The sequence below is a fragment of the Tamandua tetradactyla genome, chromosome 2 (assembly GCF_023851605.1).
Source record: "Tamandua tetradactyla isolate mTamTet1 chromosome 2, mTamTet1.pri, whole genome shotgun sequence".
NCBI classification, from domain to species: domain Eukaryota; kingdom Metazoa; phylum Chordata; class Mammalia; order Pilosa; family Myrmecophagidae; genus Tamandua; species Tamandua tetradactyla.
This window is the reverse complement of record NC_135328.1, coordinates 13,592,702-13,664,183: the sequence shown is the minus strand read 5'-3', so window position 1 is coordinate 13,664,183 and position 71,482 is coordinate 13,592,702. Positions and strand designations below refer to the sequence as shown.

Sequence of the window (71,482 nt, the reverse complement as noted above, 5' to 3'; positions counted from 1 at the left end):
TTAAAGGATTCCAGTAAATGAATCAAGAACCACCTGGAATGGGTGGAGACATGTCTCCACCTAATCAAGTTTAATACCCACACTTATTGACTGAGTCACACCTCCATGGAGAAAATCTAATTAACTTTTCCAACATACAGTATTGAATAGGAATTAGAAGAAATGGCTGCCTTCACAAAATGAGATAAGGATTAAAACATGGCTTTTCTAAGGTACATAAATTTTTCAAATCAGCACATTCCACCCTCTGGACCATAAAAAAGACATATTTTTCCAGTGTGCAAAGTATATTAATTCCATCCTGATATCAGAAATCCTTAAACCATTTCATAAGCAATACAAAATTAGAAACAGTACAAATCCTATCAAAGTTTATTACAGGCATGGTCTGTTCTAAGGCAAAATTATCCTCTGGCTCTAAACCTGTAAAATTCAGAACAAGTTATTTGCTGCCAACATACAAAGGAGGAAGAGTCATAGGAAACATATACCATTTCCATAGAGAGGAATTGGAAGGAACAAAGGGGTTGTAGGACCCATGCAGTTTCGAAAGGCTGCAGGGCAAAGTCCATTGGATTTCAAAGGCTGAGAGTCATTTATCTTTGGGGTTTTAGAAAGTGGCAGTCCCACCCTTTCCAAGGGCCTACACAGAGGCCTGCCTCTTTCTGAATGCAACAGTGGGGGACACTGGGGAGATCACCTTTTTCTCAGCTCCACACCCTCCAAACACTGGGGCTGCACCTGGGCTCTCTGCCATCGCCGGGGCATACTCAATCCCACCATGTGGTGGCAGCCAGGCTCTCCTCAACCCCTAGGGAATGTGCTCCACCCTCTCCAAGGCCTGAGGTGGCATGACTCTTCCACTGCAATGAGGTGGAAAGCCCATCCTCTGTCTTCAGAGAAAACTCGTCCTCTGCATGTACTTGGGTAGGTCCACTTTCCTGACCTGAGGTTTCCTGACTTCAGACCCCAGCCTCCAGGACTTTGCCTCTGAAATTATTTTTCCTCCAATGTGTCTCTTCTCTGTCCCTCTCAGTCCCAACTGGTAGTGTTCTCTTTATACAGATCCCACAGCACAGATCCACCCAACACTCATTGGCTTTCTATGCTGTAGCCTCAGACCATGCCCATCAGACATAAGGAGTTTCCACAAATCCTTCCCGGGTAACTCTATGTCCAATCCTTGCTTTCTATGAAATGGCTGACTGCTTCCACATTTGGCCAAATCTTCATGTGGGGCACCATTCTCTGGGGTCTCCTTTCCTGGAAGCCCAGAATTTTCCAGAATATCAATTTCTGGTTTCTTTGTACCCAAATGTTCAGTTCTCAGCTTATCTCTCTCCTGTCACATTTCATTATAACTGTGAGGAGAAACCAGGCTGCATTTTCCACATTTAATTTGGAGATCTCTTCTGCTAAATATCCAAGTTCATGGCTTTTAAAATATGCCTTCCAGCCAAAGCCACTAGTCAATTTTGCCAGATTATCTGCTCTTTTAAAATAAGGATCACCTTCCTTCCAGTTTGCAATAACATGTGCCGTATTTCTGACTAAAGCCTTATCGACAGTATCTTTAGAGTCCACATTTCTACCAACAGTCTCTTCAAAGCATTCTAGGCCTTCTCTATCAAGCTCCTTACAACTTCTCCAAAATCTTCCCTTTATTCACTTAAAAAGCCATTCCAACATGTTTGGTATTTGCAAACTGCAGCAGCACCCCACTCCTGGTACCAAAATTTGTTCTAGTTTGTTAGCTGCTGGAATGCAATATACCAGAAACAGAATGGCCTTTGAAAAGGGGAATTTAATAAATTGCTAGTTTACAGTTCTAAGGTTGAGAAAATGTCCCAATTAAAACAAGTCCAGAGAAATGTTCAATCTAAGGCATCCAGTGAGAGATACCTTGGTTCAAGAAGGCCGATGACATTCAGCATTTCTCTCTCAGGTGGAAGAGCATATGGCTAACATGGTGGCATCTGCTGTGACTTTCTCTCCAGGCCTCTTGTTTCATGAAGCTCCCCAGGAGGCGTTTTACTTCTTCATCTCCAAAAGTTGCTGGCTGGTAGACTCTCTGCTTCTCATGGCTATTTCATTCTGAAGCTTTCTCCAAAATGTTTCCACTTTTAAAGGATTCCAACAAACTAATTAAGACCCACCTAGAATGGGTGGAGGCACGTCTCTACCTAATCCAGTTTAATACCCACACTTGATTGAGTCACATCTTCATGGAGGTAATCTAATTAAAATTTCCAGCATACAGTACTGAATAGGGATTAGAAGAAATGGCTGCCTTTACAAAATGGGATTAGGATTAAAACATGGCTTTTCTAGGGTACATAAATTCTTTCAAATCAACACACTGACATTGCTAACAACTTTATAGGTATATCCCATTTCAAGTGATCTGGATGAATACAAGTCTGAAATAGGTATTATATGAACCCTATTTCAGTTTTCTATTGCTATATTTAAAAAATGTAGTGGTTTAAAACAACAGTCATGTATTATTTCTCGGTAAGCTTGGTTAGACAGTGCTTCTGCTCCATGGGGGCAGCCGAGGCCCTAAGAAACCCAGATGGCAGCGGGCACAGCTGCCACCAAAGCCCGGGGTTCTCATATGTAAACGTGCTGCCACATGGCTGCTTGGGCTTCCTCACAGCGTGGCCACTGGGTTCCCAGAGGAGGCATTCTCCAAGAAAGGAAGAGGAAGCTTCCAGTTCTACTAAGGACTGTGCTAAACAGTTTTTCGACACCACTTTGGTCATGCTTCATGGGTCAGCGTACTCACAGGTCAGCCCAGCTTCAAGGGGTACGAGATAAACTCCATCTCTCAATGGGGAGTTGTCATCAATATGTAAGAAGGAAGAACAAATGATAGCAGTCATTGGAGACCATTTCCCACAGCAGTTTATTATGATAATGAAAATGATATTAAATGTCCCTTACTAAGGTTTAATCTGTGCCAGGCATCATACAAGGTACAATGCTTCCAATTATTCTACAAAGTACACACTCTTACTCCATTTTATGGATCAGTGAACTGAGATTCAGAAAAGTCAGCATCTTGCCTAAAGTCTTATATCTAACAAATAATAGCATCAAGGCTTAGAACCACATCTCTCCAAAATCGTGCTCTCTCTACCATACCAGGATGCTTTATGAAAAAAGGCACCAAGGACCTCCTTTAATTATTTTCTAACACATGTTTTCTATTCCAAAGGTGCTTAGATTGCCTTGGGGGATCCCATATATCTTAATTTTAAGAGTCATTTTAATTCTGAAATATAATGGAAAAAAGAGTATATAAATTATTATAAAGCAAACATCCACATATCCAGCCCCCCAGGACAAGAGGCAAACAGCTGCCCCCACCCAGACATCTCCCTGATGACCCCCACCTCAGCCCACTCCTTCCCTCTAGAGATAACCACCACCCTGGCTTTTAGGGAAATTGTTTCCTTCTCTTTCCTTCTAGCTTTACTATCTAATTATGCAACCCTAACAATATAGTTAAGTTCTGTCTGTTTTTAAATGGTATATAAATGGAATCATACAGTAAGGAGCCATTTATGTTTGGCTGCTTTCTCCCCCTCAAAATTATGTCTTTAGGTTTGTCCATGTTGTTTCATGGAGTTATGTTTATGGCATTTCATGGTATGAACACACCACAAACCTTGCATTCTTCTCTTGATGGACATTTGGGTCTGGCAGAACTGCGATGAGTCTCTCTTGCTAGTCTCCTTGTGCAGCTAAGCACAGGTGTGCTCCCAGGCGCAGAAGCCAGATCCCAGGGCAGGTGTATCTTCAGCTTTACCAGAGGATGCTGAGCCACTTTCTAATTCCCACCCCTGCCAGCAGAATTTAAGTGCTCCTGTGGCTTTGCATCCATGACAATATCTGATATTGCCAGCAATATCTGATATTGCCAGACATCTTCCTTTTCATCCCTCCGGTGAGTGCATGATGATATTGCCATGCAATTTTATGTACTATGGCATCTTAAAATCATTTCCAAGGGCACAATTAATGGATAGACAGTGCTCAGTAATGATTCCCTCGTGTACCTGGGAACCACGTTCAAAGTCTAGTACCCGGGATGAGGTTGCATCAAGAGCTTGGGATCAGCTGGGAGTGCAGCCCTAAGTGGATCTGACTGCAATGCCTGAAGTTTTCATCTCTGCCCACTGCCTTCCACAAACATGGCTGGGCCAAGCCCTCCCTGAGCATCTGGCTGGCAAGCTTCACAGAGTCCCATCCTACATCCCCTGATTCCTCCCCTCTGTGACCAGAGTGTTTTTAATGAGGCGAGAGCCAACTATTGCCATTCAATCATTCACTCCTTCAGTGCATGCTTGTCAAGTGCCAACTGCAAAATAGTAAATAGCTGCGTCAGAATTTATAAATCCCTGCAGAATTTAACCCTTGCGTGACACCACGTGGGAGGTACAGTAATTCTCCCATCTGACAGGCAAAAACATCAAGGTACAGAGGGGGAGAATGACTTACCCAAGGTCACAAAGCTAATAAACAGTAGAGTTGGGATTCAAGCCAAGGCAAGTCTGAGCACAGATATACTGAGCTGGGATTCCCAAGCACTGTGCTAGGCAACCCACACTGGCCCAACGGTGAGCAAACTGGTGCTGGCACCAGCTATGTTCTACCTCCTTATGTGGATTTCGCCAGTTTTTTTTGTCGCAGAATTGCACCCAGGATAGCATGCAGTCATGGCGTCTCCTTAGCCATCTCAGACTCTCCTGGCTTGTACTGAGAACCGTGGCATTTTTGGGGTGCACTGGTCTGGGATTTTGCAAAGCATCCCTCATTTGGGCTCTGTCTGTTGGTTTTCACCTGTTAAGATGGGGTGGTAGGTTCGGGGAGGCAGACCGTGGGGGCAAATCATCCCATCAAGGGTCTTTGCGAGCAACGTGACTCATCATTGATACGCTGGTCACCCCACCCCAGCTGGCATTTGCCAGGTTTCTCCACCGTAGAGTGAAACCCATACTGCACCTGTGCTCATTGGCAGTCACTAAACATGGCCCACTCTGAAAGGTTGCATGTGGGAGGGCAGTATCTAATTAAATTATTTGGAATTCCTCCATTTGGGAGAATTGATCTCTCCCCCCAATTTGTTTATTCATTCGATCATTTATTTTCATCAGTATGGACTCATCATCATCTATTTTACCAGCTAGGATATGATCCAATCCTGTGTTATATATCTTGTTGCTCAAATTCTCCCAGCTTCAGCACTGGCGCTCTGCAGGGGGGCCCCTGTGTCCCTTTGCGTCTCCATCCCTTTGTCTTTTAATCACTTTAATGCCCCAAGCCCCTCCTGTATAGTCCCAGCCCCTACCCGAGAATCAGCCCAACTCCGTGGATTGGAGAACTGTATGGGAAACCAAAATCTGGGTGCTAGGTGCTTGTCACTATCGGGGCATCATGGCTTCTAGGTCTTCTCAGCCGGCAGAGCCAGGAAACCCAGGTTTGAGTTCTAACCCACGTAAGAGCAGGCTTCGGTGACTACTTCTACCTGTCCTCAAAGCCAACCACAGGTTCACACCGACGTCTGCAGCTCCACTCCACTGCCACACGGGTCACACCCTTGCTTCTCTATAACTCCCCTGTCCCATAGCGGGACACTTGCCTCCACTCTCCACCACATTTTCTTATTTGCTCAATAAATTCAATCCCAGTGTCTGCAGACAGCAGTCTCAGAATTGTTAGCTACACTCCCATGAGTTACAACTTTGCCAACTACTCTGGTGTCCGTGTCATTGCTTACAGGCTCCAGTCTAAACACTGTTGGCCAGAGTGACTCAGATGAGTGCCGTTCCCTCCAGCCCCTCTCAGGGAAGTCGTTTCGTACATTTACAGTACAGGGACAGTCTGTTGTCACAGTCTGCATTCCACCCTCGGACCCCTTGGCCTCCTGGGTGATTGGTAGTTTTAAGTCCATATACACTCAGGGTCCCTCCTTGTGCTGTGACATTCTAAAGGCTTTGCCAAATGTGCAAGGACATCCTGTACCCCCATCACAGCACCCTGTGGACGAGTTCACCACTGCAAAGGGTTCCTGTGCTTTCTCTGCTCACACGCTCCCCTTAGCCCAAACCTTGGCACCACTGATCTGTTTTCCATCCCTATAGCTTAACTTTTCCAGAACATCACAGAAATGGAATCATACTACACACAGCCTTCTGGGTTTAGATTCTTTCACTTAGCAAAAGGCATTTGAGAGTCCCCCACATTGCATGAATAGCTGGCTCCTTTTTATCATGGAATGATATTCCATTGTATGGGGGGGTCACAGTCCCCTTGACAGACTTCATTGCTGCCAGGTTCAGGTGCTTTAAACATTCATGCATGGGGATTTTGTGTGGACGGAAGTTTCCAATTCATTTAACTACATAGGAATATGCTTCCGGATTGCTTGGTAAGTCTGTGCTTAACTTTAGAAAAAAACTGCCAAATTGTCTTCCAAAGTGGCTGCACCATTTTGCATTTTCACTAGCAATGACAATCTCCCTTGCTCTGTAACCTCACCAGTACTTGGTGTCGTCTTTTGTATGTTTGTTTGGTTTTTGTTTTATTTTTAGCCGTTCTCATAAGTGCATACTGGTACCTCATTATTGTTTTAATTTGCAACTCCCTAATAGCAAATGGTGTCGAGTATAATTTCATGTGCTTATTTGCCATCTCTGTATCTTTTCTGGTGAAATATCTTTTCAGATCTTTTGCCCATTTTTTACTTGGGTACTTTGTTTTCTTACTGTTGAGTTTTACGAGTTATTAATATATTTTAGATACAAGTCCTTTATCAGGTATGTGATCTGCAATTTTTTCCCCAGTTTGTGACTTGTCTTTCCTCTCTGTACACTTAGAGCTTTGATTTCTTTCACCAGTGTTTTGTAGTTTTCCACATATAAATCCTGGACATATTTTATTAGATTTGTATGTGTGTGTGTGGGCGCGCATGTGTGTGTGTATGCGTGTGTGCACGCGCATGCCATTGGAACTAAATTTTGACCATGTGGTAAAGACAATTCAATGGAGAAAGCATTGTTTTTTTCGACAATTGGTGCTAGAACAATAGGATATCTATATGCAAAAAAAAAAAAAAAAAGAAACAAAAGAAATGTAAAATTAAGTATCTGAAATTAAGAAAAGATATCTAGCATGTCACACCAACCAAATTCCCTGTGGCCTCACCTGCCTGGGATGCATGCCTGTGGAAGGGCAGGTAAGAGCCCAGGGAGGTGACAGCCTGGGCCATACCCCGTCCCTGCCATCTGCTGGCTGCCTGCCGAGGGAAGACCTCAGAGCTACCAGGTAGGTCTACGCGAAGGTTACCTGAGATAACCCATGAAATGCGACTGGAATGGGGCGCGTGGCAGCTCCTGCTGAATAAGCCTCTGCTGCTGCTGTCCAGGTCCCTGCGCCATCCAGAACCCACGACCCACGGGTCGGCCCCCAGCCCCTGTGCACGCTCTGTGACAAGACCACAGCCTGGGGTCTTGGGAGCATCTCCAGGGGGCTTTTCCTGTTTTCGGTGAGCCCCGCCCCCTGAGCCCAGCCAGGCGTCCCCACCCCCTAGGTGTCCCCACCTCCTTGTGCCTGAACCACAGCCCATTGCCACGGTCCTCCCTGGGGCCACACTGGGGCCTGGGAAGTGGTAGGAGGACGCCCGGACACCTTACTGCTCCAGGGGAGCTGCACTTCAATCAGGGAGTGGCTCCTTCCCACCTGCGGGCAGCCCTCTGGGGACACACGTCACCCAGTTGCCTGCTGCCCAGGGTCATGCAGCTACAGGTTGGGGGCCAAGAGGTGCACCCAGGTGGCCTGACACCACCCCCTGTCTCAGCCATGGCCCAGCCCCGCCTCCCATCCTGGCCTAGTTCACCTCCCACCACTCCCAGAAGCCAGGCCAGTGCGGGGGGGGGTGTCTTTAAGGGGTCCCTGCCCAGCAGCTCTGACCTTTTCTCAATGTCCTTGCAAAGCCCACGGAGGCTTTTGAAGTGACCCCCTCACCCCAGACAAAAGAGACCCACTCACAGCAGCAAAATGGATCTCAGGGAAGGTGGGAAACTTTGCACACAGGGGGCCGATTGCATATGGCGGCGGGCTCCTTTCCATGTGAGCTTGGGAGCACCTTGGCTGGAGGATTAGGAAGGGAAGACATCCACCCATGGAAGGACAGGTGGTCCCAACCGTAGGCCCTTGCTTGGTCTTCAGTGCACATCTGCAAGCCAAGCAGTTCTTGCAGAAAGCAGGCTGGCCGGGCCACGGGGACCTCTTAATCATAGAGCGTGAGGAGCCACTCTGGCTCACTTCCTGCCCTACTAGAACATTTTCCCCCTGGGGGATTCCTGAGCTCCAGTGTTCTTGGACAAATCTGTTTCCTTGCAGGCCACATCTCTCAGGCAGACAAATAACGTATAGAAACAGCTGGGCATCCACAGCCTGGGTCAACGCCAGCTGGGTGCTGCCATGGCACCGGCTCCCCAGCCGGGCACATGGACCTTCCCTTGCAACTCACAGTCGTCACCCTGGGCGGGCTTCTCCCCCTACGCCGTGCTTCCCTAGGGGCACCGAGCTGCATCCCCAGCCCCCTCGCCCCACTGGGTGCCTGCCACTCTTGGTCCCGGCTCCTAACGCACCTCCCTCAACTCACAGATGACTCGCTGGCATGTCAGTGGTTGATGCCAGTCCCCTGGCACACACAGGTGTTGGGTAGGAGCTTACTGCCTCTGGGGCCCAGGACCCAGTGCACAGACCTGGACTCAAAGCTGCTGTGCCCCTCAAGGAGGTGGCGCCTGTCCCTTCTGGGCCACGGACTTCCTCGCCTATAAAATGGGGTGGTGAGAGCTGCCCAGCCTGTCGGGAGGACTCAGCGTGGCCAGTGGTCAGTGCCCAGGTGGTGGCGGCAGCTGCTCTGTTGGTCTCCTGGAGCCTCCGCCCAGCCCCGGCCCTGGCCCCCGACAGTGTGAGGCCACCTACTCTTTCACTTGGGTGGCAGGAGCCCCCGAGAGCACGGACCGTGTCAGGCTTGCTCCCGAATCCCCGAGCTCCCAGCTTGCGCCTGGAACGTGGCAGATGCTCCGAAAGGGCTGCTGGCCGGCCACTGTCTGCCAGAGGCGACTTCCAAGTTGACTTACGAAACTGTAAGCTCTTTGAGGGAGGAGCGTGCCCCTGAGGTGGTCAATGAAACAGCGGTTGGATTCGGTGAGGACTGGGCCACTCAGTGCTGTGGACTCAGAGCCACCCAATCGCATCCTGGGACCTCGGGCCAGTCCCTGCCCCTCTCCGGGTCTCACTAGCCCTATCTGAAAACAAGGGGGTCAGGTTTCATCCTCAACCCCAGCTGGCTGTGAGTGCCTTCCTTCTAGAACGTGGTAAGTGATGAATCAAAGGGTTTCAGAATGTCCTGCCCACCCTGACCGGTTCTGTGGTGAAGAGAGGGAAGTCCTGGCATCCTGCAACTGTTTCCTTTAAAAGAAGCCCGCCAAAGCGTTTACCCACCAACATGCCCCTCACCTGTCCCTCCATCTGCACGTGGACAAATGCTGGCCTAGAAAGGAGCCTCCACTGTGGCGATGGCCACCAAGGGACTTGGAAGCTGTACACATGAGAAAGAAAAGGTCCAGAGAGGGCATGTGAGCTGCCCACAGCAGCACAGCATGGTGGTGGCTAGCTGGGATGAGGTGCAAGGCCGCCAGTCTCCCATCTCTGGCCTTCCTCTGGTCTCATCCACCTCTCCAGCAAACCTGCCCAGGCACCTGCCCTGGAGTCTCTGAGTTTACAAAGCATCCAAGACACCAGGCCCAGTGAAGGAACATGGCCTGGCCCCTGGCCCCCTCCACAGTGTCAAGGCCTCTCTGTGGGCCACTGACCCCGGGAGTTCCTCTAGACAACGTGGTCCCCACCCAGGTCCCGGCCCCGGCCCCGGCCCCGGCCCGACTGCCTCCAGGGGCCTCTGGGAGTTCTGCTGGCCCAGTGTGCGAATGAGCTCAGCCTTATCGCCGTCTGCTTTCCAGATGTCCCAGACGAGCGCGCACTCCCTTCTCAGGCAATCTTTTGATCCCTGCCCCTGAGCGTGCATTCCGTAGCCGGTCCTTGGAAGACAAAGGTCGGCTGGCCGCAGCCCAGCTGGGCTCCCTTCTCTGCTCCCCCTGCAGGACCCAGGAGGGTCGGGGGAGCCCATGGCTGGGTAGGGAAATGGATTCCATCCTGAGCATCTCTGGGATCTGCAGACGGGGCTGAAGTCTGAGGGAGCGAGCGCAGGGGATGCCCGCCTTGGCGGTGACCGGAGGTGAGCTCACCTGTGTCCACCGGGACAGGGCCACCCCTGCCTGCCCTGAGGCCTTACCTTCTGATTCTGAATGGGAGAGGGGTGTCCGACCAGATAAGTCCTGGGCTTGCGGACAATGCTCCTACACACAGCTCCAAGGCAGACCCGGTGGTCCATGCCAGGGGGAGCTTCTCCAGCTCAGCCTGGACGGGACACTTCTACAGTGGAGGGGTTTTCATCCAGGTCACTGCCTGGGACCCTCACTCCAGGAGACCATGTCACAGATAAGATTGGAAATCATGAGGACTCCTTCCCAGGGTCTGGCAGCTGGTGGCAGTCAGGCAGGCTTGAACCCAGGCCTCTTGCAGGTGCAGGCGTCTGCAGAGGAAGTGGGAGGGCTGGAGCACCGTCTAACCCTCTAAGCCCCATCCCTGGTCCACCGCCACTTCCTCCCTCCTCCTTCTAGTCCCATGGTGGGGGTGCTGTGCTTGGGCCCCCTTCAGTTCTCAGAACACATCTTGCACCCTAGATGTCTATCTCGCCATCTCTCCTTTGTGCTCCCATCACCTCCACCTGCCTGAGTCCTGCACCCATCTCCATTCCCACGCTAGTTCATCCTCCTGGGTCCTGCAGCTCCCCATGGCCTGCAGGGTTCAGCTCACTCCATATCCCTCTCAGTGTCCAGCTCAGATGCCCCCACCCCAGGTTTCTCCAAACCCCAAGTGGGTTCATTCATGCTTCTCCTTTCCAAGGTGCTCTCTGCATTTGTGGGAAATTGAAACTGCCTGGAACAGCTTTTGGTAAGGGACCGTAAACAGAGAGAGAGGCGCTCAGCACATGCTAGGATAAGGGTCAGGGACCACAAGAAAAATCCCGTCATCGTTGTTGTGAGATATGTTTGCGGCAGACGCATTTCTCTGTGAAGATGGTGGAGTTAGAACCTTCCGGGAGTGGCACGGGAAATCCCCTCAAGGGTCTGACTTGGCGTCTGGCTGAGCTGGGATTCTCAGAGAGCACAGAGGGCTTAAGGGCCCGAGTTCACTGGAAGGAAGGGGGAGGGAGGCACAGCACCAGGCCTGGTCTGTCCACACATCCCTCACATCCGCTGGGCTGCGCATGGCCAGCCTTGCATGGCCTGAGGACCCAGCCTCTGCCCAGCTCCTGAGTCACATGGAAGGGAAGGGAAAGGCAGAGAGGAAACCCACCCAGTATCCCTGCCCCTCACCTGGCCTGGCACTGTCATTGGTCAGACCCTGGCTTGGTCCGGTGTTCAGCAGGCACTTATGAAACGCCTGTCACATGTAGAAATAGTGATTGGTGTCCTTCGGCCAAACCCTGCCTGCAGGCCTCGTGGGCACTTCTTGGGGCAATAGCCCCACCTAACATTTCCCCCCAGTCAGATACTCAATGATGGGCACAAAGAAGTTGCCTGGGAACCAGGAGGAGGTACCCTGGGGCCTCCCCACCATCTTGATACCATCTGGTGTCTTGAGCCCTCTAGGGTCCCAGCTTAGTCACAGGGTGTCCAGTCACTGACCACAGAAGGATCCCTGCTGTCCTCTCTGCCAGTGTTTCCCAGCAGATGTGGTGGCACCTGTCAGTCGCTCTCAACCATTGACCAGCCCCTTCCACTTGCCTGAAAGGAAGACACTAGTAGGCTGGCGGACAAAGAGGGCAGGCATTTTGGGGAAGGACATTTGGCAAAGTTAGACTATGAAGTGCTGAGCTTCTGAAGCACAGATCCATCCTTTCCACTGGTTACCTTGCCAGTCCCTGGTCCTGAGCCAGTGGGAATGGGGGGCACCCAGATGCAAGCAACCCACCCCCACCCTCAGAAAGATCACAGTCCAGGGAAAAGCTCAGCTCCACAGACAGACAGACATGGGTGCAGGTAGGGTCAGGCCCTTGGTTTGCCCATCAGCTCAGGGGCTGGTGGCACCAGAGACCCAAAGATCATGAGGAGGGCTCAGAGCAGTGTCGAGCATGTGGCTGGAGCTCCACTGGGGCAAACCGTGTGTTTATGGGTCATTGCAAGGGGCTGCTGTCACCAAGGAAGATGAGAGCATGGTGGGTAGTCCAGGTTGCACTGTGTGGCAGACTTGCTGGTCACCTTTCCCTCTCTGACCCAGCATTTGGAGGGTGAGGATGACACTCCTATTGACCTTGGATGTCCAGACCTCTTCCTCCATTGGCCTTGAGCACTCAACTCTCTATCTCCATTGGCCTTGAGCACTCAGGTCTCTACCTCCATTGACCTTGAGCACTCAGGTCTCTACCTCCATTGACCTTGAGCACTCAGGTCTCTACCTCCACTGATCTTGGGCACTCAGGTCTCTACCTCCATTGACCTTGGGCACTCAGGTCTCTACCTCCATTGACCTTGGGCACTCAGGTCTCTACCTCCATTGACCTTGAGCACTCAGGTCTCTACCTCCATTGACCTTGGGCACTCAGGTTTTACCTCCATTGACTTTGGGCACCCGGCTTCTTCCTCCATTGAACTTGAGCACTCAGGTCTCTACCTCCATTGACCTTGGGCACCCAGGCTCCCCGCCACTGAATTTGGACAAGCAAGCCTCCTGCTGCTCTTGCCATTTCAATCATCTCAGGGCAATTTCCTTTTGTGTCTGAGCACCAGTTCCTCTCCAGATGGTCTGCTTGCTTGGTCCTCCTCTCCCTGGGATCTCAGGCCAAAGCCCCCTGGCTAAAGACTGAGAAGGAAAGCCGCTGTGGCGGGTGGGCAGGACGCTCTGGGGGCAGCACGTGTCTGGAAAGGGACATCCTCGCATGGAGAGGCACAGCTGAGTTTCAGAGCTTGTCCCGCTCAGCTAGGCTCAGTGGCCACAACTATGCCATGAGCACATTTTTAGACTGTGAGTCAATGTTAATAAAGAGATTTATTTAATCGCCCCAGAAGGAAGGCTGATTTATAGCACTTCTCAGCTGGGACAGGCGGGAGTGGGGGTTGGGGCTGAAGTAGGCTTGGTTTGGAGGTTAGGGGGCAGAGAGCCTCTCAGACCAGCCAGGGGAAGCTGGCGAGAAAGAGGCACCCACATTTTGGTCCATTTTCCAATGGAAAACGTGGGGAGTCTGGATTTCCCGAAATGAAGAACACAGCAGAATTTACTGTCCTACCAATTAGAAGCCTAAATTAGACCCTTTATCAGCTTTGATGCTGATTTGCATTAGCATTGCTTCGACTCCTACTTACAAGGGAAAATAAGTCAACCACAGGAATGGCTGCCCTGCATCTCTACCCTGTGCCAAGATTCGTGGGGACTGAATCAGACGGAACTTCTGTGCAGGAAAAAGGAGCACACATAAAAAAGAAAGTCCCAGATCCACCTAATGGTCGTTGTCTCTCAGCTTGATGAATCTGAGTGGAGAGGAGAGTGATCCCGTCAGACCAGAGATTGTTTACTTTTCAAAGGACCACTAGGGATGCCTACACAGCCTTCCCAGCCTGGCCCCCGCCTCTCCCAGCAGCTGCTGGGTGGGACCTTGGGAGACTGATGCAACAGGGACTCTGTGCCTGTGGCTGGGCTGCTGCAGGGGTTCTGCAGCCTCAGCCCACGGTCTCCTTCCAGGAGCTCTCGCTTGCCCAAGTGAGATGCTTCCTTCCCAGGGGCGGCTGCTACAGATTGGCTCTGGGGCCCTTGGAATCTTTTGCTCCTCCAAGATGATGGAGCCACTGAGCATGGGACTCCCAGTTCCAACTTCATATCCAGTTTGAAAACCGATTCTGCAGACATCGCAGGCTGAGTGGCCTGGGGAAAGTCATGTTACTACTCCAGGTTCTGGATCCCCAGCTCTAAAATAAAGGTCATCGGTGTGTCTTCCTAATCAAGCTGTTAGGGAGAGGAAATTGGAGTGGGAGTGGAAATGTCAACGAATGATAGTGATTAAGCATCACATAGTCCAAAGCCAGCAACTGGTCACATCACATATCTTACCCCTTCCCTTCTCGGTCCCAAGACAGATCTTGCTAATCCATCTTGTTCTCCTTTCTGAGGAATCAGGGCTGTGCCTCAGAATCCTTCTCAACACAACCCTCAGGGCCACCAGTAGCAATTGATCAGGATCTACAATGGGACACATTTTCTCTGCCAACCCCAGTCTGGTCTGAGCACCAATAGGGGCCGGGGCTTTCCCCAGGTCACTCAGAATTGGGAGCAGAGCAGAAACAAACCCAGAGTTGCCCAGAACTTCAAGAGGACAAAGACTTGGAAGGCAGAGTTCCAGGGAAGGTAGAATCAGCAAGATAGGAGGCATCTGAGTGCAGTGGGACCAGACTGGTCATTGCCCTCTCCCAGTTCCTGTCCCTCCCCCAACTCGGGCCTCGCTTGGCAGGGCCTGCAGAGATGTGGTACCTCTTTGGAGGTTCAGAGCTCCTGCCTAGGGTGCAGGATGACCACAGAAAGGCCCAGCCCAGGAACGTCTGTTTGTGGGGATGCCTCAAAACATGGCAATGGAATGGTCCGCGCACCAGCTTAGTGTGAAGCATGAGACCAGTTCTGTGAAGGAAGGGACCAAAGGCATCTATCACGTGGGGATGGAAATCCTGAGAAACGTGCAACCAGCAGGTGACAGGGCAAGAAACCCAGGTGGGTGGGGAGGGTGCACATCCAGTGGACACCTGCACCTGGTGCAGCCTGGAGGGCGGGGTCATGCAGAGGAGGTCCCAGGGATGGAGAGGTGTGAGCCCTTCCATCTAGGATGACATTCTGCCCCCCCAAGCAGGACCCCAAGCAAACCAGAGAGGAGAGCTGGTGACTTACAATGAGTTTCTGTCATTAGGCAGAAATCTTTTTAATGGTGGGAAAAGAATTATAAACTTGGCCCAGGCAGTTTAATGAATATTCCAAATGTCCGATAAGCAGGGATGTGCAAAAGGGAAATCGCCAGCCAGAGATACTGTGGAACACTCCTCTGAAGGCCAGTTCGGGGTGGTCTTCCGTGCGCCCCCCAGGGAGAGGCCAAGGGCTCCCGACAGTCCTGGCAAAGCCCACATGGCCGGGGGAGACATCTGGAGGCCTCAAACACTGCAGAGGGCACAGTGCCCACTGACCCCCGCCACCCAGCGTGTAGCTCAAAACAAAATAAGTATGCACGGAAAGAAGGCGAAGGAAGTTCAACAAAATCTTTATCCACCCCCTCCCAGTGCTTTTTTTTAAAACTTTTTTTATTAATTAAAAAAATTAACAAACAAAACATTTAGATATCATTCCATGCTACATATACAATCAGCAATTCTTAATATCATCACATAGTTGCATATTCATCATTTCTTAGTACATTTGCATCGATTTAGAAAAAGAAATAAAAGACAACAGGAAAAGAAATAAAATGATAATAGAGAAAAAAAGACTCTACATACCATACCCCTTACCCCTCGCTTTCATTTGGCACTATTTCAAACTGAATTTATTTTAACATTTGTTCCCCCTATTATTTATTTTTATTCCATATGTTCTACTCTTCTGTTGATATAGTAGCTAAAGGGAGCATCAGACATAAGGTTTTCACATTCACAGAGTCTCATTGTGAAAGCTACATCATTGTTCAATCATCATCAAGAAACATGGCTACTGGAACACAACACTACATTTTCAGGCAATTCCCTCCAGCCTCTCCACTACATCTTGAACAACAAGGTGATGTCTACTTAATGCGTAAGAATAACCTCCAGGATAACCTCTCGACTCTGTTTGGAATCTCTCAGCCATTGACACTTTGTCTCATTTTACTCTTCCCCCTTCTGGTCGAGAAGTTTCTCTCAATCCCTTGATGTTAATTCTCTGCTCATTCTAGGGTTTTTCTCAGTCCCTTGATGCTGAGTCTCAGCTCATTCCAGGATCTCTGTCCCATGTTGCCAGGAAGGTCCACACCCCTGGGAGTCATGTCCCACGCAGAGAGGGGGAGGGTGGTGAGACTGCTCATGATGTTGGCTGGAGGGAGAGGCCACATCTGAGCAACAAAAGAGGTTCTCTTGGGGGTGACTCTTAGGCTTAAATTTTAAGTAGACTTGACCTATCCTTTGTGGGGTTAAGTTTCATGTGAACAAACCCCAAGACTGGGGGCTCAGCCTATAGCTTTGGTTGTCCACACTACTTGTGAGAATATCAAGAATTCAACTTGGGGAAGTTGAATTTCTCCCCACTCTCACCATTCCCCAAAGGGGGCTTGCAAATACTTTTCCAGTCACTGATCAAGTCATTCTGGGATTCATTGCCCTCCCAGTGCTTTTGATAAAGTATTAAAAAACTGGGCGGGCCACGGTGGCTCAGCAGGCAAGAATGCTTGCCTGCCATGCCAGAGGACCCAGGTTCGATTCCCAGTGCCTGCCCATGTAAAAAAAAAAAAAAAGAAAAGAAAAAAACATTAAAAAATCACTTTTAAAAAATGATTTCTGTGGTCCCTGCACATTCCCCGTTATTTTGGTCCAAGATGGAGCAGCGGGTCTGAGTTTCTCCCACAAGCCACCCCCGGGGACTCTGGAGGGAAACTTACCCCAAAAGATATGGTTCTAGATGAGGAGCCCTCAGCAACACCCACAGGTCCCCTGCCACCCCCACCGTGGCCCCAGGCTGGCATGGAACGTCAACCCCTGGGCAGGTAAAACTTCTAGGCAGGAACGCCTGTAGAGTTACCGGGTAACCCAGTCTTGTGAACACAGGGTGGGGGTGGGGGCAGGTGTCCATGGATTCTGGCTGTCTGAGCAAGTCAGAGCACACAAAGAAGTTCTGATGCTTTTTACTTCCCACTCACTCTCTGAGAGGCCAAACCAAACCATCCAGAAGATGAGGGACAGTGGGGAAATAGCTTCTACTGATATCTGTATAGTCAGGAATGGTTTGAGTGCAAGCAACCAAATTTAATGAAGCTAGAGGGAAAAATCACTGGACACATATATAAGTCATTGACGATTTGAGAAAGTGGGTCCCAGAGGAGGAGCACCTGGGTCCAAATCTGAATCTACCGCATCCTAAATGCATTACTTTGGGAAGTTACCTCACCTCTTTACACCTGAATTTTCTCAGAGTAAAGTGGACATGACACTTACAGCATGGGGTTGTTCTGAGGGTAAATACAGTAATATATATTCTTGTATTTTATCATGTTAATATACACACACATGCATGCATACCTGAATGCCCCCCCACGCACACACACATGCACACATGTGCACACACGCATAATGCACACACGAGTGCATGTACATTCACAATGCATGCCCACACATGCATACATGCAGACACGTGCATACATGTATACACATGTGTGTGTGCATGCAAGCACATGCACAATTGCTTGGCACAGGAAGTACCCTATGGGCACGTGACCATGGAATCCACTCAGTGTGCTGATAAATGCTTAACAACTGGTTTTCTGGTTGGGGTGGGGGAGATGTGGGAAGACAAGCAAATAACATCCCTGCTTTGTACATGGAAATAATACAAATACTCCCACCTTGGCCAATGTCAAGCTACCAATAGGTTGTCAGTCAGGTTGGAGTTAGGACTCTGCTTTATAGCATTTGCCAATTTCCATGGTGTAAATAGTCCCACCTCAGCAGATTTCAAGGCCCTTGGGTGATGTCACTAGTTGTGGAGTTGGGGAGACATGTGCATGATCAGCTCTCATAAGCCAGTATGTGCTGGTTCCATCTATCACTGTCATGTTCAGGTTCGTGTGTCAATTTGGCCAAGTGGTGGTACCTGTTTGTCTGGTTGGGCAAGTGCTGGCCTGTCAGTTGCAATGAGGACATTTCATAGAGTTAAATCATGATCATGTCAGCTGCATCCACAGTTGATTCCATTTGTAATCAGCCAAAGTGGAATGTCTTCTGCAATGAGTGATGCTTAATCTAATCATGAGAAACCTTTTAAGGAGGATTCAGAAGAGACAGGCTCTCTTCCTGCTTCGGCTGGCGAGCCTCTCTTGTGGAGTTCGTGCAGACCCTCCATCAGAGTTGTCAGCTTCACAGGCTGCCCTGCGGATTTTGGACTCTGCATTCCCACGGTCATGTGAGACACTTTTATAAATTTTATATTTGTTAGTGTTCCCTGTTGATTCTGTTTCTCTTGAGAACCCTAACTAGTACAACCACCCAGATGTGTGGCCTGATGGAGCAATGGATGGACCTTCTGAAGATGAAACACGTGAAGGACATGCTCTGTCACCAGGACATGGCACACACCCTAAATCAATGACCACCAAAAGGGGCTATGTTCGCAATACATTGACCATGTGGGTCCAGGAACCATGGGCAGGAAAGAACCTTACACTACTCCCAGCAGTCCTAATGACTGACGAGAGGGGGTTTTCCTCCCCTCTCCATCACCCTAGGCTCTGTGGGCCTAAAAGTCAAGGTTTTCAGATAGGAGAGTTTTCCCCAGGGTCCCAGTAAGAGTCCCTTTCAACTTTCCACTATAACCACCTCCTGCCATCTCCTCTTGCCAGAGGTTAAACATGATCATTCTAGCAGGGGGGATGGGCCCATTGACCCTGACTCCTAGCACAAGGAGGGCTGCTTTCACACAGTAGGGCAGGGAGGAGAAAGCCGCAGACGTTGATGGTAGGTGAGCAGGAAGAGCTCATTGCCAAGGGGTGCTGACCCCTTAAGATTGAGGGTCAGGGTCAACCACCAAACTTGAGCCTAGACCAAAAGGGGTTATACCCAATGCTGGAAGGACCCTATAATGGGTAGTAAAGGGGAGAAACAATGAATTTCAGTTTCCGCTTCAAAACCAGCTGTCATAGGGCAGCAGTGGACTACCCATAAGCCATTCTTTGAAGAATCTCTAGGATAAGAACTCAACCCAAATCCAAATCCTGGAGGACCTGTTTTCCCAGATGGAATGAGTATGCCTTAGGAAGTAAGTGCGTATGAGTGACCAAGGGGTAGACTGTAGTGGAACTTGTCATGTGCCACTCAGACCAACCTTTTAAGACTCTGGCTGCCTTGTGTGGGAACTGCTGTGGCTCACAGCCAAGTGTCTCTTTGGCACTTGTCCTGGACCAAAGGGAGCTGCACTATACCAGGCCACACTCCTCGCATGGCAAGCTTACACCAGTAACTGCTCATGAAGGAATACAGAAACTCAACCCCTTTACCTGAATGTAGCACAACACCAAAGGGCCATCCCAACTCCAGATATCCCCCTGGGACGGACTGAGGGCCCTGTCATGGCCTTATCTCTGCTGAACTTCTCCTTCTGCTCAGTCCTGTGTCCTTCACCCCCCTTTTAAGGTGCCCCCAAAGCACTCCCCAGTAAGCCATCTGTACATAAGTGTCCACCTCCACACCTGCTTCCAGAGAAACCACTTCTGGTGCTGTGAGCGGAGAGAGGAAAAGCAGTGCACATCTCAGGCTCTGCGCGTGTTCTGCAGGGGAGGAGAAGCTGTGGATTGTAGAGGCGCTGACTGTCCCCTCTTACAACTCTGGAGTGTTTGAGAAGTCCCCTTTCTGTACGTCCTCGGGGACAGTGGAACACAGAGAGCACTTGGGACAAGCCCCAGGTGTAGGGCTTCTGTCCTTCTTAACATAATTCCCAGTGCAAGGAGGGCATGGTGTAGTTTGAGCTACAGAGAGTGTGTTTTTAATTAGTTTTGCAGAAAAATCACACAGGATTGACTGTTCATTGACTGTTCGAAGGGGCTGTTGGAAGAATTACCTCCACGTAAACTTGTCACGGAAAAAGGCAACCTGCTTCTCGGAGGGAGTGTGGAATTCTTGTCTGGGATTTTCCATATGGCTCAAAGCCAGACTTCTGATCCTTTAGGAGAACATCTGAAATTCTACTGAAAACTAATGAAGAAATAATCCCGCGTACACATTTTGGGCACCTTGCATGCTTGAGTGAATCTCGTACATAAAGTCAGGCATGTCTCGATTTAGAGTCTGGTGGTGAATTTTCTAACATGTAGTTTAGAGGAAGTGAGAGACAGATCCTCAGTGTAGAAATGTAACAACTTGGTAGTTTTCAAACTGTGCTCTTTGGAGCCCTAAGAGGTCTGCTGGAGAATCCACCGTCTGGGGAAGGGGTGGGAGAGTGGGGGGGGGGGGGCATGCAGTTGGGCTCCCAGTCCCTCCCGTACCCCCAGGCATTAACTCAAGCACCCCTTTTTCTAATTCATGTGCAAGACTTCCACTGATGATTTCATGTGACAGCAGAATCGTATCACCAAGGACAGGCAAAAGCATGCTGTCCCGTAAAAGACAGCCACGCTCCTACATGACCTGGGTCGGAACTGGAGAAGCGAGACGGTGGCTCAGCAGCCACATGCCAATCCGGTCCCGTCCCCGCCCAGTTCCACGTAGGCAGCACGCCGGGACCACATGGATGGGGGAAGGGTAACCACGGCAACCCCTCCCAGCCTCCGCTAAGTAATTCTTTCACAACGTACAATTGCTCTGTTTGTAGGAAGAATGCTGACCATATATTCTGGTTTTCCAGGCACAATACTTCACTGGGAAAGAATGTAGAACCCACCAGAAGGAGCACACGCTGCAGTTTTCCCCCTCGACCAGATCCCTTCCTAGCGGCTGGAGTTGTGACGGACGGCCCCCACTGCTCTCCCTGCAACCCGAGATGGCACAGGCGGCCCAGCAGGGGGTTCTGCTTGGGGGAGGGAGGCCCGGGGCTCCCACCGTGGGGCCCGTCCACCTGGAAGCCTCTCCAGGACAGGAGGGACACTGGACCGAGCTGGCCATGGTCTGAACTCTGTCCCCAGGCCAAACCACCATGGCGCTTAATTGCCTGAAAGACATGTCAGCCCAGACTGAACTCAGGAGTGTTTCTTCTCTCTGGGCGAGGCGACATGCATTTCTTTGTGACTTCAGCCGATCTCTAGCTCCCTGCAGGAAAAGCACACACGCTCGTTTCCCTGCAACACGGAGTTCACACTTTGGAGGGGAAAGATGCGTTTCAGATGCTAAAAATAATCTTTTGGGACTTTTCAAGACAAAGAAATCATCCTGTTCTTGGGCCAAGCATTGGCAAAAGTTTTCGCTCTGGCTTTCCATCTTTGATGGATGTGACAGTCGGGTCGTTGCTATTTCAAATGTGGCCTGTAATTTCCTGAGACCTGGAAATCCAGATGTTCCCCGGTTTAGAATTTATGACCCAGAAAAATGAATTTTAGTAAAATGCATGTGGAAACTTTTTCTGAAACTTTAAAAACTAGGACGTGTGACCCCCCTTAAAGAAAACTGCACAGGTCAGCAGGTCACCACCCGGTAAATTGTCACGAAATACTCACAGGTGACATGCTCAGGCTGAGGAACTGAGGGACCCATCTCCCCGACGCCCCACTGAGCCTCCTGCCCCAGCCTCCCTTTTCTCCCCAATACTGTAGGCCTCTGCCTGCTCTGGAACCTGCCAGTAATGGTGCCCTATGCCACAGGGATTTTGTGTTTGGTTTCTTTTGCTCAATGTGTGTGAGATCCGTCCATTCACAGGGCATGGCTCACTAATTCTCACCCAAACACTGAAGTCTTCTTTTTACAAGAAAATGAGCTTGGAGTCCTTTGGAGGTGAGAGTCCCACCTTGTCCAGCTGAGACCATCTGCTGGGGAACATGGACCATAGCTGCTTGGAGAACTGTGGGAGACAGGCTGCGGGTGGGGGAGGGTCGGTGGGGGAAGAGGGGCCAGAGGTGAGCCAGGCAAGAAGGCAAGAGGCAGAGGCTATGGGACAGGGGCAAGGGTCGGAGAGACACCACCACACGGTGCTGGGACCAGCTCAGGACCACTGCTCTGCAGAGCCAGGTGCTTCCCAGGAGTCTACCTCTCCAGGGGAACCCCCCGGAAACCTGGAGGATGGAGGATCCCACACAAAGGCAGCCCACTCTCGGGGTGGGACAATGCCTTGATTTTTGCTCTCCAGGCACCCTGCTGCACTACCCCACCGCCACCACCGTGGATGAATGGCACCCAACTGTGACTCACTGCACTGGTATTTTTAGGCTGACTCCAAAGAGCTGGTGGAAGGAATCTTAGTTATTAAAGGGTTGTACTAATTACAAGCCAGCTCTTCCCTGCAGCTGGTCAAAGCGGGAGCCGCAGGGTGGAGTGAGCTTTTCCTTCCCTTTCGTCCAGTTTCCCCATTTCTTTAGTAATGGGTAGGAATGCTGGTCTTGGGTTCAAAGAGGAGGGGTGTTCCCCTGCGCTCGCTGCTGGGCTGGGTGACAGCACCCGTGCACTGGGCTTTCATCCCACACCCCCCAGTCCTAATTACCACCTTCTGCAGGAGGGTGGAAAACCCAGGCACAAATGCAGGGGGTGCTTTGAAAACCATAAAGGACCAGCTGGAAGACCTGCCATGTCCAGCCCAGCCAGACGCTTGCAAAAGTCACAACCAACCACCAACAATTTTCCCATAAAGGGAAGGCAGCAAGGACACAGAAAGCAAGAGGCAGAGCCCAAATGTTTACAAATATTTGCAAAGTGATAACACATATTTACTAATATTTACAAAGTGATAGCACACAGGAAAAATAACTATTTAATACGAAAGGTACAGGATCTATACGAAGAAAACTTTACAATTTTACAATACGACACACAAGGCTGATTAATGTACATTTCATTTCCTCCTAGAATGACACCAGTTCAGTTTGAGCCTACAGATTAAAATGCCAGTAGTGTTCTCTGTGGTGAGGCGGTGGGGTGGAGACTTCACAAAATGGCTTAGTTCAAATTGAAGAGTCAATTCATAAACAGAGTCTGGCAGATCCAGCTTAAACAGCAAACTGGACTGAGTAATCTTCTCAGATACTCAATTGCCACACTTTCAACAGCTCGCTACAGCTGTAGAGATTTCAACAGACCAATGAAACTGGAGGGGGAAACTGAGGGTTCCCAGAAACTGTGGCAGGACACGTGACTAGTAATTTGGGGGGAGAAAAGCTTAAGGAATAACTGAATTCCTGCTTTGCTCCTTGCACCAAAATAAATTCCAGAAGGGAATTTCAAACATGAAAAATGAAACTGAAAGAAAGTAGGAAAAGAACTGTGGCTTTGTAGTAAACCTTGGAGTAGGGAAGGGCACTGCAGACAGTCAAAATAAAAATCACAGCAGAAAATATTGACAGATTTGATTACATAATATGCTAAGCATCTGTGTAACACAAACATACACTCAGATGTTTATATCTACATATGTAATACGTATGTGTGTATATGCACTGTAAATGTGTATGTGATATATATACAAAAATGTTATATATATTCAAACACAAAGACACTCTAGCAAGAAAAAATTGCTACAGCATAGACCAAGACGTTAATTCCTTAATAAATCAAGAGCTTGTACAAATCAATAAGAAAAAGAGACAATGAGAGAAAACAGACAATCCCAAGAAAAGAGAAACAGCCTGCAATTGTATGAAAAGATGCACAACCCAATTCAAAATTTTTTTTACCTGTAATATAGACACAAATTAGCGCTCTTGCAACACCCGACACTGGCAGAGTATGGGAGAGAAGATCATTTGGGACGCTACGGTGGGCGGCCGAGAATGCCCGACCCTTTCCAACTCAGAATTAGGGCTCCACGGTATGCGAGCCCTTGGTTTTAGAGAAGGGGCAGGACAAACTCGGTGAAGGCCACGTACAGCCAAGGACGAGGACGTGGCTGGAGGCGCCTGGGGACGTTAGGGATGGAGGCTGCCCTGAAAGCTGGCTGCCCTCCCCTGGCCCTCACGCCACTCCAGGCGGGGCCCGGAGCCAGCGAAGGCCAGGCAGCATGCAGGGATGGGCACCCCGTGTCTCCGGGCCAGTGGTCAGCGAGAGGCACACGGCCCTCCCGGCGGGCACTGTGGTGATGACAACTGTCCTTCCAGAATGTTCCGGACTGATTCTGCTCCACGGAGCTTTCTGAGTCACAGCCGGACGCGGTGAGCAGGACAGCGACGGCAGATATGTCTGGACCCCTCGTCGCCACCCGGGGGCCATAAGGAGGCTCAGGGGTCTTGAAGAAGAGCCTTTATGCTTGCGCCCCCAGGACACTGCCGGTATGGATGTGGCAGTCCGACTGGCTGGGCAGGGCTGGGGCCGCCCCCCTGCACAGAGCGCTGCAGAGCTGTCCCCAGAGGCCACGTGCTGCGTGCAGTCATCTCCAGACGGTTGTATGGAGTGAATCGTGAAGGCCGGGAGCAGCCCCTCCTCCCCGCTGCTCTGCAGTCAGTCCGCCACGGTCCCCACGCCCTCGGCCAGGCTTCAGGGGGATTGCTCCTTCCAGCGGACCAGAGAATCCAGAGGGGCCTGTCGTGCACAGGAACTGGTGGGTCCCCAGGACACTGCAGCCGCCCCTCGGGCACACATGGGAGGCCTCTCAGGGCAGGGTCGGGCAGGGCAGGGCAGGGCAGAGCTGAGACGAGAAGGGCAGGGCAGGGCAGGGCAAGACAGGGCCTTGGGGGGGTTCCCACTCAGTCCTCGGATTGCCCAGCTGAGGGGTTAATGCCCTCAGGGGTCTCGCTGGTCCTTTCCGCTGGGCCCTCTGGGGGCATGGCCATGGGATGTCAGGGACAAGGGATGGCTGGTCACAGAGGGGCCACTGAGGGACAGTGAGATCCCCCCAGAACAGGGTGGAGGTGGGCAGAGGGGCAGCAGATGGGGCAGGTGGGAGGTCAGAGGAGGAGACGTCTGTGAAGGGGCTGGGATGAACCCTAGGGGGCCTCTGGCCGGTGCCCCACGCGCACAGTGCTAAGGGAAGGAAGACATGCCCGGGCAGGGTGGGGCTGGCGGACAACCCCCAGGCGGGGCCCCGGGCAAAGCGTCCCCTCGCCAGCTTCAGGCCCTGACCCCCAGCAACCCGCCCTTCTCCCACGGCCGCAGCTGGGCAGCAGCTGTTGGCCCCTGACCCCCCCACCCCCACATCCTCTGCTCTGAGCACTTTTTCCTCCAGTTGGGATTTCGTTCCAAGTGGTAAATATTTTATTTCCATCTGTGTGGCTCCCATGCAGATAACTTTAGCCCAACATGGAAAATGCTCTTGCTCCTCAGCGCAGCGTGGAGCCGAGATGATGAGTGAACCGGGCAGCCGGGGCGGTGTCTGGCAGGGTCCGGCCACCCGACACCTCCCCGGGGGCTGCACTCGCTCCCTCCCTCCCTCCAGGGCCGGCCTTGGCACTTGGAGGTGACATCATTCGGAGGCTGCGGCTCACTCCACGTGTGGGTTTTTTCCCAGTCCTTTCTGGCCCTGAGTGGGCACACGCCTCCTTGATACTCCAGCACTAGGCTGGGCGGAGGACAAAACCCAGCCTCGGGGAGCCGCGTCCCACACTGGGGCAGCACTGCTCCCTTGGAGCATCGGCTTGCCTGTCCACGAACGGGAGGTAGCGGTGGCACCGGTGCACCGGTCCACTGATTGTCGTCGGCACTGGACGTTGTAGGGCATATGACACGCTCGGCCCATGCCAAGGTTGTTACAACCAAGACTGCTAGACCCAAAGAATCTTAGAGAGGCAGTGGGGCCCTGCAGCTCCTGGGGGCAGGTGGTGCCAGAAGTGTGTCGCTGAATTGGTACCGGTGCCCAGGATGGCTGATGTAAGGACCAGCCACCGGGCGCACATGGGGAGCCCGTCAAAGTGGGGCTTGCTCAGCCCCAAAGCCTAACCCTGCACTGGGGCCACTGCTGACTCCCCACAGCTTTTAGAGGAAGGCCAGCCCCTGCGGGTGCTTCTCTCCCAGAAACAGCATAAGTAACCAGTTGCTCGCTGGCTCGACAAGGCGCGTGCACCCCTCCACGCGTTGTAGGGGGACTTTCAAACAGAAGAGTGAGCCAGGGGCTCAGGGAATGGGGTGCAGGCCAACCCGCTCACCCCTGGACCCACTGGTCCCCTAGGGAAGTTGACACCTGAGAACAGCTGCCTCATAAACACGGTTTTCATTATTTCCCTGGAAGATGGTGCTTTAATATCCGCATGCCTGGCCTTGTGGAGAGTTGGCCCCTTGCCGAACCTGGCACCCCTGGGGTTGATTTATCCCCAGACTGCTTGTTACTCATTCACAGTCGAAAATTTGGCATCAGGGAGAGAAGGGGCTGCTTGATGACAATTCCCAAGGTTGCCTTCTTGGGTTGAGAATCCAACTCCGAGCCTCATGGAGAGCTGGGGGCATAGTGCCATGAAGCCAGGGGGGCTCTGGTCAGATGGAGTCACGGGCTTCTCCACAATGTGCCTTGGGTGTTCCTAAAATTGACATTCCTGGAGGTGGACTGTACACATCCATGAGGGAGGGAGGGGCGAGAAGCAGGAAACATCCCATGTTGGACAGAGGGTGAGTGTGACCCATTTCAACATTTAATCGTTTTTATTATTTACTTCGGGCATCAATAAAACCTCTAATCAATTGTAGGCTAGCAGGGGCCACTTAGTTGTGAGGTCAGAGCATGGAAAGGGAGTTGGGTCAGGCCGCTGAGGTCCACGCCCCATATCTGTGCCCACAGGCAGTGGCCTCCCGAGCCACAGCTCTGCCCTATGCACTTGCCATCAGCAGAGGACTAGGCAGGAGCCCAGAGTCTCACCCCAGAACAATGTAAAAATGTTAGAGGACAGCAGACAACTCATCATTGCAGTAAGTTGCACAGACTCTGGGGTCAGATGCCACTTCTGCCTCAGTTTCTCATCTGTAAAGTGGGCATGATAAGTGCACTTGCCTTGCAAGGTTGTTCCATGGATTAAAGGAGCCAAACTCTGGAAGTGTTTGTAAGCAGGAGTGGCACAGGCGAACTTCCACAGACATGTTGGCTAAAGTAAAGAAATACAAAAGTACGGGCCCAGGCACGGCAGGAGGAGAGCACGCTGGCCCAGCACAGCCGGGAGTAACTACATTTCACAAATGAAGGGCCCATCACCCTGGGGGCTCCACGGAGTCCCTGTGGCCCAACTGGTCAGCAGGTGTGCTGCGAGAAGCAGTCCTTGACTCCATGCCTTGATGGACAGTTGGCCAGTGACCCCCAGGCCTCCCCAGCACCAGTGTCTTCTCCTGGCAAGGAGGATGGGTCATGGCCCCCCACTCCCGCTGGGGTCTGCAGTGGCGCGCTTGCCATGCCCAGCTCTGTGTAAACATTTGCAAGGACTTGCAGATGGCCCGAGGACTGCCTGGCCTGTCTCCCAAATAGGGCCCCTGCTCCAAGAACACGGGGTGCACAAAGCAGGTGCGTCCAGCCCCACCAGCTTGGCCCATCCACGTCCCCAAGCCCGCCCTGCTCTGCAGGGACCACTTTCCAGGCTGCTCAGAGGCTGAGACCGGAGTCCAGGGGCTCTGCTCCCCAAGGCCTTTGCTTAGTTCTTTACTTGGAGCTTCTAAAAGTACGTTTTTGGGTATAAAATGTTTCAAACACCCTCATATTCTTAGAGCAGCTTTGTGCCGTGGGATTTTCTGCAGGGAGTGGAATGTTCCAGATTCACCCCGCCCCATGCAGTTGCTGCTTGTCCCGTGTGCCTGTGGTGCACCGGAGTGGGCTTGGGACACCCAGGCCCTGAAGTTCCTATTTAATCTTAGTTAAGACGCACGCGCGGTGAGGGCTGCACGCTGGACAGCGCAGGCTAGAGGCCAGGACACGGCCTTACCAAATCCCAGCCTCTGTTATCTTTTGGTGGAGTTCAGGTTCCCCCAGAAGGGGTTGGTGGAAAGAACTCAGGCAGGGGCTGGGGGCGTGGGGAGGGGAGGGCCGCCAGAGCCTCCAAAGGACACGATGCTGTCCGCAAGGAAGCCCAGCCCCGCAGGAAAAAGGCCCGGAATTGCCTCCCGAGGGCAGGGAGCTGGCAGTTTACACACCTACATTGCCAGTCCTGGGGGCACCGAGATATACCCCCTGGAGACTAAACTAGGGTCCCTGAAATGGGGGAGGGTGGCCCAGGAGGTGGGGGGAGCACCAGCACCACTTCCCTTCTTTCAAATGCCGGCAATCATAACCAAAGTATCCCAGAGCCAGCAGAAGCCCCTCTGTGCACCCCCGCCCTGATATCGAGGCCACCGCACCCCATGGACACCACATTAAACATTCTCCTGGTGCTCGGCTGAGTACGGCCCTCAGGATGGCAGCATCGTAATTCCTGGAGCCCGAGACTGTTGTTTTCGGTGGCAAAAGGGACTTTGCAAATGTGATTAGTGAAGGAGCTGGAGATGGGGAGAGGGTCTTTGAGTGCCCCTCCCATGTCATCCCAGGTTCTTCTAAGAGAGAGGTGGGAAGGGCTGAGGCAGTAAAGGAGGCGAGACGACAGAAGCAGGGAGAGAGGAGAAGAGGCTACACCACTGGCTTTAAAGATGGAAGAAGGGGCCATGAGCCAAGGAAAGCAGGCGGCCTTGAGGGACTAGAAAAGCCCAGGAAAGAAATTCTCTCCTGGAGCCTCTGCTGAGACACGGCTCTGCAATATCTTGACTTTAGCCCAGGGAGACTGATTTTGGACTGCTGACCTCCAGAACCATGAGGAAAAAAGGCGCGTTGTTTTAGGCATTTGAACTCATGGTAACTTGCTTCTGTAATAAAAGGAAATGAATCTGCTTGTCACCTTACGTTTCATCTGTGTGTATCTGGTGCCTTTGAAATAGAAATTCATCCTGCACACCCTTCTTCAACCTGCTTTTTCTCTTTCAATTATGTTTTTATATGTATCTACGTTGATACATGTAACTGTCATTCTGCCATTTTAGCTGCTTTATAGTATTCTACCGCATGCATGCAACGCAATTTATTTGCCTGGACACCTGCTGGTGGGCATTTGGACTGCTTCCATCTTTGGATATTATAAGCAAGATCATTATGAATGCTCCTTTCCGTCTTTCCTTGGACACAGGCAAGAGTTTCTCTGTAATCATGATGTTATCTATTTACTCAGAGAATATTTACTGAGCATCCGTGTGCTATGCGAAGCCTGGGAATGTGGGGGGTAGGAGTGGACACACTGGGCTTCCAGCACCCACACCCTGTCATGGTTCCTGGAGCCCCTTGACCTGGCCTGATATGAGCAAAGAGTGTCCTGTTTCCTACTCCAAGGAGTGTGGGGAAACATGTACTGCACCACCCTCACCCCCAGCTTTCTAAGGAGATCCTCACAGCTACCTGCTTCTTCCAACAGGCCCTGAAGCCCTCTTCACACATGTTCTGGGCAAGGCATGGCGGAGCAGGTGGTCGGCTCCTGTGCCTCTGACCCAGTTCTAAGAGGAGAGGAAGGAGACTGCTTGATGCCCTGTGTCAAGGAGCAGACAGGTCAGTTTCTGTCAGATCAGGAGCCTGGCCAGGCCGAGAGGCAAGCTGATGTGATAGGGCCTTGTTCCACAATGGGGAGTGAGGTCACACCTGGCTGAGCATCACACCTGAGCACAGAGCACCTGCCCAGCACCTGCCCCTGTGTGCCAGGCAGCGGGACCCCACCCTCCTTGCAAAGCTGTCTCCTTGGTCATCACTGTGAGGCTGACATGTCCCTATTTGACAGATGAGGAGTGGGGACTTACAGAAGCAGAGTCGCCTGCCCAGGTGAGCCCGGGGTGGGGCTTTGCCATCTCCTCCATACAACCCTCTGCTCTTCTTTGCACAGTCCCCAGCCTCTACATGATAGTTTGATTCATTTATAGATAGGGAATCCTAAGGGAGAAGCCAGTCTTGTCTGTGATCAAGGCCAGGGACCCTACCTCTCGGACACAGTTAGAGTACCTGCAACCTAACTTGGATGTTGAAACCATTCCTTCATTTGTGCAACAAATCTGGGCATTCTGCTTGGGGCTGGACCATATCAGTGAGTCTGAGAGAGAGAGCCCTGTTTCAGAGGGTCCAACATCTGATATATCCAGTGTGGAATATGTGGGGACTCCAGTTTCCTAGGTGTGTTAGGCAGGAAACAGATGACCCACTGAAGTCAAAATCATCCAGGGAGGATTTATTTACAAGGGGATAATCTGCTGTGGTGTGTGGGAAGGGGGCCCCAGGGATAGTGCAGTAACTGGGGATTATCTTCCCAGGACCCAGGAAATAGGCAGATAGCACTTCTGGATGCCATGCAGAGAAGGTGCCTTGCAAGGGGACTAGGTGCACAGCCAGCCTTAGAAAAACCCCAGGAAGGGTCCAGGAAAGTACATACCTTGGCCTTAATCCCCTCTGTCCTTTTCTCTGCCCCCTGCTCGTTGACTGAGCTCAACCAGAAATCAGAGGGCAAGGGGGTCCTTTGATGTAGTTGACTGAGTTCTGAAACATTACATAACACAAAACAGAGTTGCTACAGCCCCATTTCACACTGGCCCAGGCTCAAGTTGGCAACCCTAGCTTCTTTCTTCTACCACACATTCTGTGTCTGTCTTATAACCTCTGCCAGAACTTCAGCCAGTAGGGTGACCCAAGATGTCAAGTCTAAAGGATCTAAGTCCTTGATGGTTCTGCTTTTATTCTCTTTCTTATCAAAGAATGTTTTATGTAAACAAGACATATCTGGGTTTCACATAATTTCCAACCTTTCACTTTCTTTTAACTGGTGTGTTTAATCCTTTTACATTTATTGTAATTCCTGCCATATTTGAAATTGCTCCAACTGTATTATTTTGTCGTTTCTATTTATCTTGACTTATCTATAGTCCTCCCTGCTACCATCTGTGTTAGTTTACAAGCTGCTGGAATGTGATGCACCAGAACTGGAACCACTTTTAAAAGGGGGAATGTAATAAGTTTTAAGTTCACAGTTCTAAGGAAGTGAAGGTGTCCTAATGAAGGCATCAACAACAGGGTACCTTCACTCAAGAAAGGTTGATGGGTCAGGAACACCTCTATCAACTGGGAAGTCATGTAGCTTGGCATCAGCTGGTCCCTTGCTCCTGGTCTCTGTTGCTTTCAACGTCTGTTCTGTGGTGGTTCCTCATTTTGCTTCTTCAGTCCTGGCTTTCATCTCTTGGCTTCCCTTGGCTCTCTCCAGATTCTGGCTTGCTTAGCATCTCATGGCAATGTCTGCTGGGCTCCAAGCATCTCCAAACATCCTTGTCTCTGTTCTCCATGTGTCTGCATGTGTGTCAGCTCTGCTGTGCAGTTTCTGTTGGCGTTGAAGCTTTTGTCATTTCTCCCATTTCAGTAGCCTCTGTCTGCTCTGGCATTTCTGATTCTCTCCAAGATGTTTCCTCTTTTAAAGGATTCCAGTAAACTAATCAAGACCCACCTGGAATGGGTGGAGTCACATCTCCATGTAATCAAAGGTTACACCCACAATTGAAATAATCTAATCAAAAGTTTTCAACCTACAAACCGGCGTACCATCGTTCCTTGCCTTTTTAGGGCTTGTGGTTCTTTTCAATTCTATTTTTTCTGTCTGATGTTTTAGCAGGTGTCTTCTTGAATTTTATTTGCTTTTATCAGTTGCCCTTGGATATTTGATATTCACACATAAGTCGAATATGAATCAATTTCTCTACCTTATTCATAAACAATGCTTCAATATAAATACAAAACAATAACTTAAAATATTTTAACTCCTATTTCCTTCTCTCATCTTCTTTGTTATTCTTGACTGACATTTTATTCTTTTTTGTGCATGGGCAAGCACCGGAAATCATCCTGGGTCTCTGGCATGGCAGGCGAGAACTCTGCTGCTGAGCCACTGTGGTCCGCCCTATCCTATTTTTTTTAACCCTTGAAATAAGATGTTGCTTTGTACAGTCATATTGGGGAATGGGGATGCTCAGCCAAACCTCTACTCACCATTTCTTGCACACCCTTTGGCTTCAGTGGGCTTTCGTTTTCTGCAGCAAAACCACAGGCTCTCTTTTATCTTTAGAGTTGCCCTTGGAACATTGGAGCCCATTTTGCCTGCAGCTGGGAAGAGCCAAAGAGCCGAGTGCAGTTAGCTGCCCTCTCTTCCCTACCCCACTCTCTATCAGAGCCCGAGGAGTGGGGATATATGAAGCCCAGCTCCCTTGCTGAGTTTGGGGTAACAGTGAAGCATTACTTACCCTCTAGAGATCTCCTACAAAATCAGGCTGAGCCCACCTTGCCAGCCCCTGCCTTCCTTGGCCTGCTCCCTTTCCAAGGACATCCTTAGTCAGGCTTGAGAAACATGCGAGTTAATCTAAACAATTTCTCTATACACCCTTCCTCTGCCCTCCCCTTCTCCCTTCCAGGACCATTTTCTTTCCTCCTGGATCGTATTCCTTGTAAATTCAATTCCTCTTGGATTGTATTCCTTCTAAATTCAATTAAGGAGGTTTGGTAGGTGATAGCCTCAGTTTTTGTCTGAAAATTTCTTTATCGTTGTTTAAATAACATGGACCTGTTACACAGTTAAAGCTGGTAGCTGTTTACAGAGCAAATAGTTTCTATTTGGTTTGGACTTTTCGTTGCTGCTATTGGAAAGTTTGTTCTCCTACAGGGAATCTGTCTTTTCTTTCTGGCTGCTTATAGGACCTTCTCTTTGCAGATTTACCCTAATGTAGGTGTGGCTTCCTTCCTTTTAATTACACCACTCGGCTCCCTGAATCTGAGGATGCATGTCTTTCTTCAATTATAGAAAATTCCCAGTTGTTATCTCTTTAATGGCCACCCGCTTCCATGTTCTCCATTCTCTCCTCCTCTTCTATGTTCTCCATTCTCTTCTCTTCTTCCATTTTCTCCATTCTCTTCTTCTCCACCCCTCTCCCCACACATACACCAAATAGTGCCAAATTTGCATGACCAATAGAGCATGCAGGGGTGATGGCAGATGACTGCCAAGGGCAGCCCAGGAAAGACGGTGAGGCTTCCCTTGGCTCTCTTGGTGCACAACCTCTGCAGGAAGCCAGGTGTCATGCTCCGGCAGGGAGGCTCACAGAAAGGGTGCAGGCCCCCGGGCAAACATGAAGCACCAATCTGCTCCTGATGTGGTTGGGTCCTTAGCCCCTGGGAAGCCTTCAGGTGATGGGAGCCCCACCAGCATCCCACTGCCACCTCAGGAGACCCCCAAGCCTGACTGTTCCAAACTCCCATCCACAGAAGCAGTAAGAAATAATTAATGATGATTGCAGTTTTGAACCACTAATTCTGGGGAGATTTGTTATGCAGCAATAGATAACTAATACCCATTCTGAAACACTTAACTGTCTCTTTTTAAAAATATTTTTATTGAAAACAACAACAAATGCAAGCATTCTTAACATACAAACATTCCATACATGATGTATAATCAACAGCTCACAGTATCATCACATAGTTGTATATTCATCACCATGATCATTTTTCAGAACACTTGCATCATTCCAGAAAAAGAAATAAAAAGAAAAAAGAAAAATTCATACATACCGTACCCCTTACCTCTCCTTCTCATTGACCACTAGTATTTCAATCTACCCAATATATTTTAACTTTTGTGCCCCCATTATTTATTTATTCTTTTATCCATATTTTTTACTCATCTGTCCATCCGTAGATAAAGGGGACATCAGACACAGGGTTTTTGCAATTACATAGACACATTGTAAATGTTTTATCTTCATACAATCATCTTCAAGAATCAAGACTACTCACAGCTGTACAGTTTCACGTACTTCCCTTTAGCCACTCAAATATACCATAAACTGAAAAGGGGATATCTATATAATGCGTAAGAATAACTTCCAGGATAACCTCTCAACTCTGAAATCTCTCAGTCACTGACACTATTTTGTCTGTCTTCCCTCTTTTGGTCAAAAAGGTTTTCTCAATCCCTTATGCCAGGTCTCACTCATCCTGGGATTCCTATCCCACATTGCCAAGGGGATTTACGCCCCTGGGAATCATATCCCATGTGGGGTGGGGAGGGCAGTGGGTTCCCTTGCCTTGTCTGCTTACAGAGAGAGGCCTCATCTGAGCAACAAAAGACTTTCTCTGGGCATGATTCTTAGGCCTAATTTTAAGTAGGCTTAGCCAATCCTTTGCATGAATAAATTTCATATGAACAAACCCCAAGATTGGGAGCTTGGCCTATTGATTTGGCCGTCCACACCACTTGTGAGAGTATCAGAAATTTTCCAAATGGGGAAGTTGAATCTTTCCTCCTTTCTTTCCCTTCCCCTAAGGGGCCCTGCAAATACTTCTTTATTCACTGTCCAAATCACTCTAGGATTTATCGGGATATCATACTAACCTGGCAAGCCAACAAAATCTCATGCCATATTCAAGATTCCTTATACTTGTGGTATTCAACTAAAAGTGTCTATACAAGCTAAATTAGGAAATGCACTACCCCAAATTTAGATTTTGCACCAAATAAACATCTCTCCCTTTAGTCTCAAACAGAAGTTGAAGTTTTAAGATATGGATGATATCATCCTTTACCCAGTTTTCTGATATACCATAGTCCTATCCAGATCAGCTTCATTCATATCTCTACTTGGTGGATATCTGATCACTTTCTCAACTTTTTAAACCAATCCTGTATGGGGCACTGCTGACTTTCATAGCTTCAGAGCTCTGACTCTGAGTCTCAGGTGTCACATAAATAAATACCTAAAGTTTCTGGGAAAGACCATGTTATATCCAAAAAGTTCAGTATCTCAAAATTTGGAGTAGACAATTACACCTCCTGAATGTATGTGAGTGCCTTAACTGTTTCTTAAATACACTTTAATATTTTCTAACTCTTTGTCTCTCTCTATTTTCTGGATAATTTTTCAGATCTACCTTCTCCTTCACTAATTCTCTCTCAGTTGCATCTCATCTGCTATTGAACCTATGTAATGAGTTTTGAATTTAATGATTAATTTTCTCTTCCTAGAAGATCTAATTTAAGTATTTTTCAAAATTCCTTCATAAATTTTGCTATTTTCCCTATCTCATTTAATCTTTTATTTCTTTAAATATTTTAATTTTAATTTTTTGTATCTATAATTACAATATCTAGAATCCTGAAGGGTCCAAAACTCTGCTGTATGTTTTTCTGCTTCCATGTGTGTCCATTATGAGTTCATTTTTGGCTGGGAATACTGAGTAGCCCGTGTTCAGTGTGTTCTTGCACACTTGTAAGTGTGAGCCACCTTAAACATCTTTATCTTTATCCCCAAGTTAAGGGTTTTAAGTTAAGGGTGCTGTCCATTTGAATACCAAGCCTATAGGAGTGAGAACCTGCTGTTACAAATTTTCAGGGGCAGAAAAAGCTAAGGAGATTTTAAAAAAGAAAAAGAGTAGGCCAGCACAAGCAGCAAAAGAAAATATAGATCAGGTGACTTCATAAAAAATAAAAAGGTTTGTGCTGTAAATGATGTTGTCAAGAAAGTGAAACGATGACACACAGAATGGAAGGAAATAATTTCCTATCATATGTCTGACCAAGGGACTTGCATCTGTAATATATAAAGAACTCTTACAACTCAATAGTAAAAAGATAAGTAGCCCCGTTGAAAATGAGCAAAAGATCTGAATAGACATTTCTCCAAGGAAATTTTCCAAGTGACCAATAAGTACACGAAAAGATGCTCTGCAGAACTTGTCATCAAGAAATGCAAATCAAAACCTCAACAAAATGCCTCTTCCCAGCCTCTGGAATGGCTGTAATGAAAAGAAGCGACATTAACTGGAAAAATCAGAACCCTCCAAGGTTGCTGGTGGACTGTGAAACGGTGCAGTGCTTTGGAAAAGAGTTTGGTGGTTCCACCGGGTTACTCTATGACTCAGCAATTCCATCCCCAGGTATGTACATACCCAAGGAAAACAGAAACACACATCCATACCAACACACGTACACAAATGTTCATCCCAGTGTTATTCATAATAAACAAAAAGTGGAAACAGCCCTAGGGTCCGTCAATAGATGAAAGGAGAAGTAGAATATGGCGCACAATGGAATATGCGGCCACAGAAAGGAATGAAGTACACATTCATGCTATGACATGGGAGAACCTTGGAAATGTCACACTAAGTGAAAGAAACCAGACGCAAAAGGCCACACAGCGTAAGGCTCCTTTTGTCTGAAAAACCCAGTCGAGGCAGCTCTATGCGGTCGGAAAGCAGATTGTGGCTGAAGGGCTGGAGGGCGGCGGACTGTGGGGAAGCGGGCAGTGACTGGGAACTGGGGTTTCTTTTGGGGGGGACAAAAATGTTCTAAAATTAGATGGTGGTAGTGGTGGCACAGCCCTGGAGCTCGCCTAAAAACCATCGAAATGTGCAAGCTAAACGGTGACCTGTGTGTTGTGGGAATTCTGTCTCAATAACGCTGTTGGGAAAATAGGCGTCTCTTTGACAGAGGCTGGGACGCCTTCGAAGACACAGCTTCCTCCCTGGGTCTCAGACCCAACCCTCCACTTCTCCTGGCCCACAGCCTTACCTCCTGTCTCCAATTCCAAGTTTCTGGTTTGGACAAACATCCTGAGGAGTCCTGAGGGCCCACGGAGGAAGCTTAGCTCCGTGTTCTGTGCTGGCTGCCCCTCCCCACCCTTTATTTCCTTCTTTTAGCTATGCGTTTGAAAACACATTTGTTGTAATATATTGAGGACTTCTCAGTGTCTCGCAGTAGAGAAGGGATGCAAACAGCTGCCATGGACACTAGTGAAAGTGCAGGGGTCTCAGGCTGTCACCCACTCAGTGACTGCTGTCAGCCATCCCTGCCATGAAGGAGCTGAGCACAGACCTCCATGGCAGAGGAACACGGGGTCAGCAACGGGGTGCCATCACCCACCCCCGCCGCCATCTCCCCCAGGGGAAGCCCCCGGTCCCTGCCTCCCTGGGTCTCCCGATCTTCCAGGACCTTCAATGCCATCTCTCTGCACTGCCCACACTAGAGGCTCTGGGCCCTTCGCCCAGCTGCCCAGCAGTCCCTGAAGGCGGGGACCAGTGGGATCTGGTCAGCAGCGGGTGCAGGTGCCGCCTGGCACGTAGGGGGGCTCCATTTATGTTCTTAGGATGAACGTGAATGAAGGGATTTCTCTTTCCTTTGGCCGCTAGCAGAAGTGTGAAGTGCAAACCCAGCTCCATTTCATCAGTGGGGAGGGCCGGGGCCACAGGCCCATCTTCCTTGCACTCTGATGTTGGTTTTCCCTGGCGCCGGGCTTTCTGGTGCATTCACACTTTGGTATCTGACTGTCTGCATTTCCTGTGAAATGCTCCTGCGCTTCCATCCTCGTGGAACAAGGCGGGCTCTCCTGAAGTGGAAGATGGCATATGAACTTGTTCAACCTTATAAAATGGGGGGCTGTGGATTTCCAGGGCAGGGTCAAGCTGGTTGTCCCACTCCTTCTGCAGGCGGGCACAGAAGGGCGCCCTTCCATGGGCAGTGCGGAAATCTTACTGTCCCATTCTCCTGGGACCCTGCGGGGACAGCCAGCACTCCCTGGGGGCTGCCACAGCCCACGGCTCCTCAGTTTACTTGGGTTACACCCAAAAGTTTTGCTCTTTTGGCTTTGCAGAGGGCTCCATGTAACACAAACTGGCAAGCACGAGGAAGGGACAGCCAGGAGCCTGCATCCTGGAGGAGTCTGGAGGTCCGCCCCGCCCCCACGCCAATGGCTGGCACAGTGTGGGGAGGCCTGAGCAGAGGGCAGCCGCGTCCAGCCCTATGGCCGCGGCTCCAGTGTGCAGAGCACTGCCTTCCGCCTGTCGCTCCAGAACAGCAAGTGCCCTTTCTTTGCCATGGCTGTTCCCCTTTGCACGTCTCTGCCAAACCCAGAGTGAAAACATCTGAGCCATCCTGGCGGGGTGTCAAGGTTGGGATTCGAACACAGTGATTTCGTTCTCATCTGTATCAGGTTTGCCATCGGGTCAGCTGCTGTCAGGCTGCTGTCTGCTGTCCTGTGGCAAGAGGCCGTGGACAGGAAGCTCTGGCCCTGCATCCACCCGAAGCACGTGGGAACCCAGGCTGGTCCCAGCCTCACTAGAAGAGGAGGAGGAGGAGGAGAAGGAGGAGGAGTGGGGACAGGAGGAGCCTCGGGGGGCAGAATTGGCTCTGAAGCCCCTCACCCTTCGAGGCTTATTTTAACTATGACTTGTCCATCCCAGCTGCCTGCCCGTATAAACATCAGCACTCAGAGATGTGCTCATGGGGCCCCAGGAGGTGCCGGCCAAATGGGACTGTCCCAACCCATCACCACCTTGTCTACTTCCCCCTCAGTACCATCTCTATCTTCTCCACCATCACCACCATCTCCACCATCACCACTTCCACCTCCACCACCTTCTCCACCATCGCTGCCATCTCCACCATCACCGCTTCCACCTCCACCACCTTCTCCACCATCGCTGCCATCTCCACCATCACTGCTTCCACCTCCACCACCTTCTCCACCATCGCTGCCATCTCCATCACCGCTTCCACCTCCACCACCTTCTCCACCATCGCTGCCATCTCTACCATCACTGCTTCCACCTCCACCACCTTCTCCACCATCGCCACCATCTCCACCGTCACTGCTTCCACCTCCACCACCTTCTCCACCATCGCTGCCATCTCCACCATCACCGCTTCCACCTCCACCACCTTCTCCACCATCGCTGCCATCTCCACCATCACTGCTTCCACCTCCACCACCTTTTCCACCACCACCTTCTCCACCATCACTACCATTGGCATTCTAGCACCATCACCATCCTTACAACCTCTGCAAACACCATTGTCACCTTCATCCCAACCTCCCCCACTTCTTCCACCTCTTCCACCTCCAGGTTCCCCACCTTCCCCTTCTTCCCTCCACTCCAACTTTCGGCACCTTGCCCCCTGGGTCTCTAGGCTGGAAGATCAAGTATACCAGAAGCAAATGGACAGTGTCCATATCCTCTACAGTGTCTCAAACCCAGGAAGGGGGTTGGGTGCTTGGTAAGCATGTGAGGTGCTGGACTCCATTGGACACTTTGGACCGTGTTGGCTTTAGATATTCTAGTAAGGCCAGGACAAGCTAGCCCCAAATTCTCATGCAGAGAGATGATGCTGAGCGAGATGCTCCCCTGTGTTCTGTGGGAGATGGTCCCACACCCTTCTCGGGCTCGCCGTGAGGAGGAGATGAGGCACCTGCCTGGTGGCTCTCACAGGCTTGGCAGTCAGGGCTGAGGGCTGTTTGCTCCAAACCACACCCTCCTGTCCCTCCCACTTACCTCGGCCTCCTGGGCAGCACCGTAGCCTCCCCTGAGGCTGGAAGGGAGCTTTGGGGAGCACCTGCTTGGCCAGTCTTTTCCAGACGGTCATTGGCACAGTGGGGACCGGTGGTAGATGTGTGATCAGCTGACCCAGGGCCAAAGGAAATGCCCCGCATGCCCTGACCTGGGGCCAAAAGAGCACTGTCTGCAGTGTTCTTACCGAAATGTCGACTGAAGCCTCGCCCAGCCTTGGGAGCTGACAGCCCGTTCACGGGAGACCCAGCGGAGGGGTCGAGGCAAGGCACAGGAGTAGACCACAGGCCAGTTGGAATGGGCCATCTACAAGGCCTCTGGCTTGATCTCTTCAAAGCATGGACAAGTGGCTGTCATGGGGAAGGTAAAAGCACAGGGACTGTTCTCATTAATATGGATCAGAGGCTCAGCCTAATGCAAGTGCAAAGTCAAGTCCAGTTCCCAAAAAAGCCACTGAGGACAATTTGAACAAGTGAGGAAATGTCCTGAAAGTGGGGTGACAGATGAGTGCAGAGCTTCCCAGGTCTCCTCACACAATGTGTCATAAGAGGAGCATGGTTGAGGGGTGAAGCCTGTGAAGTCTGTAGCTTACAGAGAAGAGAAGCAAAATCAAGAGGAAGAGGAGACCCCCCAGGGATCCCCGACCCCTCAGGGTGGCTGCAGTGGGCTCTCATGAAGGGCCTCATTCAGAGAAACCAAGGAAAAAGGGTAGAAAGCCAGGAGCTGTGGCCTCCGACCCTTGCCTCAGTTTCCCAAGGTTTCCATGGAAACTGGACACTCCAGCTTGCTCAACAACAAGGATTTGCCGTGTCACGGGGTTGGAGGCCACATGGACGTGACAGCAAACCACGCTGGCTCCCCATTATCCTGGGGGGGTCCTTGGCTGGAGTCCCTGCCCCATCACATGGGCCTCTTCTGGGCCTGCCCCTCCACTTTCCACCAACTTCCAGCTCCTCTGCGGTGTTTCCTCACCCTGGTTTCCAGTTCCTTCTCTGCAAAGTCTGCAGTGATGCGGTGAGTGTCCAGCCTGACCTGGCCGACTGCACCTTCACCGAAACAGCGTCTCCAGAAGGCCCCGGCAGCCGCTGACTCACACTGCAGGAGGGCTTAGAACCGGGACCCGTCTTTCAAGGGAGACTTAATTCATCCTGCTGCACTCCCCGCCCTCAGCCCAAAGAGGGGAGCGACAGAGAAGCTTCTAGAATCTGAAGAGGGCAGCTATGTGCAAAGTGCTGCTGGAAGGCAGCAGGGGCCACCCGGGGAGGACTGGGAGAGCACCTTGCTGAGCAGATTACTGACTTCAAGGGGTAGAGTTCAGGCCAGTCGTGGCTCTGTTTTTTAATATATCTGAAATATCCATGGCTGAAAACTTTCATAATAAAAGCTGGGGTGGGGTGTTTAAGGAGGAGGCCCGAGGGGAAAGTCAGATCACACAGGGCGGAGGGCGGGACCTCAGGACCCCCGGTGGGCTGAAGTGCCCCATGGGGGTGTCCAAGGAGATCGGGGCTGGTTGCTCAGGGGTGGGCCTCGAGCAGGGAGAGCCGAGGCCAGCCCACCCAGAAAACCACTCGGGACAGAGAAAATACGAGAAAAAGAGGCTTTGGAAAACACGTCTCAAGGAAAACCAAACTCTACTCGGCACACCTGCACCCATTTTCCAGCTTAGCACAGTTCCCTGCGTGGACGTGGAGGCCTTGGGTGCTTGGGTCTCGAGAGCAGACCCTGCCAGGCTGTCAGCTGGCGGCTCTGGGCAGGGCTTGAGACCCGCAGAGACGCTCCCCCATGGTCCCCAGAAGGGGCTGCCCACCCCGAGGCCACCCGCAAACACCAGGGCCCAGCACAGGAGTACAGCCCTTGTGGGGCCACCGCCGCCCCTCTAGGGAGACTCCCCACTGCCCGGACAGCGACTTGGACTCGGGAGCCCCAGAGGGAGGGGCGGCCAGCCTGGGTTTGTGTCTCGGTTGCTTAGTGCCGGCACTGCTGACCTCACCAGCGGGAGCGGCTCTGTGAAGAGCCACAGCCCAGGGTCCTGTGGCAGCCAAAGCAGGAGGAGGAGGGGCTGGGGACAACTAGCGGGAGGCACTGCGAAGCACCCCCCCCCCCATACGCACACACACATACATGCACAGACACACATGGGGAGGAAAGGAGGTTAGGGAACAGGTAAGGCTCACACCCAGCCACCTGGCACCATAGATGCGAAGCCCAAACAGGAGGTTGAGATTCTGGCTCCCACTTCCTGCTGTGTGACCTGGGGTGGGTCACTCAGCATCTCTGTTTGCGCCTCTGTAGAATGGGCTCAATCCTTCCACTGACTGAAGGAGGGCTGGGGGCAATGCCAGGTGAGAGGGCATTGAAGTTGCTGGTACAGACCTTTCTCAGGAAGGTATGGGGCCTAAATAAATGATTTTGAGGCCCCACAGTGAAATATTCTAATGTGAGAGAGACATAGAGTCTTGAAGAACGCCATGTTAAGATGTAAGAGAGAAAAAAAATCAGGGCCTAAAACTATATGCTCACTAAGACCACAACTAAAGAGGTGCAAGATGCCCACATTCCCAGGCCACTCACACCCCCCCCACCCCCGCAGAACTGGAAATGGACATCCAAGGGTGGGAAGGAGGAGCCGACGGGTCGTTTCTGGGTGCTGGGTATTTCTCTCATCTTCTCATGCTTCTCTGAATGGTCTGAAATTTCTGCAATGGATCCATATCGCTTTCATAGTGTGAACCAGCACGTCTTCATTAAAAGAAAAATAAAGGCAGTATCTGGACGTTGGCTGGCTGCGGGAGCCAGGGTACCCACAGACAGTGAGAGGGTCAGCAAAGCCACAGCAGCTGCCACTGGGGGGGTGGGGAGTGGGTTAGGGCCGGGGCAGCAGCGTCTGGGCAGCAGGGAGCAATGGGGGGACCTGTGTTCAGAGAAGGCCTAGGTTGTCGGACCCGGAACAGGGGGGTCTCAGCGTCTGGGGGGCCAGCGGCATGTAGGGGTAGTTCTGGCTGGGAGTGGTCATGGGTGGGAGTGCTGAGTGTGCCCAGGGACCCTGGCCACCCTGAAGTTCAGCCCACCTGGCCAGCGATTGCCCCAGCTCCCCTCACCCTTAACCCCCCAGCTGGACAAGCCCAGAGACACGTCATTCCCTGTGGCCTGAACGGGCCCGGCTGCCCATTCTCAGAAAAGGCTCCCGCAGGTTTCCGTTCATGCCGTCTGCAGGGAGGTAGCTGCGTGCGGCCAAAGGAAAGCTTTGTTTCTGTTTTTTCAGAACTTCATCAAAATGCATCTCCACTCACAGTACCCGAGGTCCCTCGATCGCCAGGAACCTGTCCTCCTGCCAGGGTCAGAAAGGTCCTGCTGTCCCGGCTGCTGCCACAAACGCCACAACAGTGCGGCTCAAACAGCGGGAAGTGACCGGCTGTGGGTCATGAGGCTCGAAGCGCAGCATGAGAAGGCGATGCCACCAGGTGTGGGTTTTCCCGGCCCGAGGCGGCAGGCTCACCCTCCTCCCCAGTGCCTGCCGGACCCCGGGGGGCAGCACAGGGTCCTCGGCTAGGGTGGTGGTGTGTGTGCCATCACCGAGGTTGACCCAGGGGTCACGAGGACTCCAGCTCGGCAAGGCTCCTCGTTCCACTGTATCGAATTAAAAGGCAAATACTGCATCACATCCTTTAAATCCATTTTAAGGAAAAAGAAATTAGGGAGAAAAATGGGTGAGTGGGAAAGTTCTATAGACAAAGATCCCTTGCAGGATTATTTAGAAGAATGAAAAATCTAAAATGCCTAAATGTTCAGCAACGTGGAATGGTTAGTCTGACATTTGTCTGCCCCATGCAACACTCAGCAGGCATTTAAAATGACGCGGACAAGAGCTGCCCCGTCACCGAGGGGACCTTTATAAAATGCATTCGCTGAGAGCAGGGTGGGAAAGGGAGGCCCCCATGAGCACCCTAAAGAGACGGCACATGGAAAAGATCCCACCTGGAAGGGGGAGGACACGTGCAAATGTGCCCGGGTTAGGGGACATGTGTGCAGCAATTGAAACAGACACACGCAGAGGCCAGGACACAGTGCCACTGCTTCCCTGATGCAGGAGATGCAAGAGTCAGCCCCAAAGCGAGGCCCAAGAGGCCAGTGTAATGAAGGCAACCCCATTTTACAGAAGAGGAAACTGAGGCATGACGAGATTAAAGAACCTGCCCACATTCAAATAGTTAGCTTATAAGGAGGGCAGGATTTGGACCCAATTTTGCCTGAGTCAAAAAAGGATGTCATGTCACTTCTCTGAGGACTGCAGAAATTTCCATTTGAGGAAAAAGGAAAAGCATGGTTTCATCTGTCTAGAAAAGTGTGCCTCAAAATATGTCCTGTGAAATATCAGTAAAAAAAACAAAAGGAGGGCGGGCCGCGGTGGCTCAGCGGGCAAGAGTGCTTGCCTGCCATGCCGGAGGACCCCGGTTCGATTCCCGGCCCCAGCCCATGTAAAAAACAAACAAACAAAATATAATAAAAATAAGAAAATGTTTAAAGATGTTTCCCTTTCTTCCTCCCTTCCTTCCTTCTATCCTTCCTTCCTTCTTTAAAAAAAAAAAAACAAAAGGAGGGGCGGCATTAAAAACCCCTCCCCAGAGAGCCCCTGGAGAAGGTTTGTGGGCCCCAAGGAGGGTCCCTCGTGTGGTGGGGGAACCCTGATGAATCCATGGCCCCCTGGAGGTGGAACGAGGGCTGCGGCAGGGTGAGGGGTACATTGTGCGTCCCGGGAGGGCTGCAGCGGGTCCAGCCCTGGCGACTGACCTGGCCTCATCTGCATGGTCAAGTCCACAGCTCCCCAGACTGGACTGTGACTTTGGCGCCGTCCCATGGGGTTCCCCACAGGCTCATTGCCCATGGGGGAGCCAGTGCGGCCCTGCCCTCTGCCCTGACCCCTTCTGATTCCTGACACGTGGCCACTGAGAACCCCACGACTTTCCAGCAGGGAACATGCCATCCAGCCCCGCCCTGTGTAGAGAGATTGCAGCTCCGAGAGCATCTGTCCCTGAGGCCACACATTGTGGACAGGGCCGGGCCTCAGGGCCCTGTGTCCAGTGCTCCTTTCCCCAATCCACTAAGGGCCAGATGAAGAGAAAGAAGCAGGAACAAGCAGACAGAGGGTAGGGCGTGGCTTTGGGATCAGCAAGGAGTGAGCCTCCAGCCACTCCTGTTCCCTGTTTCCTGACCTGTGAAATGGGCATAGCAGCATGGGGACGCTGCGAAGACTGAGCATGACGTTTGCTTTCCCAGGCTCACTGAACGTCAGCTCTTCCCTGCACCCGTGGGGGCTCTACCTGCCCACGCCTGGGGCCGAAGCCCCTCAGCAGCATGCACACCAGGCGGGGTCAGCATCCACCTGCTCAGCCGTGTGCCCCCATGTTCATAGTGGCCGCCGGGCAGTGTGGAGGTGACCAGCTCCTCACCCTGGGACCAGTGGCCTACGGCGTCGCCCACAGCCTGGAGATAGTCCTGTGGGGAGGGGGAGGGAAAGAAGGTGGCATCGCCACACCCAGGGCCCCTGCACCCCAAGCGGGCCTGCTCCTTTTGGGGTGCAGTGTCTCAGGTCCCCACCCCGTATCCTGCCAACCTGGAATCCCAGTCCCCACCTAGCCTGTCGTGAGCAGGGCCACAGTTCTGGCGGAGGACCCTGGATGGCCCGGAGCCCCTCCAGCAGGCAGCCGCCCCCTCCTCATGCACTCGGGGCTCCCGTCGAGCTGTCACTGGTGGCCGGCAGCCAGCGCCCGCCAGGCCCAAGAGCTGCGGTGACGTCACCCGGCCCCGAGGCAGCTAAGTGGAAACAGACGGCCGCCGAGTCCTGGCCAGGAGGCTCCTGGGGGCACCGCGAAAGCAGCCGCCTCCTGCTGGGTGGGCCTCGAGATGGCCAGAGGCGCCGGCCGCCCCACCGCAGCCCTCCCCCACTGGACGCACCCAGCCACGAGGTGGGCACAGCGCCCACTTTGCTCACGGGGCCTCCCAGCCCCCCCAGGCACCCTGCTCACAGTGGGGGCCAGGAAGGGCCACGAGAAGGAATGAAGGCCGGGGGTCTCTGTGGTGCTGTGTCGCGACTTTCCCAGCCCCACCCCAGCCCGGGTCAGCGCCCCGTGAGCCCATGGGGTGAGGAGTGGGTCGAGCTGGCTGATGACTGGTGAAAACAGAAACTGGGGCCCCGCTAGCTGTGGACCCCTGGGGTGCGGACAAGCTTCCCCACCTCTGCGTTCTCCGGCCAGGGCAGCCCTGGACCCATGTGGGGCCTGGACACAGAAGAGATGGGAGGACGGGGCGTGCCCGTCAGACCAAGGCTGGCACAGGGCAGCCAGATCAGGGTGGGGACTGGCCAGCTTTGGCTAGAGCCAGGCCGGGCTGGGGCCCAGAGGGACCTGGCCTTCCCAAAGAGCCTCCTACCTGCCAGTCAAGAAGCCCAAGGACTGGGGGCAGCTCTGAGGATGACCGTCCATAAGGGTTAATGGCAGCAGGAGCCAAGGATGTCAGTCTGAGGGCCTCCGGCTTTAAGTGGCTCCTTCTTACTGCCACAAGATTTGCAGAGACTAACAGCTCACGATTATTGTACTTCTCAACCTGAGCAGGGGGGCCAGGCGCTGTTGAAGCCCACCCTCCCTTTCTGGGAAGCTTCGATTGATAGCATCATTACCCCGCTTAGATACGAGGGGCTGGGCCTTGCCCGAGGACCCCCGGCTCCTAGATGGTGGACACCGAGGTCCAACTGAAACCGACAGTCCCTGGGTGGGGGCCATTCTTTCAAGGTGTTAAGATACAATTTGCAGAAAGTTAAAAGTAAGACTTATGCAAATATGAAATGGATATGTACCGAAGATCGATTAGCTCATTGGCACAGAAACCCGTACGGTGGGAAAGCTGGTGCACACAGCACTTTGAGGAACGGGGAAAGCATTCTGAAATAAGTTTGCTGAGCTAGAGGTAAAACTGCCTAGTGTCCTACAAGGCAACAAAACTATAACATTTGGGGCTCTCTTTCTACTGGCCAAAAATCAATGAGTTTATATACAGGCTCACAAATTGTGAACCCTTAATTCATAATAGATAGCAAAGTCAAAAGACAGTTACCTTTTCTTAGATAAGTAAATGATCCCCGGTGTGTGGAAAGAGGGAGGTGAGATGGAGCCAGACAGACGGACACAGCCAGACCATGAAGGCCTCGTAGGCGTGGCCAAGGGTCTAGGTTTCATTAGATGTGGCAGCTTTCAGCAGCACAGGGTGTGAGCTGATGCCTGGCTTTAAAAGACCTCTGATTGTCAGTGGATGAGAAAGGGGCCTGAGAACAGCCAGGTGGGAGGAGAGGGGCTTGTGTCAGGGGGTGGGGGCCTTGCGAGCGAGAAAGTGTGTGAGAGGGGAGAGTGAAAGAAGAACAAGACTTCTCTAAACTCACATTTCTAGTAAAACGACAGGTTCGGCGAATCAGGCCCATCTCTCACTGAGGAACGGAAATGCTGGATATATATATGTATATATATAAACACACATAAACAATGAGTTAAGAAGACAGGAAGGAGCTGGCAAGCCAAACTGTCAAGGGGAACCCGGATGCAGGGAGGTAAATGGAGCCTAAAAGTGCTATTAATTGAGAGCTTCTGGCAAAACAGAATGGTCCATTGGTTTCAATGGCCTCATGGAAGGCACAGAGCCAAGTCCAGGGCCCCCTCAAAGAGGGGGTCAGCCAGAGACCCCTCCTCACATTGCCACAAAGAGCCATGCTCCCCAGGTGAAGGTGAGAATCAGAAAGAAACCCACCTTGTGCTCTCAGGGAGCTGCAGGGAAAACCACCTCAGAGCAGGGCAAGGCACAAACAGAGATGTCAGACGCATGCTACAAAACAGCTATGCTCTTGTTGATTAAGTGTAAAGAAATAAAAATCAGGATTGAAAAATCCGCAGTAAATAGGAAACTTTGAAATATATATATATATGTATATATATAAACTCAACTGAAGGAGAATTTAACGAACTAAAGGTAGGTCAGAAGAAATTATAGAGAATCAGCGCAGAAAGATAAAAGTTGGGAAATACAAGAAGTTTTGAGACATGGAGAGGAGGGTAAGAGATTTAAACAAAGTGTAATTCAAGTTCAGAAAGTCAGAAGAAAAAGAAGGGAACAAAAGAATAATTTCAGGAGATCATGCCAGAGGATTTTAGAGAACTAATAAAAGACATCAATCTACAGATGAAGAAACCCGAGTAGGATTGAAAGTTGACGCCTCTAGACTCATGCTCGTGGAACTGCAGAAACAAGGAGAAATATCTTCATAGAGGGCAGAGAAAGAGACAGGTTAGTTCCTTAAGAGTGACAAACTGGTATATGGCTGTTCAAATGCAGGAATGGAAACCAGCAGCCCATGAAATGACATCTTCAATGAGCTGAAAGAAAATCTCTAACTAAAATACTTTCCAAGAATGAGGATGAAATAAAGGCATTTTTAGAAGAATAAAAACTAACAGAGTTCAACAGCAGAATATCTCTAAAGGAAATCTTAGAGATGAATTCCAGACGCAAGAAGAGAGATTCCAAAGGAAAGAGCTGAATGTGCAAAGAAAAGGTAAGGCAAGTACAAAAAGCTTTACAAGTGGGTAAATTTAAGAGGTTTACTGTATAGGCTGTATAGAGACAATATAAGACTTGCAGGTTAAAATGAAACAAGATAGTATTAAAATACTTATAAACCTGAGCAGGGTAAAGATCAAGTTGAAGACCCTTGCTCTGTTAGAACACTAATTAACTTTGTATTTTGCTGAGTTAAATATTCAGATCATAAGCTCTAGATGATCCACTAAAATGTGAGGCATAGTATATAACTAATGAGTAGTACAGTGGAAAAATGGAAATAAGAAATACAGAAATCCGAAAGGAAACAAGAAAGAAGAGAAAAATAATATAGAATTGATAAACAAGTAAAGTAACAAGTCAAAATATGTAGAGATGAGATTAAACGCTCCGGTTAAGAGACAAAAAGACTGAGACTGATCTTTTTTTTTAATCTAAGTGCAAGATGTTTACAGAAAATATACAAAACAAATATAAAGATCCACAAAGTTCAATGGCAAAAGGATAAAAAAGATGGTTCATGCAAAAACAAGTCAAAAGACACTGGACAAAATAGATTTCAAGGCAAAACACATTACTAGAGATAGTCACTTCATAATGATAAAATGTTTGATTCCCAGGAGGAAGAAAGAAATTAGTTTGCATGTACTTAAAACATAGTCTTGAAATTAAAGACAAATGTCAAAATCCTCTAAGAAAAAGCAGAGAAGTCCACCATCATGGTGGGAGATCTTGCGAGAGCTGTGAGAGAAGAGAGAAGAATTGAGCAAAGCAATTGGCAGCCCGGCTTCACTGAGTTACGTGCATCATTGTACTCAGCAGCTGCGGAATACACATTCTTTCCAAGCACACGTAGGACATTTAGGAAAACTGATTGTATCTTGAGGCATATGGAAGTCTCCAAAACTTTCAAATCATTGAAATAATCAGAAAATATTTTCTGACCACAAGGCAAGATGGTGAGGAAATCCTCACATGTTTAAAAAGTCAAGGAATACTTCTAAATAACCTATTTTTTTAAAGAAAAGAAAAGAAAATTACAAAATGTTTTTGTTGAATAACAAAAATACTATATATCAAAACTGAAGGTAAAGCAGTGCATTGGGGAAATTTTTGGTCATAAGCACGCATGTTAGAAAAAATACAAATTGCTTGGGAAAGTGCGTCTCTGAGGGTGCAGGTGGGGTGGGTTCAGCTGGGTGACCCCGCTCTTAGCTGCTGGAGACTGGCTGAACACTGACTGAGCTTAATGAAAAATGAATGAAACCTAATCATCTATATACCAAGCAATGGACCAAGATGGAGAAAAGAATGAAACCAGTGATGCAGGCCGGACGGGAGGCCCTGGGGGCGAGCTGCTTTGGGAGGAGAGTTCCAATTGGACCCGTCATTAGAAGATGCCAGAACATGCCCCGTGGTGAGCAGCCAGGGCTGGAGATTGTATGGGGAAGTCACGGATGGATCCATCAGCCAGCTCCCTGAAGGACTCGGGATTCACCCAAGGCTCCAAGTGAAAGACTTCGCAGAAAAAGAGTCGAGTTAAGGGGTCAAATGGCACAGTAGGGTGGGAGCCCCAGAGGCTGACCCCAACAGGCCCAGGGCGGGAAATACACTTACAGGAGCCCTGCGAGGGTGGCAACTGTGATGGGGAGTGGGGGAGAAGCCTCCCGACCTCTCCATCTTCCCCCTTCCCACTCCTGCTGCTGCATCCCATTGGCCGAGCCCAGCAGAAGCCTGTAAGGAAGAGGCCAAAAGGTGGGTTGTGACAGCTGTCAGGGAACAGACATGTGGCCACCGACCTAGGCTCTTCTCAGTAAGAGGAAGAGGAGAGACCCAGCCCCATAGCCCAGCGGGGTCGCAGATAAGGAAGGAGAAAGGAGAGCAGTGGCCCGTGACAACAGGTAAGAGCCTGCGGGGCTCACAGGGCTTGGAGGAGCCCAGGGCACTTTCTGGTTCCATCTGAAGAAACCATAACTTGGCAGAAGTCTGAAACAAACGTCCCTCTCCCGACTTGCAATGATGGGGAAACTGAGGCAGTGAAGGCCGTTGAAGACACTTGACAGCTTAGCATGAAATGGCAGGTCAGAGTAAGGTCTGACTTGAAGCAGTGAGCAGGTGCTTGAGGGAAGGCGAGCAGGCCCGGGAGTCTGGACGTGGGAAGGGGTCTCCAGGACTTGGGACTGCACTGGCTGCCCCCACCGTGGGTTGTGTGGCACTAAGGCATCAGGGACTCTAAATGCCCTCACCTGGCCCAAAGGCCTGGCGGGTGTCACGTTACCCACGATTTCCCAGCAGGGTATGGATGTGGAAGGTTTTGGAGGCTACGTCCAGCTGGGGTGGGGAGTGCCGGGAGGAGCATCGTCAATTGACGGGGAGGGAGGGACAGTGTGGGCCTGTGCTCTCCTGTCGCCTTTTACAGAACATCCCTGGTCTAGGGCTCAGCAAACTCAGGTTCTCATTCTGCAACTCCGGGACTTGGGGCCTGTGACTTGTTTCCCGTCCACTAGGTCAGGGAAGGGGACAGGGCAGTGGCCGGTGTTCACAATGCAGGTGGAGGCCGGGTGGCCACCCGAGGCCTCAGGGGACCCCGTACATGAGAACGGCCTGCTGGGACCAGCAACTCTGCAGAAAGAGGCCGTGTGGGGGTGCGGGGGCACCAACCCATGGGGTGCCGGTGGTGATCAGCAGCCAGGAGGGCAGGCATCCCCGGGTCAGGAAACATGGCAGCCGCAGAGCAGGGCAGCACAGAGCCGTCCTGGAGACTGAGGGTCCCAGCTGCCAGGACATGAACCCCTCCCAGCTCCCCTCATGTGGAGCTGGCCAGAGAGGGAGGTTTTCATTGCAATTGGCCCGGATTCCTCGGTGCCCTCCAAACGAGCCCATCCCAACACTCCCAAAGTGCCCCCACTGCTAGGGACTGGCCCAAGTGGTCCTGCAGGGGCAGGAGGGGATTTGGTAGGGAGTGATGGGGTGGGGGCCGGAGGAAAAAGCCAAAACAGGTATAATCAAGACTTCTAGGATTGAAAACTATAGTAAGAGCCACAAAGGGTCCCCAGGAAGTGTGGTGAGTGGAGGCCAGTGGCAGGCGGAGGAGGTGACCAGGTGGGAGGCAGGGTGGGAGTCCCAGGCCAGGAGCCACGCAGCCCCACCGTCATTCCTTCCCATAATCACTGGAGGAATGCGCATGGAGAATTTGCGCCCTGCCTCAGTGTCCCTGTAGGGACCTGTCCTGTGGAGAAGACAGCTCAGAAACGGAGGAAAGAAAGGCTTCGTGGAGGTGGGGAGTGCTGCTGAGACAACGGAAAGGGGTGTTAACGGCGCACATGTCCTGTTGGCTGTTTCTCTCATCCCCAGTAGACCCTTCTCTGTAGCCCACAGTGTTTTTACTTGAGAAAATACGCCCTGCATAAACGCTGAGGGCACCAGAGGCACAGAGCAGATTCCACCGCATGGAAGATATATTCAAAGTGTGGTTTTGTTTGTGTAGGATTTTTCTGTTTAGTTTTAGTTTTGTTGGGTTTTTTTTTTTTTTTGCTTAAATGTGTAAATATTTCAACCCAGATATTCTCATAGGCGCTGTATATATGTCTCTGCTTGAAATGTCTTTCTTTAACAAATGCGATTTAGGAAGAAATTCAAATAGATTGTCTCTATATAGGGTTCTTTTTGAAAGACTGTGACAGCTTTATTCCATTTGGGTTCAGGATATAAATTTGTCCAATTAAACAAACAACAAAAAGCACAATTGCAGCAGTCTTCCCACAAGTAAAAATATTCCAAAGCACAATTATGCAATTTTGGAATTAGATTTTGTACTCTGTCTGAGATCCTCTATTGAATTTGTTTCTCTTCTTCCCTTGCTTTCATAGAAAAAAGCTTCAGTGCATTCTTTACCTTGGCAAACTTTGTTTCCACTGATTATAATTCTTAGCTTCAAAAGATCAAGTTCTTTGGCACCTGTTTGTCAAATAGTTTGATTTTAAAATCTCCAAATGGTTTTAAATAAAATGCAACCCAAATATAAGTACTCTTTTCAAAACTGATCAATATCATCATAGAGCACTTGGTTAATTGAGAAGGTAATTATTTAATGGCGCAAATATTTCTAAATTCTGATTGGTGACAGAGCTACTGAAGGTTACTTTTTGCTTGTTTGTTTGTTAACACATCACCTTTGACACAGATTTTGTCGTTCAGTTACTCTGTGTATAATATAACCATGTCTATGCATTTTGACAACTGCAACTTCTGTTTCTATCAGTTAAATATCAAGGCTTGTTTCATGAAAGCAGGAATTTAGTATGCACCACCATCACCTCTCAATAGTAGATTTATTAATTTAGTCAGGAACTGTATTTTTTTTTTACCATAGTCTCTTATCACCCCAAATCTGTCTTCTTATCACCATCAAAACAAATAAAATTTCAATGTTGAACTATTTTTACCAAATTTACAGTAGCATTGACAATCATGTCAGATGTTTCATATTTGACAAAAGGAACTTCCAGATGCTTTACTTTGATCCCATCAACTTGAAAAAAAATCAACACATTATTGGAATTAATTTAACTGACTTTCTACTTGAAGCATCTGATGGACTCATCTAAGCCAACAACATTTAACAGTTTGCAAGTCTCTGGTAAGATATGTGCAAGAAGGTCTAGAACAAAAAGTAGGTAAAATAAGTTTAGAAGAAAAGGAACTTCATCCAAATAAAATGAAATGCTTCACAGAGTCATGTATTCTCTGCAGCAATGCATGTGAAATCTCTTCAGACAGTCGTCTTAAAATAGCCACTAACTTTTGAAATAGCTGATGCTCCACTCAGATGATCGATGCCTCGCATTTTCTGGCATCTCAAAAATGTTCGCCGCAGTCCCATTTTGGATGGTCAATATAAATAATATAGGCATAATATAATATAAGCAATTCTATACATTTTATGTAAGTCAAATGTTCGTCATCAGCTTTCCTGAGATAAAGGAATAAAAATCAAATATTTTGTTAAACATGACTTTCATTTTTTGTGCTTATTACCACTGGGTTTATGGTGAAATTAAATTTTAAAAAGTATTACTAAGCAATAAAAAATAGTTGTGGGTTTACATCATTCAATGAAATGGCTAAACCACAGTCTCACACAGACTATTCCACATATGCTCTAGGCAGGACCATTTGGCATTTACTTTCCATTCATGTTTCATGGGATCCTTTCTACGTTTCCAAGTGACCCCACCCACTGGCTGATTGCATGCCACAGCCCCACTTGGGGGTGGCCCTGAAAGACAAAGTCTCCTGCAGGAAGCTTGGCCATCAACTTTGTGTGGAGAGGGAAGTGGTCAGAAATTAGGATATAGAATGACTCCCAGGTTTGGGAGGATGGTCAGGGGCCTGGAAAGGTCAAAATTGGAAGATGGCAGAACAAGAAGTCTAGGATGAGGCTTGCTGGTGGACTCATGGGTGCAGCCCAATGCAAGTGGACTTCCCTGCCGGTGAAGCTCTGGAGGTGGGGGTAAAAGCCCACCCAGGTGGAAGAGATGCTTGCTCCATGGGGCTCCCCTCCCACCCAGTGCTTGCACCACAAGCACACGAGCACAGCCACTATGGTGGTGGAGTTGGTGTCTGTGCACAGGACCACTAGCTTGGGCTTCCTCTTGCCCAAGGCTTCTACCAAGACTGAATGCCCGACCCATCAGGCGCAGAGACCGACTTTGAGCCCTCATGCAGTCCTATCCCTCACAAAGACCAGCAGCAGCTTGATGGCAAGGTGATTGCATCAGAACCCATCAGACTCCTTCCACCTGAACACAGTGTACTGACCTGCATTCCAGGCATGGGTTTGCCTTTCCTGGCCTCTGCCAGCATAACTATCCCAAGGCTCAAGAGTGTCTCATTCCCAATATGAGATTCTGTTTAATGTTGCATCAGACCAGGAAACCCACAATGCAGAGAAGGAGGTGTAATAATGGGCCCATGACCTCTTACATCTAGACACTCAGAAACTGTCAGCCTGGTGGGACTCAAAAAAGCTCCTTAAAAGCTTAGCTAAAGACTCAGCTTGGGGATGTGGGAGGTAGGGCATTGTCCTGCAAGATGTGGGGCATACTTTGAAGCAATGGCCATTATGCATTGCAATGTCTTGTGTAACTAGAATGCATGAGTCAAGAAACCAAGGGGTGAAGGTAGAAGTGATCCTTTTCACTCTCTCACTGTGATCCACTCGGGGAATTGTCCTTCCCAAACCCACAACTTTATATTCTGTAAGAATTGAGGTCCCGATCCCAGGAATGGAGTCTTTCAATGCTCCTGAACCTAAAACTACAACTGCTGCCTGGCTATTGGGCTTGTCATATCTGCAAATGATGCAAGCAGAGAAGGGAGTTTTTCTTTCCTCTCCTCCCCTGATTATCATGAGTATCTAGGCTTGCTGCTATGCAAAGCCAGCAGAGACTCAGATTCTCAGGGATGAAGTTCATGACTATTCAACAAGCAAGCAGCCTTGGGCAGCAGAGGAGCTGGTCGAGGGTGAGAGGAAGCTACCCAAACATGGATGGCAGAAGAGTGAGCTGAGAATGTCAATGTCAATAGGAACTAACTAAGCAACAGAGAATGCAGGTTTTTGGGGGAGGAGGGGAGATTGCATTTAGCCACTACCTTGACAAATCAAGGGCAGGAGAGAATGGACTTAATGAGGGGCTTAATGGGGTTAGAAATGCAAGGGGTGGTCTGTAGCAGCTGGGGTTGGCATCCTGCCATAAGCTCTCAGCTCACCCCTAGCTCACTTGCAGACAGTACCTGAATACGTGAGTTTTTTCCCCTGAGGGTGTCTCTGGCCAAGGGAGGATGCTCAGTCATTGAATGAGGAGGCCGGAAATGCTGAGTGCTAAAGCCCTCAGAAGGACCCCCCAATAATGGAGCATGGGAATGGCTAGGTAAATGCCCCAGTGTTGCCACCCCTCATGTGACACCTCAGTGGGTTTGTCAGTCTCTTGGGTCCCCCAGCAGACTAAACCCCATGACATGTGGAAATCTACTCATGGAAGCAAGCCTATTGTTTTCACTTCCCCATCTCATTCCCCCCACTTCTTCATGGTGATTCCTAGGATCCCCTCCAAAATAAATGATTTATATCCAAAATCTTGTCTCAGTCTGCTTTGGGGGAAAACCAAGCTGAGACCAGGGAGTGTCCCACAGGTTGTCATCAGGGGACGGTGCTAGCTGTGTCTGGAAAAGAAAAGGAAAACTGAGACGGGCCATCGTGTAGCATTTTTCAGAACTCACCACACGATGAAGACAGAACTCACTCAATGCACATTTGCCTCACACACCATGAGACAAGAGTGTGGTCAGCACGAGAGCTTAACACAGCTTGGTCTAGGCAGCTATTAGCTATATTTTGTGAAGAAAGGAAAAGTCCAGGATGAAGCTAACCTAGGTGAGACACAGGGTAAACAGGCTTAAACTGGAACTTTCCCAAGCAAACCTGTGCCAGCCCATCATTAAGCTCTGATGCCATTCCTTCTACACAGCTGGAAGTGTTGCCTTCATCTCCCTTTCCTCCACACCCACCCTGGCCCTAGCCTCCCCCACCAGCCAGCTCTCATCAGGACCTCATCGCTGGTCCTTGTACATCCTCACCAAGCTGCCCTCACCTTGCAGTCAGGAGAGCTTCATCAAATAGCACATCCCCCACTCCCAGCTCATCCCACAGCTCCAGCCTGGGTCTCCATCCATCCTCACAGGTTGGCCCTGGGGCTGTGGAGTAGGTGAATACTCTCTGTCTTACCTTGCTCTTCCTTCTGGTGAAAAACCAGACCCCTTGGCCTCCAGCGTGCCAGCCTTACTTCCTTGCTGCCCTCACTCTCTCTCTGCACCAGCCTCCCTGACCCACTTTAGCACCCTGTCACTGGCTACCAAGCTCCCACCTTCCCCACACCTCAAAGTCTGCAGCCCCCACTCTCCACCTCACTGGCTCCTTCCCATCCTTCAACGTCCTGACCTGACCGAAGTGGGCTCTGGGCCCCAGGACTCCTTCCCTCGGGCCTGGGCACCCAGGCTTTTCTTATAATGTGCTCTTGTTCTGAGGTTCCTCGGCTACTATTTCTCTCCTCCCCTAAAAGGTTGGCTTTCTCAGTGGAAGACCGAGGGACCAGGTCTGTTGTTTTGTTTTCTCATTGTTGTATCCCAGGCACTCTGGTCAAGGGCAAGCACCCAGTAGCTATTTGCTAAGTGAATGAAAGAACGAGTGAATGAAATAACACTTCGCTGGACTGGGAGTTCCTCGGCAGGTTTCCGGCCCAGTTGTGGTGCGCAGTGTGCATGAAGGCGTGCAGTGTGCTGTGACCCCGCCTCTCAGGAATGCTTTGGCAGCACAAAGCATTCTGCTTAAAACCCCAACTGGACTTCTTATCTTTAAGGATTACCAAAAAAAAACCTGGAACTTGCTTTAATCCTAAGTGTCCATTTAGAGAACCTGCAAACCAATAATGCCGAGAGGCCACAGGGATGAACTCACCGATGCCTAATCGGTAGCAGATGCTGGGAAGGGCGTGAGCAGACTTTTCTGAGACATATGGACTGTTTCTTAACGCTAATGTTGAAAATTCTTCACAGGCATAGCTGGGCTCGCGGGTTGCAGAGGCCTCATCCGGGGCGGGGGCTGGGGGTTTGTGAATGGCTTCTTCTTCTCCAACATAGGCAGATCCCTTGGTTGGGGTCCTTTTCTCCTCTCAGCCCTCAGCTCCGCCAGCCAGGAGCCCTGGGAGTGTTCTCAGATGTGGGCCCGGCAAAAGGCACCCAGAGCAGTCTTTAAGGAAATTCAAGTCCCACTTTCTCTGGCACCTTCCATGACCCCCTGTCCCTGGTCCAGGACCCATGTTCCCAACTCAGAGAACTGAACAGAATTGTACACGAGTTAGCAATGATGTGTTCTCCCAACAACTGATTTGGCAAGTACCTACTCAGCCTTTACTGTGCGGTGGCTGCAGGGGCTGGGGACAAGCCGAGGGCGGGAGGGCAGGATGACTGCCCCGAGGAGTCAGGGCACTGGAGCCACCACGTGGGTCATTTAACCACCTCTTTCATAGAGTCACAAAAACCTACACTGTGCCTAGCACGTATTAGGCATCCAAGGCTTGTGAATGGTTTGTTATCACACACTCTGTGGGAGGCTCTGGGCTCAGTAAAGTATTTTCCTCTTGATGACACAGGTCCAGGGGCTGCATTTTTAACCCCAGGAAGAGTCTGGCTTTAGCTCAGATTATAGCAAAGCGCCAGCACATCAAGCATGCAAACAAGAGCAAAAAGACAGAAGAACTGGGGAACCACGTGTAAGGAGAAAAGTCAGAAGAGACCAGCACAAGAGGCGGACGATTTTTGCACGCTTATGAAAGGAAGTGCTCTTCTGCCAGGTTTCTCCTGGTGAGTTCGAAGTGGAGAAGCAGTTGAAAAGGCCCAGCCACCAAGGCACGCACAGGGCTGGGCAGACAACGTGGTACGGGCAGAAGCGATACGACAAAACACGATGGCTTCTCTTACGGCTACCCAGGGCTACTCTTGCGGCGTGGTTGACACTGTCTAGTTCCCAGGCCAAATGCTCTGGCCCGTGGGCTAACTGACTCCCCTCAGCAGTCCAGTAAGCTGCAGGTGGGAGGCACCAGGGTCTCAGATCCCAGGGGTGGAGCCAAGAGTGGAAACGCGGCCCAGAGACGTGAGAAGCGCCCTCCCCACGCCACTCAGGGACCATCCTTGGCATCATCGGCTAATGGAGCCCCCGGATTCTTTGAGGAGAAGGAACTGGACTTTCATTCTCAGGCTCTGCTGCCTGTCCCTTCGGAACTGTTGACAAGCTCCTGCACACAGTTATTAGGCTAAAGTATGGGTTCAGCTATTCGCAACTCCCATTGCCCCCCACCCCAAATCCTAAAGCAAAGAGGCCTTCTTTCCAGGGCATCCGTCTCCGTAATGAATAGACCTATCCTCTCTGTGTCACCCCATTCTATCGGGAAGGCGCCAGCTCTTGGAAGGGATCTGGCCTTAGGTAGCAGAGCTTGGATGTAAATCCAAGTTGGTGGCTCCAAGGACAGAGGTCTCTTCATCTACTCCCCCATCAGCACTCATCACGGGATGTCCTTCCCACAGCTCATTTCCTTTGGGGGCAGCTATAATGAGACAGAGGGGCTCCCTGTGCCATGCATGTATCCTCTTTATGGTTGGATTGTAAAGACTTCAAGGGCAGGACCCGTGATGGGGTGTTTAAACCCTCCCTGCATCTACCACCTGGTTAAAAGCAGAGCAGATATTCCACAAAGACTTTGAAATCATCAGGGAAGTTGTCTAGAGCAGGACATCGAAGTAGACATACTTCTTTGCAGTAGGAATGGCAACCCAGAGGCAGTGGCCATCCAGGGCACAGTGTTAAGAAGGATTCTGAGGCTCCCTGTGGGCTCAGTGGCCAATTAGCAACATCTTCCATAGCTGTGGGCCTGTGGGTGGCACAAATGCAAAGACCACCTTCCTCTACCCTCTTAGAGCATCTCCTCCAGCTACAGCTGAAGGGCCCTCTGTCCAAATGCCTGTCTTCTGTTTTCCTGCCCACTGTGGGTCATGTGGAAATGCAGGAGAGGCAACTGGTGGGGGAAATGGAAGGGTTTGCTCGCCGACAAAGTCCAGCCAGAAGGACAACTCAGCACTTGGCAGACGACCCATGCTCTACTCATCTAGTCCTGGAATAAAAGATAAGACTCCACCATTGCAGGCAGACAGTAGTTGTCTCGCAAATTCTCAAAATTTGATCATAAAATCAATACAAGATGGATGAGCTCACAGATAGCTAAAATATCCCCCAAAGCAAGTGCTACCAGGTCAAGGCCCAGAGCCTGAGCTTGGGGCAGTGTGGTCAGCAAAGGTCCAAGCCCCTTCCCATGCCATGGGGCCATTTCCCGGCCCCCCTTGCAGCAGGTGGACCCATGTGACTAGCTCTTACCGGTGGGACGTAGAAAGAGGTGATGCGGGAATGTCTGGGAAGAGATGCTGAGGGAAGGTCTGAGCACCTCCAGGCTCTCTCTGTAAAGAGGACTCCAGAAGTCCCTGGTGGGGCCACCCGACGAAGGGCACCTGGACGCCCAAGTGGCCATCAGGAGGAGAGCCCCTGGGCCTGGGCCAGCCTAAATCTTCTCTTTTGATGGCCGCTGTGATTTTGCAACGCGTCCTGAGGGCCTTGCGGTGGTGAACACAGAACTGCAGAAAGGATGGAGCGTCTGGGGCGGCAGAGCCTCCGGCCATCCTGCCTGACCAAAAGAGACAGAAAAACAAAGTAGAGGAGCCACCAGGCTCAGGAGTAGGTGGGCCAAGGAACAGCCTCACCCGCTGTCGGCTGCTCTGCTTTTCCAAAGGCCGATCGCCAACCGTAACTCCAGCCGAGGAAGGATGTCGTGTGGACTGCGCAGTCCTCCCCTCGGGAGCCGTCCTCGGGGTGGGAAGACGAGGCGCAGACACTGTGCCCAGCGTGGGCACCGGTGCATCTCATGGGAGCGTGGAGGGGCCGAGGTGTTACCACCTGCGCAGCTGGTGGGCCCTTTTGCGCATTTACGGTCTTTGCAGGTGGTACATGAGAACTCCGAGGAGAGCGACAAGCAGTGCTGCCTCTTGCCCCTCCTCGCAGTAGCAGGGACACTGTGAAAAAGAGTGAGTGCGGATCCATGGCCCCAGGCCTCCTGTCATCTGGCCTTCCGTTCGATGTCGTCCGATACAAGCTCCAGCGGAGCAGGTCCCAGCCCGTGACTGAGGTTCAGACCCGAAGCGGCAGCTGTCACCTCACTCGGGCTGGCCCTGGGGTGCTGGAAACCAGAGCAGTGACCAGCACCTGCCCAGAACAGTCAGAAAGAGAGCAAGAGGGCCGGGTCCCAAGAGGACACCAGGGCTGGGCTTACAGGTCTCCCCAGGCACGGCCAGCTCCCTCGCACACCTGTACCGCGCCCCATTGGGGAAGGGGGCATGGAGGCAGAGGTGGGGACAGAAGGTGCCGAGAGCCCCCCACGTCCCAGCCTGATGACGCCGTCTCAGGCTGAAACTCGTGATGAGTGGCTATGCGGGACAGAGAGGGGCCGTGACGCGGAGAGCTCGTCCCCTGCCAGGCTCTTTCCAGGACTGGGCATCGGGCGGGGCCATCTCTGGAGGTCCGATTTGGGGACATGTTTCCCCTAGCTGTGAACCTAGCCTGACAGATGGAATTGTCCGCAAGGAGCACGATTTCTCTCTGTTGAGAGAGAGACGGTCTTCGAATGAGTGGGCAGAAAGGTGGCCACGGAGGGAGCCCCCTCGCAGATGGCAGAGGCGGGGGTGGGCCAGTCCCGCTCAGAAGACGGACCCTGGGAGCCAGGAGGGCCACCACCCCCGCCTTCACTCAGTGTCCCCCAATATGCCCACTCGCTCTGCGCCTCCCTCCACACCTTCTCCAGGGCCCCCCAGGCTCACAGAGGCCACGAGCTCTTCCCTCCTTCCCTGACCTAGGGAAATGGGCGGGAGCCCGGGAAAGGCTTCCCATCCTGAATTCGCCTCCGTTCCAGCACTGAGTAGCTGCGAGACTTGGCCACGTCCTCCGTCCCTGGACCAGCCTCTCCCCTCGGTACAGTGAGATGGAGCAGGGATCTCTCGGTGGCTCCACCCAACCCCCAAATTCCATGATTTCATTAATCCACAGTTATTATCCCTGGATAAACTCTCCAGCCTGCAGGACCATGAACTGAGAAGTTTAATTCCAGAACAAAGGAGTTTATGGAGAAGGAAGGACAGCCCCCATCCCCACCCCATGCCAGTCTTTAACACTCCTCTGAAATCATCTTTTTCTTACATGGAAAATGTACATTTGAAGAAGGCCTCCCTTGGGCATCTGGGACATGTTAGACTGTGAGCCCTGGGGCTGGATAGAGTTTAATGAAGTCTTAGGCCAGTGCATTTATTCCTGCCCCGGCTTTGAAGGAACAAGGGCATGTGGCTGGCTCCTGGTGTGAGCTCTAGCACCAGGAGATGCAGTTGCACCTCGGAAGCCCTTGGGTAAGTAAGCCCGCAGCTGCTGGACCAAAGATGGCTCTGCAGCCAGGCAGGAGAGAACATGGCTTAGAGCCCAAGACATCTGCCTCTTCTTGCTCCTAAGATCTTGGCTGTGTCTCCCACCTTCTTAGGTCTCAGTTTCCTCCTTTGTCAAGTGCAGAAGCATGGTGAAGATCCCTGAAGCAGACACTGTCCCTCCCTTGTGACCCACCACTCCTGCACCCATGGCCAGCCTCTCTCCTTGGCTTTTCCTGCAGCAGCGTCCAGCTCAGCCCACAATGCAGAGAAAGCTGGAATGCCCGAGTGGTTAGCATCTCTGGGAGCCCCGAGGCCCTGGGTAAGAGGGCTGGACAAAGGCCCCAGCCTCCTCGCTCACCCCATGGTTGGGCCAGCCTGAGAAGGCTCTCCATGGTCACTCCCAGGCCTCTGGGGGACTGAGCCCTCATGGATTGGCCGCTTGCCTTCTCTGCCTCACTTCCTCACATCCCTGGCAAGGCTTCGTGGAGTCACCCCCAGAGACACTACTTGCAAGCAAGTTTCGGTCTCTGGATTGCTCCTGAAGGGCTCACCCTGAGATGGCCAGGCCAGATGCTCTGACACGGGGTCAGGACACTGCTTCTTAAAGAGACACCTAGGCACTCACTTAACCAACTATGAAATACCCCTGGAAAAATGGAAAAATGATACTGAACTCAGGGCCAACTAAAAGTGGGTGGCAGGCCAGGCACGGCTCCTGGGCAGAGCTCAACAACTCCCTGCTCCCCCAGTCTCGGTGGCCTAAGAAAATAAAACAGTGTCTTGCTCATATAAAGTCCAACCAGCCCGGGGGCAGGTCATTCAGGAACAGGGGATGACCGAGGCTCTGCTGCCTTCAGATCACCTGGGACATCCAGTTTCCACTCTGGCTGCCCACATTCCCCCGGCCAGACCTCGGCCACGTGGCTGCACCTAGTACGCAGGCGTGGCTTGGGGTAGGGAATGTCTTCGCTGACTAGAATCCTGGCTCCCAGCAGCTATCAAATGCTGTGGAGGAGACTGGCCCGGGGCAGGCACCAGCATATCTTTCCCAGGTGACACTTAGACTTACTGGGAGGCTCAGATGAAGGTAATGCAAAGGACAAAGCCCTCAGATAGATGCTGAAATCCAGAGGGACCAGCCTCTCCAAGATTGTCAATTAATCGCATCCCCCAATCCCTTGGTGTGGACTCCCCTTCTCAACATAGGAAAGTCAGAAAGGGCATTACCTAGAGATCACTATAGATTGGAAGAAAGACCAGGAGAGAAGGAGGAGGTAGGACAGAGAAAATGGGATTTAACAAAGGAATATGGCTGCTGAATCAATGCATTAATATTTTTTCTAGCTTCCAATGTTTCAGAGCAGCAAGAAGGAAAAATCTGAGATGGTGGAATGGCAGCACATGACAAAGTCTGGGGTCTGTTCAGTAACTACCTGTTAAAGTGTGTTTTGAAAATTATTGCTTTTTTCTTTCTTTGCTTTGTATAGATGTTGTAGTCTACAATAATAAAATGTTTTTTTAAAAAAGGGCAAAGCCCAAGGACTGGAGTGATCTATACTTTTTATACCAGACTTTATACTACAGACAAAACGTTATAGCCTGTGAGCATCTTAAATAATAAAAATGAAATAAACACTCACACACCCCCCACCCAGACTATGAACCACAGCCTTTCCAACAGCTCTGAACCCCCCCTAAGAACCCTGCAGTCTCACCTGCCTCCTCCTCCCCGGAGACCAGCACCGTTTTTCTTTGTGTTTCCTGTTTCTGTGTTTTCTCTACAGTTTTGCCCCCATATACATGTCCCCAAGGGCCTGTGGTTTAGTGTCACCTGTTTTTGAACTTTGAATGTGTGATGATGGGTATTTGGGTGTTCACTAGTGCCTGGCGCGTGTACACACCCTTGTGTGTTTGTAGATCATTTCTTTTCATCGCTGCACTTTGTGGATATGAACACACCACAGTTTACTCCTCCACGTTCCTACAGGTGGACAGCTGGTCTCAGTTGTCACACACAGCACTGCCCTGAACACATCTGTCACCATTGGGGCCCATGTGCAAGTTTCCCTGGGACAATAGTTGCCAAGTCATAGGATGTGACTGTTTTCAATTTTAACAGACAAGACCCAACAGCTTCCAAGCAGCCGTACCAACGTCCAGCTCCCTGGGTGGGAGGTGCCACGCCACTGCCCAGCAACGCCCCCAGGTTAACACTACCTTGGGGAATGGTCAGTCCACCCCATAGCACCTGGCGATTCCATATGCCCCCAACTCCCCTCTGAGGGTCAAGACCATCCTGTGAGGTGGGCACTGCCAGGGTCCTCGCTCCATTTGACAAACCCAGGGTCAGCTCAGCAGCTTTCCCAGAAGCCTGACCACAAAGTGGGACACACGCCCTAAAAGGAAACATACTTCTCCTGTGCTCTATCCAGCTTACCTCAAGATCAAGGGGCTGGGTGTCTACTCAGCCTTCATCAGCCACTGTGGGAGAGAAAAACCAACCGCAGGGCAAGAACAGATCAAGACAGGGCCTGCATAATCCCTCGAGGTCGCCGGGGAGCAAGGCAGGAATGTCAAAGGACTTCATGGTATGTCAGCTGAACTTAATTTATTTTCCAAGGTTCAAGTGTTCACCCTATGCAACCATGCACACGTGGCATCCCCCTTACTGGACTTGACTGTCTCCTCCTGTCCGAAGGAGCAGGTCTCCCTCTGCTGGGGGAGCCTCACGGCCTAGAGAGAGGACACACGACCGTTGACTGACCCCCTGAGCCACCCTCCTTGAAGCATCTCCCCCCTGGATTCCACCTGCAGCACTTCCAGCAATGGCAAGTCCAATGTTAACAGGGAGCAGCCCAACTCCATAGTTGATTTATTCTGTAGCTTTTGCTAGCTCTCTTCCTGCCTCTGAGCCTCAGTTTCCCTCTTGTGAGACAGGGAGGAAAGGGGGTATCTAAGAGTCTGTTCAGCTCTGGAGTCAGAGCACTCTGGAGGGGTGCAGGCATAGACTGGACCTCAGGGGGCACTGAGGACTCTCCATCTTCAGAAGCCCAGGGCTCCACTGAGAAGGCATTTGCCAAGGTCAGGATTTTCTTTTCATTCTCTGGACATGGCCAAGGGGCCAAAACAACAAGACTCTGTGATGAGGGCAGGTTGACATCATCTCCAGCAGCCTTTTCATCAAGGGTGAATGTTACAGTAAGCAAAAACCATTGCGCCCATGTGAAAAGAGAACTCTCAGAATGGCCTGAGTTGAAAGGAGGTGGGTCCATCAGGGCCCAGTAGGATACTGATGTACAATCCCAGGATTCCAATGACAGGAGTTCAGGGAAAGGAATCGTAGCCATGGAGCCTTTACCATCTCCAGACTGGAAAGAGCAAGGAGAGGAAATGCCATGAGCAGCACTTGAGAGTCTGGAGTCACGGAAGAGTGGCCTCCTGGCAGGAGCTGTAACCCCAGAAGGTAACTGTCTCCATTTGCGGTGCTGCCGTGACCAGCTCCACATGCTGACTGGTTTACAGGACAGGGATCCATCAGCTCCTGGTTTTGGAGGCTTTAAGTCCAAAATCTTTGTCTCAACAGGCCATTCTCCTGGAGTCATGTGCTCTGGTGCTGGCATGCTGCAATCTAGGCTTCCTCGGCTTGTGTCTCTGCCCCAGGCCCATGCAATCTGTCTCTTTAGCCTCCTCCTGTGGCCTTCTCTGACTGGCACATCTGAATTTTCTCTCCTTACGAGGTCTTCAGTAAGACTGATAAAGACCATGCTGACTCAGTTTGGCCCCACCTTACATAGGATCTTAGAAGATTTTATTCACAAATGAATCCATACCTTAACAAATAAGAATAACATTTCCAGAGGGCCTGTTTACAGATGAGTTCTCACTCACAGGAATTGAGTTAAGCAGATTAAAATTTGAGTGTCTCTTTATGAGAGGCAGGATTCATTACCTTCAGCAGCCTTTGCCCAAACTCAGCCAGGCAGGGAATGGGGAGAGAATAAGTACTTGTCTCCTTCTCATAATCTCTGTATCTGCTGCCAAGACCTCTCAACAGACACACCCAGTGGGAAGCCAGAGAGCCAAGGGAGCCCAAGGGGTGCCCTCCCGGCAGGTCAGCCTCTAAGATCAGGGGCCTGGACAGGGAGGGTGGAGGCAAAATTCAGGTGCAGAAAGGAAGATGGCCAGTTCAGCTGGCTGACCCTCATTGTGGCAAGCAGAGTTTAAGAGGGACCCCAATTACCCCCACCTTCTAGAGCCCCTGCCCTTGACGGTGGGCGAGATCCTGAAGCTGCTCTTAACTATTAGAACATGGCAAAGATGAGTGCATGTTCTTTCTGAAGTTGTGTTATATGAGGTTGTTTGTCTGTCTTGCTGAAGAGGCTCTCCTATTTTGGATTTGATGAAGCCAGTGTCTACGTTGGAAAGGCTCATGGGGCAAGGAGCAGAGCCAGCCAGCAAGGGCTGAAGGCAGCCTCCAGCCACCAGTCTATGAGAAACTGGGTCCCTCAGGCCTGTAGCCACAATGAACTGAATCCTGACAACATCCACAAGTGCTCCAAAGTAGACCCTTCCCAGTCAAGTCTGCAGATGGGACAGCAGTCTGTCAGCCCCATGCTGGCAGCCTCTAAGATGCTGAAACAAAGGCCCCAGCTCAGCTATGCCTACACCCATGACCCACCGAAACTACGAGATGGCAAGCATGTGTTGCATTAAGCCACTATGTTTGTGATAATATTGTCATATAGTACAACAACCAGTATGTAATTTGGTGCCTGGGAGTGGGGTCTGTTATAATAAAAACCTAGAAATATGGGGGTGACTTTGGAACTGAGCAGTGGGTAGAGGCTGGAGAATTTTGAGGAGCACGATAGAGAAATCCTAACCACCTGAACAGTCAGTTAGTAAAAATCCTAATTTTAAGATCACTGCCAGTGAAGGCTTCAAAGGAAGGGTGGGACACATTGGAAAATGGAGAAATGGGGGGGGGACCTTGTTACATAGTAGCAGAAAGTTTAGCAAAATTGTCACCTGCAGGTATGTGGAAAGTGGACCATGCAAATAGTGAGCTTAGTTACTTAGCTAAGTAGGTTTCTTAGCAAAGGGTTAAAGGTGCTGTTTGGTTTCTCCTTGCCACTGATAGTAAAACGGGGGTGAGGGGTAGGGGTGGAGTTGGGGAGAGGCAAATGGGGAAAGAATTGTCGAACAAAAAGGAACCAGAACTGGTAATTTTGAAAATCCTCAGCCTCTTCAGCTGGTAAAAGATGATAAAATGAAGAAATGGCATCTGAGCACAGTCAGGAAAGTGTGGCATAGAGAAAAAGTCAAGAGTGTGACTTTACAACCTTTTGCTAAAATTCAGAACAATCAAAGGATCAGAGCATTTAGTCACACAAAGAGCCACTTAAAGGAGCTTAAGGGTGCTATCCCTCAACCATCTCAACAGGAGTCCAAGGTAGAAAAGAGCTTGTTTTGAAAAGATTTGTATAAATGTTATGGGCCCAGGGGAAATTTACAAGAGACCCATTAAGTTTGGAAAGAGAAATTTCAGCAAAAATACTGTCAGTCTGAATTAAAATGGACAGAGAGAGTACAAAATGAAAGAAGCCTATCAGGTCCCCAAAGTTATACTGGCAGGAGCAGGTTGATCTATACTACTCAGCTGCAAACATGTTCTACTTTTCATGAGAAGGAGAATGACTCAGTGGACAGAACAAGAATCCCAGAGGGTGGAGCTGAGAATCTTTCCCACGACTTGCAACCTAATCAAGGAATACCCAACTTTTTCCCTCCTGGATTTCAGAATTGCTATGGGCCAGTGACTCCTTTGTACCTCCCATTTCCTCTCTTTTTGCATAGCAATGTCTGTACTGTTGTCTGCCTATCCTACTATTGCATGTTGGGTATGGGGAGGACAGGTAAATAATTTAGTTGTATAACTCTAGATTATAGATTGAGAGGAACTCTACCCAAAGAGCCTCATCCATGCCTGGACTTTATTTAGATGATGAGTTTCTGGACTTTGAAAAGATGCTATAAAGGGATGAGGTTTGGTGAATTTGGGAAGGAATGAGTGTAGTTTGCATGTGTGAGGGATGTGAATCACTGGGGCTGTGATGGGCAAAGTCTAGGGTGGCCTCAATGACCCTCACCTCCTCTTGAAGATGGGTGGACCTGTGACTTACTCTTTATCAATAGACTATGGAAAAGTTTGTGGAGTGTCACCTTCATGATTACATATCATAAGATTGTAATGCCCATTTGGCTAGGAGACTTTCTCCCTTACTGGCTTTGATGCAGAAAGCTCCCATGTTGGGAGAGTCCTATGAGACAAAGAATTGAGGGTGGCTTAAAAAATCAATTAGGAACTAAGACTCCAACTAACAGCCTATAAGAAACCAAATCACTCAAACCAACAACCTTCAAGGCCCTGAAGCTTTCCATCAACTCTGTGCCCTTGGAAGCATCTTCTTCCCCAGTTGGGCCGACAATTGAGAGCACAGCCTCAGACAACCCCACTCTGAGTCACCCTGGCAGCAGACACAGCTAAGCCATACCCAGACTCCTGACACACTGGGAAGGAAAGATAGCAAATGTGTGTTGTTCACAGCTGCAAAGTTTGTGGGAAGGTTTTCACATAGCACTAGATAATACATTTATCATGAGGTGGTCAAACTCTTGGCAGCAAAATTGGATGAGGGCAAGGGGAGGTATGCTGAGGCTTTTTGGATAAAGCAATCTCTGCAAGTTAAATGATCATGCTAAAAAGCACAAAGCATTATTCAAACTTTGGAGAGCACTATACTTAGCAAGACTGAAAGGCTCATTCCCAGGAGAGATTGTCCAATCTAAGAAGCACAAACCCATGTCCCATCTTTCTAAGCTGTCTGTGATTTGGATGCTCATCTTTGTTCAGGGGGGACAATTTACTCTTTACTTTTTCCGAGTTTCTAGCACATCAGACCTTTGAGCTCAAAGAAACAGAGCATGCTCTCTGCGCATTGCTAGATTCATTTAGCCAAAAGCCACTGACCACGCCATGTCTACACTACTCCTGGTTTTCTGAAACTATTGGTGGTAGATTTGATTCTGAGAAGCCTTGGGCATTGGGGTCACCCTTCCACGTGCAAAGAGAGCGTGAGATGTCTCCCTCTCAACTATGGGTAATGGCGTATATTCTGGGGCTTACATTTAGTTCTTTTTGACAATAAAGAGGTTTGCCAAAATGTAGCAGGTATTTTGAGAAAAAAGATTTCCCTGTCAAATGGGTTTGGGGCTACTGGGCTGAGCGGAATGGGATAGGCTCCTCAGAGGCGTTCACCCTCGCGAGCACTGTAGCCTCAAGTGGACATCAGGGCCAGCCAGGGATGACTCTCCTTGGATGGACGGGGGATAGAATGGTCCTGCCGACCCAGGCACCATGAGGCCACTTGCCCTTTGGTTTGGACACCGCACCCTGGTCTGCCATCCATAAGGTGAGTCAGAACCCGGCTGAGGCCCACCCACTCCAGCAGACAGATGAGCCCCGAAGGAGCCCCGTTCTGGTCGGCGATGCTGTCTCCTGCCCCTTCACTGACACTCTCTAAAGCTGGTTCCCAGCCAAATCACATTTTATTGCTGCTTCATAAATTGACTAAAAGGTCACTTTTCCTGCCTACCCATGAGCAAACTACATCAAGAGGCTGTTTCCTCCCTTCGCATGTTTGAAAGGGCGTCCAAGTTCCTGCAAGCTGCACCGAGCTCCCGGCTTGGACTTGTCACTCCAGGCAGCCAGGCACATTGACACAGCCCAAAGAAGGTGCCTTCACCCACCAGGAGCAGAGAGCCCCTCACCAGGAGCAGAGAGCCCCTCGTGGGGACCATCCTGCTCATCCACCTGCCTCATGCCAGTGGCTCCAGGCCTGCCACTGTGGTCTGGGATGAGTAGCTAAGCAACAAGCGCTTTCTGGGAGAGGGGCAGACCCTGCCAAGTGCCCATGTGTGTACCCAGCCTGCCTCTCGGCAAATGACTGGAACCTGGTGGATACTTGGCACTCAAAACAGGTACAGCTAAGCCAGGCTCAGAACTGGCTACCATGGCAAATGAAATAGACCCAATCCCTGGCTGAACAGGGCTGCCAGCCCCAAGGAAGACGGACAGACAAACCCATGACAACTGCCCACACCAACCTCTTCCTGCCGAGCATTTCTGCCGGCCCATCCCTATGCTGCATGTTTTCCATGTGCTCAGACGTCGGCTTCAGTATCTGGGCAGTGGAAGAATAAAGAAAGCATCCCCTTTGGAGAGTGACGGATTCCTGGTGTCCAGCAAGATCTGCTGGGGTTGGCACAGACCCTGCTGGATGGCCCTGCTGTCTGGCTGCAGGGAGGGGGCAGCACTCAGCCCCCTGCCATCCACACCTTCAGGGTCAACCTCAACTGCAGAGACACTTTCCCGAGGCCATACCCTTCCTAGGCACCTGGGGTGTGAGCTAGGAGGAGCATGGCGGTCCAGTTGTCACAGTGCCAAACAGAACACCGGCCCCAGGGCTGCTTGCAGGCTGGGCCGAGGCATCAGGCCTGGACAACTGGTCAACTACGCTCTCCTCCCAGCCCTGCTTTCCCTTCCTCCCTTCTCAGCATTGAGCCCTCACACACACACAAACTCCAGCCACCTACTGCTTCCAGCAAACCTCACCTGAGACCCATGTTCAGGAGCTCTGGGAAGCTGTAGGTGGGGTCTGGGGGCTGAGAAAGGCCTACCCTTCCCGGATGGGAATCAAAGCACTCATGATCTGATGGGGAAAACTGACCAGGGAGCCACTGGGCGAGCTAGAGGGGGCAGCGGCTCTAAATACATTGGGGCTGGTGGTTATGACCAAGCACCCGATGCCCTAGAGATGACAATGATCCCCTGAGGTTGAGGAACAGGTAGTAAGAAGCCTGGTGTAAAGTCGGGCCTCACTGGGTTCAGACAAAGAAGTTCTCATCTCCTGCGGTGGAGAGCTGAGGCTGCATTCCAGAGCAAGGGGGCAGTGGCCGGATTTCAGAGACAGGTAACTATCTAACCAAGGCAGGTCTGTGAGCAAAGGCCAAGGGCCTGGCTAGGGAAAGCTGGACCCTCAACACGTGGAATGGGGCTTCCAAAGGTGTCCCTGAGGTTGGTGACTCCCCAGACTCTTTGGAACCTTCTGAAACTAGACAGCCCACCCACCACCACCCTGGCCCCACTGGGAGACAGAGCAGAGACCGCTGCCCCACCAGGCAGTGTTAGCCACCAGCCTGATCTACTGCCATGTCACACCACAGCAGGGGACGTGCTGGCCCCAAAAGGCCAGAGAGCAACTAAACTCCAAAGGAGTGGAAAGATCTAGGCACATAACAGCAGAAGCCGGGGGAGAGGGTACACATCGGATGAGATCCTGAGTGTCCTTGATTGAAGGGCCAAATCATAAAATCACAAGGGAAGGGCGTTTTGACTTGGGGGTTCTCCCCTGAGAGCTTTTGGTACCCTAGCAAGGATGGTGAGAGATGACGTAGCATCACTGCTAGGTAGGCTTCTAGAAGAATGGAGACCCTGCTGGCCCACCCTGAGTGATGCTGAAATGCCTGAATAGTTGCGGCAGAAAGGAAAAGAGGGGAAGGGGGTGCCCTGAAGCCCAAGGGCACCTCGCTTACCAAACTTACCAGGAATGGCAGCAGAGTGGGGTCCGGGCCCCCTGGCATGCCAGCTGAGGCTCCTGCAGCATGCACCATGGAAGCTGGTGGCAGAAGGGCTGTTACAGAGGTTGGAGGGAAGAGGAAGCAGGGGCTTGGGGAAGGAGTGAGGGCAGCCTGCAGCTTCTGAAGGCCACAGCCCCGTACCTCAGGACACTGCCCCGGCTGCTCTACAGGCCCCAGGAAGGCTGTGGTTTGAGTGGAGCTGAATAATGGGCTGGGCTCCATCTCCTGGAAGGACATGTCCAACTCCTGGCCCCCAGTACTTCTCAATGTGATCTTATTTGGAACTAGGGTCTTTGCAGATGTCATCAGGAGGCAAGTAAAGACAAGGTCACACTGGATTTGGGGTGGGCCTTGAGGCCAATGATGTCTTTATAAGGAGGGGAATTTTGAACACAGATGCACGCAGGGAGGCAGGTTTTGGGGTGAGGCAGCCACCCGCCGAGGAACCCCAAGAGGCCAGGAGAGGCAGGAAGGAGCTGTCCCTAGAGCCTTCAGAGGAGGCCTGGCCGGCCGACATCTGGTTTGGACTTGTGGCCTCCAGCCTGTGGGACAATAAGTGTCTGTGGTTGTGAGCCCCCAGTGTGGGGGGTCCCCTCAAGGCAGCCCTGGGAGGGGCACAAAGGCCGGGGCGGCCCAGGGTTCTTCTACAAGCCCTGCTCGTCGGATCACAATTCAGTAGAGCTCCTGGCGTGGGGGAATCTGTGGTGGGGAAGGCTACAAGCCCCAGTGGGGGAGCGTGACGAGACCCCCGTAGCCCCTGAAGCGAGGTCAGCTGCTGCGGAGAATTAAACGCTGCTTG

General features: G+C 50.9%; 1 long non-coding RNA gene across 1 annotated transcript; it reads left to right on the top strand.

The window, feature by feature from the left end:
* Nucleotides 1-29,606: 29,606 nt before the first annotated feature.
* Nucleotides 29,607-42,977, top strand: LOC143659101 (uncharacterized). The gene is made up of 2 exons (XR_013163423.1): nt 29,607-29,778; nt 42,581-42,977. It is a non-coding gene; the product is annotated as an uncharacterized LOC143659101 (long non-coding RNA).
* The last annotated feature ends 28,505 nt before the right edge of the window (nt 42,978-71,482 follow it).